Raw genomic sequence first — 72,089 nt, forward strand, 5'->3', positions numbered from 1 at the left:
GATGGCAATTTTGGACTATACTATACAACTACCTGCCTTTTTATCACTATATTTTATTGTTCAAAGTGTTACCAGCCCACACGACGAATATGTGTTTGCAGGTGTCTAATATTGTTATGCAGTGTCCCTATTAAAACATCTGTTTGAAAAGACTGACATTAAATAACTATTTTAACTGACCAAAAATATCTCCTTCTAACCGTGCTGACACATGCATATGGACGCACGCAGTAAACACTCAAGTGCACGCCAACACACCCAAACACGGGGACGCGCGCGCTCACGCAGGCAATCACGCACGCGCACACATGCGCCCGACTCTGAAGACAGCCTCCTTGTGAATTATTTACCTGCTGGTGAAAGGGCGCACGGTTTTGCTAATGGGCCTATTACACGGGGTGACGAAGAGCTTCTAAACCGGGGGAACAGATCGCTTTATGAAACTTTAATGGCGGTCAATTGTTCGGCTAAAAAAATACAAGGGGATCCCATATCAAATATTGATATCTTAATGCTAGATGTTAAAGAAGTCAGGCGCAAAGAGTGCGGGATCAATGCCCATAATGTGTGTGTGTGGCAGGGGAGTGGGCAGAGAGCCGCAGGCTGTAACCGAACCCAGGCCTTCTCATTCAGCCTTTTTAATAAAGTGGCTGCACTGGGGAAAGGCAACACGAAAAAACACTAATTTATGGACGGAAAACTGCCCTATAGATTTAAAGTTACGACTCGATCTTAAATGTATGCAGTTGGCTAAAGTTGAATTTAGGAGGTTTGTATTAAAACAAAGTGATACGTGTTTAATGCTTGCGTGCAAACAAACAAGTGTGCTGCCTTTTGGTTCCGATGGTCATGCAACGAATCTTTGCCCCCGAAAGAGAACTACAGAGTCACCACCCTAAACCCATCCCTGGAACTGTCCTCGTTAGCTTACTGATTAAAATGTATCGTAACGCAGATCGCCCACGAGTACAGAACAGAGAGCAAACATGTACATGAAATAACAGTAAATATCGCTGCCAAACTGTGCAATCCCTTCAGCACTACCCAACCACCATCAATATTACTACTCTACGCCACCGCCATTCGACTGCTAAAGATTCTACTTTACCGTCCCAGCGCAATTCACTATACCATGAGTGCATCACTTCCTTCCGCCATCTCCACACAACACTGCCCTCTCCACCTCACTGCCAGCAGCAGGACTCACTGCCTGCCACCATCAGCACCGCCACCCCACGACCCAATGTCACCAACACATACTGCTCCCACCAACACCTCCACCACACTAGATTCAACACCCCCGCACTGGCATCGACATTACCTCTATTGCCTCACCCAACACGATCACCACCCCATCACCAAACGAAACTACACGAAAAACACAACAGTGAGCGTTTGACAACTTCATCAAACTCGGTGAATTGACGACAACTTAAGAGAGTCTAGATGGAATGCGTCGAATCAATATCGCATACGCACACACGTTTCTAAGATTTGCTGAACTGAGTGTGAAACTGACATAAAAAACTATCCCACTCCCTTCCCCCCATCCTTCCTACAACGTGCGCTCCAAAAATGAATGTGTATTAAACGTGACATCCAGTCGTGGCTACATTTCAGTGGCATGGTAAATCAATTGCAAGAATTTTAGCAGGGAATACATTTGTTGGGTGTCTCTATCTCTGCCCATCCCCAAGCCCTCCCCTTTGCCACGTCCTTTTTTGGCCATGCCGTGGGAGCAGTGTTTCTGTAAGTAATACAGTGACAGGGGCGTCGGTGCATAATTTATTCGGGAGGGGAAGGGGTCTGGTGGACAACTTCCCCACTAAGAACCAATGTACCTTAGGTATTTTCCTGGCTCCCCTATGTGATTAAAAGGTGTCAGGGATTCTGCGCAAATCGCCTTACGTCCCCAGGTCTTGGGCCCGTATTAGCCCTGATTCCGAGTTGGTTGGTGTTTCCCACTCCCACACAAACCCATGTTTGTCCTCTTTGCAGGGGTCAGGAATCCGAGATGGTTGGTATTTCCAACACTGCTAATTACTGGGTGCAATATATACACTGAATGTGTTTTACCCTAACGTGGATTTTGGTACAGGCAAGCATTAAAATGTGAGTATTATTCCCAAAAACTCAGAAAAGGTGTTATCTATCGCAGGGGTCAATTCTAACCATTCAGTGTGGGATTTTATCCAGAGGGTTATGTAGCACCTAATCCTCTGACCAACTGGAAATCAAAGCTTTAAAAAGGTAGGTGTTGTTCAAAAGCATAAATGAAGTCGTGACACGCCACCTGCTTTAAAAACAAGCCCCACCGTTTACGATGCTTAGTGGCGTAATGTGGACGTTGATGGAACATCCAGTAAAGAATGAACCGAATTCCATCATGTATTTGGACTGAGTTTTCATTCGCATTGCCACACATAGCAATAGCTCCAAGAAGCATGCACGACTACTTCGAAACTATGCGAACAAAGACAAGGATTGCGAGGTCTCAGAGAAAATATTACTAAAGATTCATATATATAAAAAAATATTATGTACGAATACTAAGAAAGATCACTGTGTGATTAAACCTAAACACTTGAAACTAACGTCTCTCCTTGACTGGACCCGCACATCTGGAAAAAGCGCTACTATGAATGTATTGCTTAAAATTGCCTACAGAGCCGAAATTCGTCTTTTGTAGAAGAGGGCACGGAGTGCTTTACTAGACGAGTGAGTCACTAAGCAATGAAAGGCCCATTACATTTCCAGCAGCCATGATGGCTGTGTGCCACGTAGAACCATGGGTTCATGCGCCTGTGGCGGAAATCTGTGCAACGGTCGGGGCGGTCTATTCCATACTCCGGTATCCACCCTTATTGGGTCAATACAATGAGCGCCAGCGCTCTTACTTGCAGGACCAGCTGTTATCATAGCGCACGTTTCTTACGTGCCGTGGAAGCGCCATAGAGGCAGATTTTTCGTATTTAAAAAGGACTCATTAAAAGGAGAATGATTTTGATTGGTTTGAGGTGAATAAAGGACCCGCCCCCCGTCACAGAAAATCCTACCATATTTTCTTTAACAGATAAGTTTTGGAATGAACTTCCTGTAGGCCATTAAAAAGAACACTTATAGTCAAAATGGCCGTTTGTTACTGTGGCTAAATAACTCACCCTCACGTTAGTGCAATAATTTGTTTTCGAATTTGGGTGTTTTGAATGACAGGAAATGGTCGAAAATACCTTTATTTTTAAATGAAACATTTTCATAGAAACGGTTTCATTCAAAATACAATGCTTGACATTCTTTGTCGTTTCTTCAGTTTGAACCCGTTGTATTTTAAGTCCTCTCTAACATTCGGGGGCTACTTAAATCTTACTGTTCTAAGCCTTAATATTAAATGTTATGAATTAACAATCGTGTACATCCCAAAGTGCTCAATAACCTATGTAGGTACATTACTCATGCCCGGTTAGTTTTTAATCATGTGTAATTTAAAGGTATTTTCTATAAAACTGCGAAAGCATAAAATTGATTTTCAATTAAACATTTTATATGTTTGTTTTTCGATCAATAGTCACCAAAATAATTAATGTGTTGCTTTCATATGACCAGAAAAAAATGGGATATATTTTGTTCATGACATTTATGAATTTCTTGCCATTTGTATTTTTAACATGGTTTAGCATTTCATGTGTGTATAAATATATAAATATGCTAAATAAATGCATCAAGCGACACATATAACTCTAAATGTGTATTTTCAATTTTAAAGGTTGAAGAGCAATTAAGAGCCCAGCCACAGTCTGCACGGAGGGAAGTGGCCGGGGCAGCGGATGATGAATTGCACATCATTTTAATCTATAATCGTAGAAGTCACTGTCCAGCGCAGAGGAGGGAAGGAAGGGGGGCATAGTTTGAACTGACGTGCATTACCAGATCTTTCCCCACAAGAGATGTCAGTTGGTCTCTTCCACCCAGCTCTGCTTGTCACTTCTAATTTCTTAAACGCCTCACATTTTTTTATAAGGGTTTTATTTCAGACAAGAATGATCAAATGGAGGCCGGAAGAGTAAGTGCGACTGCGAAGAGGGGACTACGGAAGGGGACTAGGCACGAAGCAGTGGAGGGACATAGGAGGTTTGAGGTAGGGGAGGGGAACAGAAATACAACTGCTTAAGGGGTTCGTTTAAAGAGGGTGTGGTCATATTGTGGTCATCACAGCTCCATATGAGATCTGACAGCGCACAGCGATTCCATCTGTTAGCATGTCAATTGACTCGAATCCACTCATCTAGGATGAGCCCATTTCCTGTTTGGGAGGGGGCGCCACGTGCGGGCTTCTAAAATCCGACTGACCCTCCCCTCTCCCTGGGCTGGGCGATCTGGCGTCAGTGGCCACCGCAGCCTGCAGTACCCCTGCACCCACCACATTTCTAACCCAGACCCTCTTCGCAGCACACACCCTGATGCCAGACTCAATCATCCACGTGAGCGGTTAATAATTCAGTAATCGTGGAGATCCGATGGCACCGAGGATCACTCTCTGGCGACAACTTTCAAGTAGGCGCTTGAGAGACAAACTGCGACATTGACGCCTTTCACTCAAGGACCCTCCAAGCTTGCCTCCGCCTATTCCAGTGCTTAGGGGCACCCTCCCTGACAGTGTGTACGGAAGGAGGGCTCCCTATTCACGAGTGGGGGTAGAGTGGAGGCCCCCGGCTCCCAGAGGGTGGCTCCCTCATTCCGTTCCACTTCCTCGCAGCGCAGTTAGAAAACATGATTGCTGGTGTGTCTCGCTAGGTAATGTAGCTCTGTCAGTACTCAGAAAGTGAGAACCTAATCTCAATTTTGGAATACAAACAGGCACATATGAAAATTACACGTTGCATCCATTTCAGTTGCTGCTGTTTTTTTTCTTCTTCTAGGCAAAGCCCCAAGCCAGAGGGACCTCTATACTGACGCCTCGAAGCCCAAACCGTGCGTCTGGCGCACATGGCGCGCTTTTACACTCGCGGTTGTTACACACGCATTTCCTAGCGCAAAGTCTTTAGAATGGATCTTCCAGACACAACTCGCTTAGTGACTGCCGAGACCATACCGCTAAAACTGGTAAAACAAACTGAAATCACTGCACGTAGTGAAGCAATACCCGTGTGAATAAGAACTTTTAAAATAAGTCGGATTCATTTGATTATCGCCATTAACTGGGAACTGTTTTTTACATTTAAAATGGAATGCATTATTGTGATAAACTTTTACATGACCTAAATAAAAAGGGAAGAAAAACAGATTTTCCTATTTCTGCACTGCAGGTCTTGTTTCTTGGCTCGAGCTGGCTCAAAATAGCTGAAGAAATGGCATTGCAAACTTTCAGAATGAATGCATGGTTGCATCACGGCACATGTATTAGCATTAGTAGCAGCAAGAGTGCCAATACGTGTTGCCTCGCCATATTTAGACTAGCACCTGTCACAGCAGCATGTCCGCTCTGTTGGCGAGTTAAGGATTGGGCCCGAGTAGGACGAGGAGATTTATCAACCAGTTTTGTCACTATTGCGCCATGCAAGATGGAGTAAGGGCAACGCAACTACTAAATCAGATTTGATAAATCTAGAGTAAAACAATGCAGCGCAAATCACTGTGTTGCCTTACTCTGCCCTAGAGATGCGTCCTATGGGTGGATAGTGAATGGTCCCAAGCATTCACCCATGGATTTTGGCACCTTCCCAGATTTATCATTCCTGGTAGAACTAGGAATGCATCAAAATGCTACGCAAACCCAGGTAAGTCGTAGCAAGGAGTAATATCTTTATTTCTCTTCCTTTTTCCTCTTTATATGCATAAAAAGAGGAAAATGCACCAGAGGATTGTTTTTTTGCAGGAAGGTGTATCTTCCTGCACAAAACAATCCTGTGTGCAATCCAGGGACCCTTGCACCCCGATGCAAGGGTGTCTCAGTTGACACAAGGGAGCACATTGCGTGCTAGCGCAAGGAAATGACATGCATGCGCCATATCTTGTTAAATATAGCGCATTCTGGCCCTTTCAGTTTCATGCAGCGCAGCAAGGTGGCTTGCTGTGCTGCATTAAATATTGATACATCTGCCCCCTGGTTCCTCTGAGCTGCACACTGTAAAGAGTTTTGGTAGACGATTCTATGATCTGTGTGCTATAGAGAGCTTGGGTCACCGATTCTATGTGCTGTACTCGGTGAGAGGCTTGTGTCACTTATTCTATGTGCTAAGCACTGTAGAGGGCTTTGGTGACTGTTTCCTGTGTGATATATGCTGTATAGTGCTTGGAAGACTGCATGTTTAAAAGTGATGACATAGAAGTCCTGTGTCACCTGTCTCTTCATTCCAACATTTCCGACTGGCCTGGTAGATTTTCCTGCACAGGAGCCCGGCGTAATCAGTCCCTTCGCAGGTGGACCACATATTTTTAAATAAGTTGCCTCCCAACAGAGCACACAAGAATGCATTAAAGGCAACCCGCCTTTTACCATGGGTCAGTACCTTGTTCAGACCGTCACTGCACTAGCCCTTGGTGGTACTCGATTGACAATTGTGAGGTACAGACATTTTTACCCACAGCTCAGGTTGGGGAGGAAGCCTAATATAATCATAATAGACCTACTAACTTACCTCAGACGGTGAACCAAATGTGTAGCACTTTGTACACATGGAGATATGGTGTACATGAGCCAGAGTTATCCAAATATCTGTGTAGAACCCAAGAAGATGTCTTGCTATTTTAGACAGTAGAAGTTTCTGGGCTGCTGCATCCCCTTTAGCCCCCCTAATGTCAGTTTTCGCTTCATTCTTTTCTGTATCCCAGCAACAACAATTGTAACGAGATAGAGAGAATACAACTGGGGCAAAAACAATGTGAGTGCTCACCTCAAACAATCCTAAATTATACATTATTTATCTGGCTATGGGTACCTAGCAATGGGGATATTCTGTTGCCAAATGATATCTAATGTGCACTCCCTAATTGTCACAACATTACTTTTCACAACCATACAAGATGGGGCCTAACACAGATCTCAGAGACACAGGGAGGTGATGCACACATGTTGTTACAAAGAATAGTGTTCCCTTAGATGAGCTAACAAGAGGTTACTTGGCTGTATCATTCTTGAAAACTCAGTCTTAACTTACCTTATACTTTGATTATAATGAACTTCCTTTTTATGTAATTTATGCACTGCATTGTCCTGATCACAGTAATAAACAAACCTGATCTTTACTGGGAGATGCTACAACGCTTAAGGTGAAAGTATATATGTATAACTCACTTTGGTGTGGTTTTTATAGTACATTTATTTTGGAAACATAATTTTAATTTACATTTCATTACATTTCACATTAACAAAGGCTAATATCGCACTAGCCATCCTATGAATAAAGGGGCAATGCCACAATGGAAGGCCCCGACTGCAGGAGGGGCTGATACCTAGCCCAGGGGAGGGGCACACCAATGGCATTTGGTGTTATTTTTTGAAGTTCGTGCATTTTCCCAGAATGCCTGGTAAAATGCGCTTGGTGCCCACTGGTTGACAGGGGTCATCGAGGCTGCCTGGGTGCCTTGCCTCAGAGACACATTCAATGGTGTTGCTGTGGTTGACGTGGGTCCAGGAAAGCAGGAGGCTGGTGGGTGGTGAGTCTGTGATGTCAGTGGTTGGCAGGGGGTCTGAGTACTGAAGCTGTCATGGATGTCAGCGATCTTGCGGTAGAAGAAGGTGGCTGGGGAGCCGCAGATGTCTTTTGATGGTGGGATGTCGTTGACGTTGGAGCCGGGGTTGTAGATCTCCTTCACGATGTTGAAGAGCTCCTTGTGGCTATGTGCATTGTTGTCAATGCGTTCTTTGAAGGTGGTTTTCTTGGCAGTTTGGATGAGTTGGTGGTGTCTGCGGATGGTGTTCTTGAAGGCTGAGTGGTTGTCCAGTGTCTGATCTTGGAGCCACTTCTTTTCGAGTCTTCTGCATGTTTGCTTAGATTCTTGGAGGTTGACGGTGAACCAGAAGGCCTTTTTGTTGGTGCCTCTGTTGGAAAGATTTTTTATCCGGGTGAGAGTGTTGGCACAGTCGTCGATCCATTGCCTGAGGTTGCGGGCCGCTGTGTCAGTGTCAGTGGTGTCGATAGGTGGATTCCGGGAGAGGGTAGTGATCAGTTGGTCTTCGGTGACCTTGTTCCATCTGCGGTGGGGAATTCATTGCGGGTGATGGTGTGTTGTGGGTTTCTCGAAGCAGAAGTGGATGCAGTGGTGAACGGCCTAGTGGAGTTCAGTGGAGTGGCTGAAGGAGACGTATTTGCTGGCGGAAAAGATGGGGTTGAGCGTGTGTCCTGCGGAGTGGGTGGGTGTCATGACCTGCTGCTTGAGGCCAAGTTTGGAGAGGTTGTCCAGCAGGGTGGTAGAGTTGTTGTCATTGGTCTTCTTGAGCTGGAAGTTCAAGTCCCCAAGGAGTATGTAGTCTGTGGATGCGAGAGCGTGCGTGCTGATGACATGGGTGATGGAGTCGCTGTCTAGGGCCGGGGGGGGTCTGTAAACGAGGGTCCCTCTGAGGGTGGTGTTTGGGTCGGTGTGGATCTGGAAGTGCAGGTGTTCAGCGGTGCCGAGGGTGTCTTCGGTGCTGGTCGTGATCCTGAGGGTGTTCTTGTGGTCGATGGCGATGCCTCCTCCTGGTTTGTTGGAGTGGTCCCTGCGGGTGATCTTGTAGCCATCCAGGATGGCTATGGCGATGTCGGGCACTGAGGAGGGGTTCATCCAGGTCTCGGTCAGGAAGGCGACGTCTGTCTGTGTGGTTATGTGTCCACTTACGTCTGGCTGCGAGGTTATGTGTCCACTTAGTTACTGAAAAAGAAACTAAAATTTTTGGGCTTTGGAAAAATGTAGAAATCTTGTGTGGGGTACTACATTTACAGACAGCTGTGACCAGAAAGATTTGAGAAAGGTTTTCTTGAAGAAGGAGCTTGATATAATCTCCTCAAGACTTAGGAGATGGGCTATTGCTCTTCAGGGGTTTGATTTCACAGTAGGGATTAAATATTCTTTTAGCAGATTGTTTGTCCTGTTTGGTGACAACTGATGAAAGTGAGGTTGACCAAGATGACTTTCTCAAATAATAATTAAGTATTTGTGATATTACTATGGGAGCTGTGACTCAGGATGACTGGAAATTGGAGCTGTCCTAACACCCTGTAATATCAAGTGTAGTGGAAGTTGTTCTCTAAGGAAATTATGTAGAGTTGGATAAGTCATGATCCATGGTCAAGGAATAATTATCAGTGGATAAAGGGATCTTATCAAGAGGCACAAGGCTTGTAATGCCTAAAAGTATGCAAAGTAAATTACTAACTTTTGAACATGGGGGTCACACGGGCATAGGTAAGACTAAGGGGAGATTAATCTTGAATTTCTGGTGTCCATGAGCTGGTATCAAGGTGGAGCCTATTGCGAGAGACTGCTTAGAATATAACAGCAGTGATAAGGTGTTACATACGAGTCATGTTCCCATGGTTTGTAGAGAGCTTCCAAAGTTTCCCCGGCGCCGCTGCATTGGGAACATCGCACCCCATATTTTATTGTACCAATGGATTTATAATCTAGGTGAGTAAAGCTGACATGTGTACAGGATATTCTTATGCAAATGTCATCAGGTTTCTAATAGAAGTAATTAAAAGAGAGAGAGATCCTAACACTATGTTGTCAGATAATAGTCCACAATTGTGTTCTATTGATATTGTAAACAATCTGAAGATTTGTGGCATTTAACATAAAAACGAGTTCAGTCTATCATTCAAAGACCAGTGGGGCAGTTGAAAGCATTAACAAAACAAAGAAGGAGCACATACATTTGTGAAGAGTGAGTAATACTGATTGGAGAATATTTTCACAGGAAAGAGTAACAGCTTATTGTATGTGCTATCATGCATCTACTGGTAAAACTCCTTTTGAACTCTTCAAAGGGATATCTTCAAAGAAAAAATGATGTCCTGGGTAGATGGTTTGGGAAAAAAGAACAAAGTTCAATTGAGTTGGTGATTGGAGTAAACAAGAGTTGAGTCGCTCTTATGACAGAAGTTATGTAAAGGGCAACATGTTGATATAGGTGATTGGGTGAAAGTGAGGGTGTGGGTTGGATGTCAATGGTCAAAATACTCTACAGAAAGAAAAGTTGCAAAACTGTTCAAAAATATTATTAAAGCCAGTTATTGTGGGATTTGGAAAAATAATCGAGTACTTGTGCTGCATACTCATAATATGGCCAATAGGTAGGTAGAAGATTATTGGGCAAGCAATAGTACAGCTTTTTGTAGGAGTCCTGATCATCCTGTCCTGAGCAGGAGAAGTGATAGAATGTAAAAGTGTCTCTCTCATTTCAAAGATTATGTCAGCAGTTGATTACTTTCCTGTTTTCTTTTCATATTACCACCCAGTTATTAATTTGGGTTGTTAAGTTTAATATAAGTTGGATCCACTCTATGTTGCCAGTTATTAAAGAAGGGAGAAGTGTGAGATCTCTCATTCCTTTCTTCGCCAGAAGTCTAGTAGCTCAAAGTTCCAATACAGAACTCTCTGACTGAGTGTCTTAGATTGTTAAGATTCAAAGTGAATCAGTGATCCTGAGCTGTTGGGTGTCTCAGGTGTAAATAATAAAGCTCTTGTGACAGAACTCTGGGAGTTGCACTGTGTGTGCCCTTCTTTACATGAACCTACTAACTCTCAAGTACATTAGAAGTTTAGGTGATGAATCACTCTTAGCTTTCACCTTTCTCACTCTGAGGCTTCAAATTATGATGTGTTTTAGAGAATATAAAAAGTGTTCAATTGATTCCGTGGTGTGAAACTACACTGAGTTTGTTCTAGTGGACCTTTTTGGATATTGGTGCAATATTTGTGTTGTGTCTACTAAAATACTCGGTGGTTATTATTATTATGTTGGAGCCTTTTATTATAATTGTAACAGCACAGTTTTATTTTGGCAAATGGCACAATTTTGATTGCCTGCATGCACGCTACCTGGTTCCTCCAAATAAAATGACCTGTATATAAATATGGAATCTGGTAGCAAGAATTTGCTAATAAAACATATGTATTACTTACAGCGCTGAGGATTTCTTGAAGGTCATACCACCTCAGGACAAATCGTATGATGGCTGGATAAGCAGAATACGGCTCTGGAGATAATCTGAGGATTTATGTGGAAATAAAGAATGTTTTGAATGAATGTTGTGTTAACAACAGGCTTCCACCTAATAACTAATGGCAGATACTTCGAAACAAATGTAACCAGGTTTTTGTCTGTTTGATTCAGAGCAACAAAACAAAGTACAGTTGAAAAAAATATCAGTGTTGACCTCAGCGGATCAAGACAATTTGGACAAAAAGAGGTTTTGATCAGCTCTAGGCTCTCACCTACCAAGGGACTCTTTGAGAGAATTGCACATTCTTAGTTATTTTGTGGAATGGCTGTTTTCACTAGGATCAGGACCAACGAACATTTTGGCATATTTGATTTCACAGAAACAAATTGCACCTAAAGGAGGATGTGCTCACAATTGGTGTGGGAAGGTCGAGGGGTTGTGTTGGGCGGTGGAATAGAATCACTTCATCGCATCACAACCTCGTCTGCTCCCATCCCTCATCATATAAAGAGTTAATCTCCAACTCCTAACAAAGGGTGCCTAGCAGCCGGTAGGACTTGACACACGAGTTGCAAACTTCTGAACAATCTCAAATCACATGGAGACTGTCTCAAACATGTTAAGTGCATTTCAATTGCCGTCCAGGCATGCAGCCATTCAATATATATGACAGTGGGTAACAGATATTGGAGTTAGCTCTATGTAAATTGCAATTTTACAGTGTTTTTACTGTAAAACTCAAACTTTCTTCGAGCTGTTTGTATATGTTCCTGTGATTTTATTTAAAATAAAGACATTCAGATTAAGCTATAATTAATTAACGGGTTCCCATACATATCAAGTCCTGTACCAGTTCTGAATGACTAGTTGGTTGCTCACGCTGCTATGATCGCTGACACTGTTATGGCTGTGAAGCAGGTACTCAAGCTGACTCCTACTTAAACCAGAAGCTCTGGTGAGCAGCCCAGAGGATAGCTAGGACAGGGGTCAGGAAGCGTGACTGCCCTTCCAGGAAGCCAGTACCAAACTGGAGGAACGAAGACAAAAGACTGTTGTTGCTTTGAAGTGAAACTGAAATATGTGTACTGATGTTCATGCTTATGACTTGCCTGAATTTGCTCACAAACTGTGAGAACGAGCTGCTGTGTATTCTTCCATAAGGCCTTCTGCCTAGAAGAGGAGTTTTCGCAGACCAGACTATTTCTCTTATTTCCCCACCTAAACCAAAGACCAACAAGGACAAGGGCCATGCTCTTCCAGTCTTGCTTTGAGAGAAAAGTGGAACTGGGTAGAACTCGCAGTGTTTCACTCACTCTTTGGAATTCCGTGGAGTTACATAAAAACTCTGCAAGATTCTATGGAGTTCGCAAGTGGGTGACTTGTGGACACATTGCGCTACTCACGCTGATTTTTAGCGTTGGGAACTTGTTCCACGCTGTAAAATCAGCGTGAACTGCACCACATGTGACCTGCAGCGAAAGTCTGAGCTGAGAAATGTTGCCAGGAGGCGCTCTAGCATCTGAAAATCTCGCTAGGGGATTCTAATTCTCACTGGCGCGCCCCAACTTAGGCCCAAATTTAAGAAAGTCCTAGCGCCAACTATTGCCACATTAGCGTCATTACTTGCTAATGTGGCGATAGTGTAGCAAAAATACCATGCCATATTTACAAAGTGGTGCAGAGCATGCACTGCGCCACAATGTAAACCCTTCCTGCCCATTATGCCTGTACCAGGCATAATGTATGCAATGGAAGCATTCCCCCATTAGGGGGTCCTCAAAAAGGGCGCAGTGGAATCTATAAGATTCCACTGCACCGTTTTTGGCAGCATTTTTAATGCCTGCACAGAGCAGGCATTAAAAGGAGACACATCATTATTTTTAATGGGCCTCTACGTACTTTGCAGGATTAGTACCAACATTTTTGGCACTGATCCTGCAAAGTACAACAATAATGTCAAAAATTATGGCGCTATTGTCCCTAACCTGCGCCATGGTGCACTGTATGTTAAATACAGTGCACACATGGTGGCATTATGGGGGCACAGTGGGCCGCAAGAAAAGTGGAGCTTCATGACATGAAGTGCCACTTTTCTTAAATCTGGACCTTAATTTTGGTGAGCGACGCTGCAGTTGGCAGAGTTTTGCCAGAACTCAGTGCTCCAAGCGAAGCACAGAGTGGGTAAAACTCCATGAACTCCGATGGCGGGGAGACACTTTTCGTCCAATCCTAGAGAAAAGTAACCTATATTGTTCCTGAGCTGCCTAGTGTGAGGGAAAGTGTTTAAGACGCCTACAGAGTGGAACGCTTTTGAAATGAGAGATGCCAAAACTGTTCCATCTCCACCTTTTCGCTGCCTTAATGTTACACCGTCTACAAAGCTGAGTGTTTGTCCTCACACGCTGCTCCAGTGGTACAGTTGCCACGTGTCATTTCGTGAAGATTGCAGTGCCACATGGATATCAATGCACTAAAATGCCTGGGGTAGGAAAAGTGACATCACATGCCCTTTAACTTTAATGGCACCACAGGGAGTGGCATCATATGACCTATTACCCCTAATCGTTCAAAGGAAGTGATTTCACCTGACCTTGCCCCCAATGACATCACATTAATTAACAAATGTCTATTTTAGATATCACCTATATTACAGTGCTGACATTATCTTTGAAAATGGCTAGGGCATAATATTTGCACTGAATTGTAGCAAGTGAGAGTACCTTACCTTTTCCAGAATGGCTCATCAGGGTTCCCTCCTAAGAAAATTGAGAAAAAAGGGGCCAAATAATGCATTTGAAAAAACAGATTTCACGTAGATTTGATAAAAAGCCATAGGCTCTGAAAAAGCACTAAGTAAATATTCCTGTCATTTCATGGTATGTCAAGCCAATGACATGTGGCCCTCCACAGGAATCAAACCGATATGCCATGGGTGACCCCCATATGTATGGGTATAGACTTAAGCGAAAAAAATGAATATATTATAACAGTTCCAGAATTTTGCTACTAGTGTTGTCCGTATACCTCTAATATATCAGGGCCAGAATTTTGTCACAATTGACCCTTCCCATATGCTACAGTTTCCTCCCTTAAGACAAGAATGACCTTCAGTGTACTATCAACATTGAGCCATGGGTGCCTCCTGTGTCAGGATGTTCCTCAAGTATGCCAGCGCCAGCATTTTTCCACAGGCGACCCATATGCAAAGAACTACCTCTAGTATGCCAATACTAGTATTTTACCACTGGTTGCCCCATAAGTCAAAAAATAACTCCAAGATGTCAGTGCCAGTATTTTTGAAAGATGTGCCTATCATGCTAAGAACTGACTTTATTATGCCATTGACAGTATTTCTGTCTTTGGTGCCTCTATGAGCCAATAATCCTCTTCAGGATGCAGGGTCAATGACATACTCACAAGAACAACACCACATACTTAGCCATGCTCACTTACATTCACTCATTCATACTCACTTACTCTCACTCTTTCATTTGCATCAACTTGTGCTTATTCAGATCTACTCGCTCTCTTGCATTACACTTCCCCCCTCATTCACCTGCACTCACCCATTCGTACTCTGACTCAATCATGCTTTCTCACTCACACTTACTTTTACTCTCACTTCTTCATTGGCACACATTCACTTATTCTCACTCACTCTGACTCATTCATTCTCATTCATTCACAGTATACTCACTCACATTCACTTTTATTCACTCATTCACACTCATTCTTATTGTCACTTACCCATGCTTTGGCTTACTCATTCTCAATTACACACACTCTCACCCACTCACTTATTCTCACTCACATTCTCTCATCCTCTTTCATGCTCATTCTTATTCATTCTCACTCACCCACTCTCACTCACTTGCAATCACTATTGCTCCCACTCATTCTCACTCATTCTCACTCACTGTCACCCAATCTCACTCATTCTCAGTCATAACCTGTCATTGATTCAGACTTGCTTTCCCTCACACACATGCTCACATATACAGAACCACAAGCTCACATACATGCATTCTGCCTCTCACAGAAGCACACTCTCATCTGCAAGCATGCACAAAATATATATTTAAAATATTTTTACTTATCTGAGCTGCCAATGAAGGTCTTGATTTTTTTATTATGCTAGTAGTGAATAATAGGTTATTAATAGATTATTATTCACTATTATTATAATTTTTAAAAATGGACCGAAAAAAGAGGGCAGAGCCCGGGTGCCCATAAGGGGGAGCTGCCCCTTCTTAGCACTAATTTGGCCAGCTTTGGGGTTCAAAGTCACCAGGGCAGTGCCAGGGGATGCAAGCACAGCTGGCAACCTCTAAATGACATCCATGCACAGACTCCTCTTTCTTGCAGCTCTGAATTGTGGGGGGTCCCCAGTGCTCAAGAACAGCAGCTGCTCCTGTCCTAAGTGTTGCAGACACACTTGTGCCAGCAGGGTCCTCTGCCGTCAGCTAAGACAGCTCTAAGCACATGACAGAGAGCTGTGCAGCGGCTTTATGAGACCCAACCATCCTGGCACATGCATTGGTGAGAACTGGTTTGGGAGTTCCAGAGCAATCAGGAGTAACCAGGCTCTAGATGTGTCAAGTGTAAACTTGCACATTTGGTGTTGAGTGCCTGCCTTAATCTGGCCTTATTACTAGAGCCAAAACTGAGCAAGAAGTATGTACCTTTATCAGTGGAGGCACAGCAGAGGAACACGCCCCCCCCCACCACCAGCAGCAAGCGTTGCAAATCCTTTAACAATGAAAGGATAATCAACTAAGTTTATTATCCTTTCATTATTAACGGGGTAGGGACTGGGGATCACGAGGACTGAGAGGAGTGCACAGAGCACTCCCCTCAGTGCTCATGTGTGTTTGGCCGGCCGTCTCTGGCCGGCCAAACACACATGCGCAGTGTGCTCTATCGCCGGGCTGGATAGAGCAGGTACAGCCTCCCAGTCTGCCTTGGAGCACCCTGGTTGGGCACTCCCAGCCAATCCTGACGCTGATTTTAGCAGCGTAAGGATTGGCCGCAGGGCAGGCTTGGAGCCTGGGCCTGCATGCAGCAAAGGAGACAGAGGAGCCGCCGCTCGGGAGAGAAGGTAAGTTTTTTTCAATGTATTTATTTTAATTTATTTTACTAATATTGAACATACCCCACCCCCTCCCGCGCGCCGTCCTGCCCCCTGTAGCCCCTGTTAACGATGACTGCCCTTTATCACCATGTCCCTGGAGAGAAAAGCAGAATAGTATAAGGCTTGCTCATGGAGGTGGTGTATGCTAAAGATTCAGAACTTGTTGGAGACGTGAATAACACACAGTAATGACCTTCGTCTTCTATGGGAGAAGGAGGTGCTTCACACTCAATACAACTTTGCATACATGCTTTGCTGAATTGTTTTGACGAAAGACCTTTCCCAAGGGTTTTGGGGGTATGTTAATCAAAGATGCAGCAATGCCCGCTTCCAGGCTCCATTTTAGTATTTGCTTGCATTTTTCTTCAGTTTACCTTAACGGGAGCGCTTGAGCATGGTGGGCGGCGTCATGTGCCTTGTCTCCTGCCCTCTTCATCCTCCCCACCCGTACTCAGTGTACACACTCACACCAATGCAGCTCATATTGGGGGACTGGACAGTATTGGTCCAAGGCAGGAAGTGTAGGAGGCTCAGGGCATGCTGGAGAAAGCAGATCACAAGCTCACCACAGCGTTGCCTGTCTAACCTAGGTTTTGCAAACTCGCCCGTTGCTCCCAGGTAGTGGTGTGAGACATTATTGTATTGTAATTTGCTTTCTCGTAACTGCACAAAATTTTTGGAAATTATACAAAATTACATGTAACTACATGAAATGCAAATCTGTCATTAACCTCTATATTCTAGACCAAAATACATAATTGAGTCAATTTTTGACAAGGACTCATTTTGGCTACAAAAAAAACCACGAAGGACACAATCGACTCACATTCTAGTTGCTCATGCTGCTTCTGGCCCACCGCGGTATAAAATTGCCATGATATGCAGCATAACTATGTGACCTGGAGTAATGCCTTAATTTCATTTCAGACATATTTTTTAACAAGGCTAACACGAAAATACACAAATTATGCCAGCGTGATTTAAATTTCTCTTAGAATTACTTCCAGGTCACTACCTTGCGTCCAGCAGCCTCCACCCTTAAAAAACTAAACGCCCACCCCGCACCCACAGTTGTCCTATAACGGGAAACCCCAAACATAAACAGAAAAAGGGGACTACAAGAATCCCAAGACTCGTTGATGATTCACAAAGGGATTACCACTTTTAACAACAAGTAGATGGATACTGGTAAGACATTCCAATGGTGTCACACTATATAAAATCCTATCTATGAAACTGATGCTCATGGTTGGGATTTTTCAGTACGCAGCACTTTCAGTGTATTATCTCAAACCCCGCAGAACGCAGCCTACCTTTCACAGCCGAGGGCCACCCACACAGCCATAGGCAACAAGGCAGGGCTCAAAGACTCCAATGAAGTAGGGCTTTAAAGTTATATATGGTCACAACTGCAGCACACATTTTGAAATGGTTTGATGGGATTTACTCAAGTTCGCCTCTCCTTGTACAATTCATAGAACACTTCAAGGCAGGTAAATGGACTGACTAGGCTCAAGGTCTTGTTGGAAGCTACCTTGGGAATATTGGTGGAGAGAGACCGAGGAGGCTCACCACCAAGTTATTTTGCAGAATTAGTTGTACCTGGTCCACGTGCCATGTTGAGCTTAGCTCTTTTCCTTTTTGTACATCTGTGGTCTTCTCTTCTAGATAGTGTTGTTCTTCAGAAGAACACTTTCATCACCCCTCTTCACAGCAAGTTCCCCTTATCCCGCAAGGCAGATCCAGGCAGCAGTTCCAGCAGTATTTGGTACCCATATACCAAGCACCTTTCCTAGTCACCAGCCATCCAGCATGATTAACCCGCAAGGCAGATTTTTCTCAGGCCTCAGGGGATGCAATCCAGAAGCCCCCTAGCTTCTCAAGGTATTCTCCAGCTCTCCTTGTATAGTTTTGTCTCAGGTTTATGTCCCAACCTAAAAAAAAAGTAGCAATCAAGGATCCTGGATCTTTCACAGTTCTTTTCTCAGTTACAACGCTATGTAACTCTTATACCTGAGAATCCATGGCACTCCGAGCTGGCCATCTGTTGTGTATCTATTTATTCTCCCAGTGAAAAATCAGGTATTTGCAATGATCAACATTTAAGGGGCTCCTCCAGTTAAATATTGCAGATGTGGATATGATTTTCAGGACCCCTGCACTGCTGCTGGTTTCAGGCAGATCCCCATTTTTCTCTAACATACCTGTGCAGGTCCAAACAAATACTTTTCCAAGACTTGCAGGAAGATGGATTGGAACTAGGAGTGATTTTTTACAGGGAACCAAAAGTTTCACCTCTAAGACTACGAAAGGGCTCACCCACCTGGTAGTTACTGAAACCTGACAATCCTGGGGAACTAGGATAAATATCCCACAGCTCACTCCCAAGTGAGACAAATGAAAATATAAGTCACCCCTCCTACTAGTTACTAGAGCCCAGCTACATTAAAGCTACAAATGAATGTTCATGATACCATTGAGATTAAATAGCGTTTTAACAGGGGAGGCCAGTAAGTATCTCTCCTCTGAAAGCAAAAGGCAAACATGGCATGTCCCTTTCACATGAAGTGAATGCTTGTGCCTCTAGTAGTCTCTCGCAGCCCAATGAGAGGACAGTAGACACTTTTCAAAGGAGGATGCACCTTGCATGCTCCTTCAAACCTCGAAGACATACTCAGGGATTCCAATCCTTTTACATGATCAGCCTTCAGTGATTGCCATGTTCACTGAGGCAATAATGAAAATCTGCAGAGACAACTCATGACTTTAGCAGTAGTTGAACACAGGGCTTGGCATAGACTCCCAAGAACAAAATGAGGGCATTTCTGTCCCAACACTAAGGCCCTCATTATTGCGAGAATTGTGGAATTTGATCCACAGATACGGGGGCTTGTATCTATGATTCCAACTAGCATCTCCTCATCAAATTCAAGCGATTACAGATTGTTTTCCTAAAATTGGGTTATAACTGCTCGGACCCGGTAATACTAGCGCTGTTTCCAGGCTGCTTCACCAATTCTGAGGGCTCCCCGTCCAGGTGGCATAATCTCCTTCCCCCATACTGCTGCAGAGATCCGGCAGTGGGGGGGGGGGGGGGGGGGGGGGGGGGGGGGGGCGGGGACTGTGATCCTGCCCGCTGCCCATAACCGGGGACAGACAGGTCCGGAATTTCACTTGGATCTATCACTCCCACTCACTTATTCTTAAATTCTGAATGCTGTGGAACACTTGGATTGCTGATTCGTATGGCTTGTGCCACTCACTCTGTGGCTTTGGCTGCTGTTTCTAACTGCTACGTGCTCTTGGACATGGTTAACTGATTCCTAGAGGACGAGTGCTGTGACTTGGGTCATTGCTTCCATAGCTTGGGTCTCTGATTTTATGTGGTCCGCGCTGTGGAGGATGTGGGCCACTGCTTTCTATATGCTGTGTCCATGAGTGGCTAGGGTTACTGATTCTATGGTTCAGGCCACTAACACTATGTGGTGTCCATGGTGGATGTCTTGTGTCACTGCTGTCTATATGGTGTACACTGTGGATCGCTGCGGATATGGGTTCCCTTGTGCTCTCCATTGTGGAAGGCTTGTGTCACTGACTCTTGTGTACTAAGAACACTAAAGGGCTTAGTTAGTTGAGTTCTACGTGTGCTGCACTGCAGATTGCTTGGTCTAATGAACCTACATCATGCATGCTGCGGAGTACTTTGGTCATTGATTACTTGTAGTGTGTCCTGTGAATATTTGGTACTGATTTCTATTGTTGTGTGCTTTGAAGGGCGTTGATTCATGTGTGCTGTTGAAGGGCTTGTGTCACTGATCCCGCTGCGCTGTGTGCTGTGGAAGGCTTGTAGTACTAATTTCTATGGTTGTGCACAATGGAAGGCATGAGTCACTGAGCTCTGTGTGCTGTGCGTGGTGGAGGGTTTTGGTCACTGTTGAGATGTCAATGTTCCCTGGTTGTCTCTGAAGAGCATTCACTCATGTTCTTTGTTAGGCTGCTCAGAAAATCACAAGGACGGGTGAGGGCTACCTGAAAGAAGGACTATCTGCTGAGCCCAGGTGCTAGTTAAAATACAGGAGAGCGCCTCCCTTGTGTAGATATGGTCCAGCTGCCTTGTGGCTAGGAGCTGTGCATTGGACTTAAGGCAAGATGTATTATTCCCATTTACAAACCAGACATGTTCAGTTTGCACACTTACTGGTTTACAAATAGGAATGTAATTTACAATATGACCTATTCACTAATAGAGAAGTCAAGCAAAGGGTGTGTGGCTCCTTGAAACTAATGGAGGTTGGACTCAATACTCAGAATAGGTAAGAAAGGACCTCCCTAGTTGTCATATTTTAGTTTTTTTGGTACAGGTATAAAAGAAAGCAATTCGTTTTTCAGATGTTTAATTTTAAGGTATATTTACAAAATCATTCAACAAAATTATTCTATTCAGTGAATATTAAAAGATGCATTCTGAAGAGAAAGACAAAATATTTGGAAAACAGGCAGTTTTTAAGTAATGGAAAATAACAATTGTTGAAACTCATAAATTTGCCTAAACAATGTAATACACAAAATAGGGAAATACTATAATCAGTGGGAAGAAAGTGCACTTAGTGATAATGCTTTAAAGATATAGGTGGTCATTCTGACCCTGGCGGTCTTTGACCGCCAGGGCGGAGGACCGCGGGAGCACCGCCGACAGGCCGGCGGTGCTCCAATGGGGATTCCGACCGCGGCGGTAAAGCCGCGGTCGGACCGGCACCACTGGCGGGGTCCCGCCAGTGTACCGCCGCCCCATTGAATCCTCCGCGGCGGCGCAGCTTGCTGCACCGCCGCGGGGATTCCGACCCCCCCTACCGCCATCCAGATCCCGGCGGTCCGGATGGCGGTAGGGGGGGTCGCGGGGCCCCTGGGGGCCCCTGCAGTGCCCATGCCACTGGCATGGGCATTGCAGGGGCCCCCGTAAGAGGGCCCCTACATGTATTTCACTGTCTGCTGCGCAGACAGTGAAATACGCGACGGGTGCAACTGCACCCGTCGCACAGCTTCCACTCCGCCGGCTCGATTCCGAGCCGGCTTCATCGTGGAAGCCTCTTTCCCGCTGGGCTGGCGGGCGGTCTGAAGACGACCGCCCGCCAGCCCAGCGGGAAAGTCAGAATTACCGCCACGGTCTTTCGACCGCGGAACGGTAATCTGACGGCGGGACTTTGGCGGGCGGCCTCCGCCGCCCGCCAAGGTCAGAATGAGGGCCATATTTTATGATGTGCTTGAACAACGTGATGGTCCACAGGTTTGGTGGAATTAAAATCAGGAGGAATGTTTGCAAAGAAAGTTATTTTGGTTCCTGTCTGCTCTGCACTTGTAACTGGGCTTCAGCTACTGATTTCTGTGTGCGGTAGAGGGCTTGAGTCACTAACTGCCTTGTTGTGCACTATGCAAGGCTTGAGCCATTGACCGCTATTGCTGTGTGTGTTATCAAAACAGGGGTTACTCACTCCTATGTGCTGTGCGTGGCTTGAGTCACTTAGTCCTTTGTGTTGTACAAAGTGAAAGGCTTGGCTCACCGATTACTGTGTGCTTTGGATGTTGTGGGTCACTGACTCCTGTTGCTGTGCCATATGGAAGATCTGAGTCTATGACTCCAGTGTGACGTGCCTTGTGAGGCCCATGAGTCACTGACTTCTGTGTTACCTGTGGAAGGCACAGGTTACTGACTCCTGCATGCAGTGTGGCAGGCCTGGATCCCACAGTCCTTCGTGTTGTGGCCTGTGTTATGTTCTATTAAATGATTCAGGTATACTTACTAGGGCCTTGGTCACTAATTCCTGAGAGTCTAGTGCCCTGTAGAAGCCCTGGATCAATGGCCGCTATGAACTGTACCCTGTGGTGGTCCTGGTCCACAGGCATCAAGTTCTGTGGGACAGTGGGGCTCTAGCCCCAGGAATATTTCAGATGTGGGCTCGTACAAGCACTCCCAGTGTGAGCTCTGCTCTGGAACACACAAGACTGAGGCGTTATTTCCAGCTTGTAAGACCGCACAGCACAAATACAGGGCTAAGATCATAAACTGCCACTTGATTTCTCAAAATTTGCAGTGGTCTATTTTCATGTGTGTCAATGTCAGCCGCCCGTGGCTTTTCAACACCAAATGCTGCATTGGGTAAAGCGCCCCCCCTCAACATGGGAGGGGCACGCCCCTTTAGGAGACGGGGCCACCGAGGCCCGACAATCCCCTCTGCACTAGTTGTGCGGCGGGCTGGCCTTCGACTTCTGCCCTCACGTCTCGCGAGGCGTGGGGGCGGAAGCTGGGGGTTCGTGTGAACGTAGCGGCTGCGTTAGCCACTGACCGGTTTTAGCCGCCGTGTACCAGTGGGGGGCTATTTAAATGCCCCCTCAAGAAGGCTCGACCTTCTTCTTTTGGTGGCGCGTCATCTGGGGACAGCAGAGGCGCGCAGTTGTGACGGATGTTTTTCCTGGTGATCAGGGGCTGGTCGAGTTGGGGCTGAATCGTCGCGCTGGGATTTCGGAGTCGTTGAGGAGTGCGAGGGCATTTCACAGGGTCTCTGGAGCGATCGGGAGCTGTACCGGTGAGCGCGGGCACATTTAAACGTGCGTAGCAGAAGAAGCAGTGGCGACGGGAACAAGTTTAAGGAGCATCGCGTAAGTGTGGAGAGAGGTTATAATAATTAGCGTGGATACCAATTTGGTTCTGTTTCTTAAAGTGCTTTCTCCGCACGTCTTGTGTAGGTTTCATCAGCTGTTTTTAATATATGGATACCACGTTGATTCGCTTAAATAAGTGTGTGTTGTTCATTAGAACTGTTGTTGTTTTGTCTAAGAATCATTGGTGCTATAGAAGGATATCACGCTGACTACCCTCTTTTTGAAGTGTTGTTGTTGAACGCTTAGAATGGTTGTTGCTTAACCCCTTGCCTCTGACAACGCTTGAATCCTTGTCACAGTTTTCTTTATTACTGAAGCCTAATAACGATTTGATGGGCATGGTCATTATGTAGCAATTGGTTAGATTCTGTTGAATAAGAGCTGTGTGCGCCTCGGTTTATTTAAGAAAACATAGTTTTTTCTCTAATGTGTATATTGCTTCGCGCAAAGGTTTATTTAAAGAAACATATTTGTCTCTTCAATGAAAAGTTGCTAAATCAATGTGCATAATAATTTTCACCAGGTTTCTGGCTTGTTGAACGCGAGCTGGCCAGGGGGTCTTTAACGGTGCTCTCATTGGCCTAGTCTCTTGACTGGATAATGGAAAAGTAATCCATGTTAGTTGTAATGGTGGATGTATAATTCTTAAATATTGTTATTTTGTTTACACTAAGGCTTTACTATACACTGCACTGGGTTTTTCATAAAAAAATAAAAAATAAAAAAAATAATTCTGCGCTGCAGGTTAGGCGTTGTTAATGCCTTTAAATCAATCTGTCCAACAAGGCTACTGCAGGGAAGAGAAAAGGGAGGGACCCAGAATTATCCCAGCTCTTGAAGATGGTTCTTGAAAAATTAGGCAATGATGGTACAGACAGTAGTGATGCAGCATCTGATAACGATGTTAATGGGACGAATAGAAGTCGCCCTAGACTGTCTCACGTAGCACCTCGCGCTGCGTTCCCCCCAGTGAAGCGTAGGAATAAAGGGAGGGCCCCAACTTCACAGTCCTCTGCCACAGTGGTTAATATCCCGGAGCAAACTGTTATGCCCGAGATTCCAGTTCCCTCTTCGAGTGGGGCGTCCAAACAGCTAGGTGGGAACAAGGGTGCGATCACGACACCGGGTCAAGGTGTGGGTGAAGTCTTAGCCAATATACGTATATCACTGGCTTCTCTGTCACCTTTAATGGGGCCAGGGGTCCCGCCATCCCCCTTGCCAGTAGTTCCAACGCCAACAACACTAACCACAGTACCCCCTCAGTTACCCCTACAGCCTGCGCAGGCGCAAGATCCAACCATGCAAGCCTTGCTTGAAGTATCTAAGTTACTAGCAAGTATTAACGTCCCGGCTAGTAACCCCCCCCCGCCTACAATGCCTTGGATTTTGAATGATTCTTTGCAGAATTCAGTAACGGAGCTGAAGCGCCAGGTAGATGCGTAATCATCAGCACATAGCTCAATTTCAGTGCAGGTGGCAACAAGTAGCCCGAGTGTCACCCCGGCACCGGGTACTGTGACCCCTACTACACCTTTAGTTGATAATGGGTTGACCGTAACTAGCAAAGCTCCAGAAAAAGATAATTTGGCGAAGGAGGGGCCGGCCATCGACGCATTACTGTCAAGACCAGGTAAGCTGGCAGCGCATGTTAGTGTGGAGGTGAAGGAAAAGATTTGGAAAGGGGAATTTGTTGACATATTTTCTTTAATCAGGGCAAAAAGGAGGGAGGTAGAAAGCAAAGACAAAGATGTTAAGGCGTCTTCAACAGGGGACAAAAAACTCAAGGTGGAGGAGAACATTACAAACTGGTTGTTGGGTTTCAATGTATTCATGTCAGTAATGTTAGAAAAGAAACCTGATTTGGGTATTGCAATGATCTGCTATTCCAACAAAATATTGAAGGCACAGCACACTTATGGAGGTACTGCCTGGTTAGAATACGACAGGGATATTCGCTGGGCTAAAGTAGAAGACCCATCTATTGGCTGGGACCAGATGGAGGTGAACGTTTGGTTAGAATGCGTCAATAACAAGATACCAGGGAGGCAGCCCTTTCGTACACAGTATTCAAACGAGAAGAAAGGATCTTGTTGGGCGTTCAATAGGAGGCTATGTTCGAGACCCACAGGGTCTTGCAAATTCAGACACAACTGTTCCTTTTGTGGACACCCCTCTCACCCAGAATTTTAATGCATCAAAAAATCCAAAGAGAAAGGCAGAGATGGGAACAAACCCTCTAACTGAATCACCGTTGCGGTCCCCCATTAACATTGATGCTCTGCTCCCGTGGTTAAAGGCTTATCCTGCGACCGGGTCAGCAGAATTACTAGCACATGTTTTTTCCTTAGGTTTTAGAATCCCGGCCTCTAATGTACCCCCAGTTGACCATTGCAAGAATCTAGTATCTGCATTACGGAACCCAGGAGTGGTGGCCAAGAAGTTATCAAAAGAATGCTCCTTGGGCAGGTTAGCATGCCCCTTCCTTTACCCGTCTTTAAAAGGCTTTGTTCGTTCTCCTTTGGGGGTGGTGCCTAAGAAGGAGTCTGGACAGTCCAGGCTAATTCATAATTTGTCTGCTCCTCGGGGAGCATCAGTGAATGAGGCTATCGATCCACAGCTGTGCTTGGTCCACTATGCGACTGTTGATCAAGCATTGGAAAAATTGAGGGCCTTAGGCCATGGGGGCTTTGTTAGCAAAAACTGACATAGAATCAGCCTTCAGACTTCTCCCAGTTCACCCTGAAGATAACCACCTATTAGGTTTCCAGTTCCAGGGAGGGTACTTTTATGATAAATGCATGCCCATGGGTTGTAGTGTATCTTGCAGCTATTTCGAGCAGTTTAGCACCTTCCTTCAGTGGATCTTTTCAAATCGCACCGGACACCTCGATGTCATACATTATTTGGGTGATTTCCTAGTACTGGGCCCACCCAGGTCAGAGAAATGCACTCCAGGCCTTGACCATGATGTTTAAAGACTTTGGGGTTCCACTGGTTCCTGAAAAACAGAAGGGCCCGCAACTTGCATTACTTTCCTAGGGATTGAGATTGATTCGGTGGCTGGTGAGTGTCGCTTGCCTAAGGATAAGCTGCAGGTATTCAAGGATTCCATAAAAAAGATGTTATCTCAGAAAAAAAGTCACCCTTCACCAATTGCAGGTTCTGGTGGGTCAACTGAATTTCGCCCTTAGAATTATTCCCATGGCCTGCCCCTTTTCAAGGTCCATCGCTAGAACAATGGCTGGATTGTCTGAGAGGCACCATCACACTCAGTTGTCGCGAGACGTCAGGGAAGATTTAAAGCTGTGGGAGGTTTTTCTGCAGGACTTTAATGGAGCTGTAATCTGGCCTCATGCAGCGGTCTCAAGCCCCACCCTGGGGCTTTATACGGATGCAGCAGGAAGCATGGGTTTTGGGGTAATCCTGGGGCCCTTGTGGTGAAGGCGGATTGGCCAACTGAGTGGGTTAGCATGGGCTTGACAAAGAATATAGCCTTTTTAGAACTCTTCCCTATTATTGTCGCAGTCACCATCTGGGCAGAAGATTTTAAGGATAGGTCTGTAATCTTCTGGTCTGAAAACATGGCTGTGGTAGAAGCCATTACTAGACAAAGGGCTACATGCCCATTGCTACTACGTCTCCTTAAACATTTAATCCTAACTTGTTTACAGTGCAACATTACATTCCGGGCTAAACATGTGCCAGGAATATATAACAATGCCGCTGACGCCCTATCTCGCTCGTTGATGCAGGACTTTATGCGGTTTCATCCTCAGGCGAAGGAGAAGATGACAGAGTTCCCAGAATCTCTGTGGAAGATTGGAGTCCCGCCCTCCCTGGCTTAGTAGCAACATCTCTAGCTGCGTGTACAAGAAGGGCTTATGAGAACGATTTTTACCAGTACAGGCGGTTCTTGAAGGCACAACAAATTTCAGGCTTGTTTACAGAATCAGCTATATGTGCATTTTTGCAGCATCTGAAGGACGGGGGGAGACCAGTTTCTTGTGCAAAAGCATACGTAGCCGCCATCCGTTTTTCCGCTAGAATCAGGAACATGGAGGCCCCGCTAAACACTTTTATTATTAAATGGGCTTTAGCTGGTTCGGCCAGGGGAGACAATGTTAGGCCAGACTCTAGGTGCCCGATAACAGCAGTATGGCTGGAAAATCTTCTTCACACTCGCCCCGTAGTGTGTTCTTCGAAGGCTGAGTCAGTCCTATTTTCAGCAGCATTCGCGGTAGCCTTCTACGGTGCTTTCTGCATGAGTGAACTGGTTGGCTTCCCCAGGAGCGATCACGTGGGGGGGTTGCAATGGGGTGACGTGTTTGTCAGTCCAGAATTTTTGTCTATAGTGCTGCGCAAGTCTAAAACGGACCAGCTTAAAAGAGGAGCGCGCATTACCCTCAGTGCAGCTAATGGGTCCCCCCTTTGCCCTGTGGAGCTGATGAGGTCTTACCTCTCTGTCCGCCCGCTGGCAAGCTCTTCCGCTCTGTTCATCCACGCTAACGGGGAATGTCTTTCACGCTATCAATTCTCAGAGGTTTTCAAAGTAGCGCTGAGGTCAATGGGAGTGGACCCACAAGGGTACTCCCCGCATTCCTTTAGAATTGGAGCAGCTACGTTAACGGCCAGCGCGGGGCTGCCAGTGTCCAAGGTGAAGTGCATTGGTCATTGGACATCTAATTGTTATAGACGGTACATTAGGCCGGAACTAGTCTAAGCAAAAATGCCTTGTTAAAAAACTGGTTATTGAAGTCTGATCTACTCATGCAATTTTCTTTCATTTCAGTTCAATGTCACCTCGCGTAGTATGGGTCTTGGGGCATTCGTTTGTTCGACGGGTGGCCTACAGGGTGCAACAGCTCCGTGAGCCGAATCTGGCGGTGGTTCAAGGCGTGGCTTTCTGTTGGTGCGGGGTTGGCGGAATGGGAATCATGCAACCTCAACAGCCCGCAACATTGGCGAGAGCATTTGAGGGACTCCAATTCCCAGATCTCATCATTATTCACCTGGGAGGAAATGACTTGGTGCGAATGGGTCGCAAGGCACTGAGAGAAACAATATTTATGGAAATCACGAAGTTGGCAAAACAGTACCCAAACGCGGCCATTGCATGGTCTCACATGGTGCCCCGCCGCAAGTGGGGTGCCGGTATTAAATCAAGAATAATTATTTTCTCAGTACGCCGACTTAATGCAGAAATGGTTAAGCTTTGCCCAGGTCCAGGGTGCTTATGGAACATCCCCCACAGACTCTTGTAGGGCCCTAACATGTTTCACAAGGATATGGTGCATTTGTCTGATGCCGGTACAGATCAGTTCATTTCCGACATGTGTTTTTTTGCTCGCAGCCTTTTTGCGGGTGGGGAGGGCGAAGGACCTTTGGGGCTCTGGTCGCCCTTGAGGCGGAAAGTGAGGTATTAAAGTGACCAGAAACAACTGAGGGGTCCCCAAGGCTGGGGCCCCGGGAGTACATCAGGGATAGGATCCTGAAGTCCTGAGCCAACCTGCGGATGTACACACCAGATTAAGGGGTAAGGGAGCCCAGATCGCCGTTGGGGCCGTGGGGCTCCCACTCCTGGCCGCCCCGTTACACCCCGAGTCAGATTGGTGTTTGGAGGGGGGGCGGAACCCTGAGCGTGGGGACAAGGAACGGTGTAGTTGGGGTAACCGCCCCTCCTAGGGATACAGGTGAGGTACAGTTCACTTGTGTGGTCCAATGGTGGTTCAGGACAGGAAGGGATCCTGTCAGATAAGATTTATGGCTACTGATTTATATCTCATGATTTCTAAATATTACTGTATTTTGAAGTGGAGTGATTTATGATTTTGTGTAAAGAGAATACCATAAAAATGTTGTAATAAAAAGCTTCTTCCAACAACTAAGTCTGTCGGTCTGCCTATAGCTGGTGGGGGGATGAGGGCTGTCTGGTGGTCTCCGGATCCTAATGTGGCTCACAGTTTTTTTAACATTGTAAGTAAGGTATGAAAATCCCAACATCAAGAAGGCTGCTGGTTATAACTTCAGGACTGCCTGAAGGAGTCATGCGAGGCATAAGGTCACTTGGAAGGTGTTTTTTCAACTTTACAAAGTGATGGAGTCAATGTAAAATACTGCCACTGCTTGTCCTGCATTTTAAACCAAATTAAACTAACTGTTCACTTATTTTATGGAAGGGCGCCTTTTTATTTACATAATGCGTGAAAACAAGCACGGACAATGTAATTTGCTTTGACTTTAATAGAGTGAATTTAAAATGTTTTACCACGGCTCGGTACCAGCCAAGTCTGCGTATAGCAGGAACATCAGCAGTGTATCGGTTTTCTAACACTACACAAAGAATAGGTGACATTTGCAGGACTCACGCACTCTATATGTAATTCTTCTCTATGTATAGTAAAAACTGGGCCAGGGGCCCTAGGCCCCACCGCTAGCTTAGTGAACCCGGTACCCCTGTTAGAATCACTGTGGATCGCATGGTCACTGACACCTACTTCCCGCTATTATAAATGAATCTCTGACAACTGCATGCCCTATGGTGGGCTTTCATCGCTGACCACTGTGTCCTCTAAGTGCTTGACTCACTAATTCCTGTGTGTTGTTGAGAGCTATGGACACTGATTCTGCTGCTGAGAACTACCGTAACGGGTTCCTGTGTTCTGCTGAGAGCCACTATCACTGGTTGTGCTGCTGAGAGCTACGGGCACTGATTTCTGTGTACTGCTGAGAGGTGTGGTCGCTGATTCCTCTGTGCTTTTGAGAGATATGGTTACTGATTGTGCTGCTGAGAGCTACTTTCACTGATTCCAGTGTACACTGTTTAACTCCCGGGTCATTGACTCATCGGTGCCTTTTGGAGAGCATGTGTGCTGCTGAGAGCTGTGATCACTGATTGTGCCGCCGAAAGCTGTGGTCACCGATTGTGCTGCTGAGAGCTATGGTCACTGATTGTGCTGCTTGACTCATGGGTGCCCTTAGGAGGCCCTGTGTTCTGCACCCTGTGAATGTCCCCGCTATATAAAGCGCCCCCAGCTTCCACCGACCACAGCCACCTTCTGTCTTGACTTTATAAGGCCGAGTCCCGGCAGGTCGCTGGGTTTGGCTGCCAGAGACACACCCCTTTATCTCCCTCCGGCTGTCATTCAGCAGCCTCTTCCCACCGCCAGCCAATGGAGAGGCAGGGCCCCGGGGCAGGGGCTACATCTCGCACGGGCCTCCCTGGCACCAGGATTGATGTTCCCGTTTGTAGAACCGACCGGATCCGAAGACGGGGGCTCCTCTCCCGGCCTGTGGCTGAGCTGCGCACCGAGGGCTTCGGCGGGACGCGGGGAGGCTCCGGGGCGTCTGCGGCACCCACTGCACCTCGGACTGCAGGGAGAGTCGGCTGCAGGTGGAGCCGGGGCTGTGTGGATTCCGCGCCGTGCGCTTCGGAGGGAAGCCGTGGCCGGTACCTGTGGCACTGAGAGGGCTAGGGGCCGGGGCTCCTCGCAGGAGGGGCGCGGACAGGCATGGATCTCATGGGCGCCCACCACATGCACCAGGGACACCCCGAGCCCATCAGTTTCGGCATTGACCAGATCCTGAACTCCCCGGACCAGGGTAGCTGCATGATCTCGGGGTCCCGCCTGCAGGACTCGGACTACGGCCTGGGCTGCATAGTGAGCAGCGCCTACAACACCATGACGGGGAGCTACGGCGGCGGGGGCGGCGGGGGCGCCGGGCCCGGCTACAGCAACAGCGCCTGCAGCATGGCCTCGCTGCCCGGCTCCTACAACATGGGTCTCAGCTCTGCCGGAGTAATCCGGGTGCCGGCGCACCGGCCGCCCCTGGGCGGAGGGGGGCACCCGCCCATGTCCACCGGCATGCCCAGCGCGGGCGGTATGAGCAACCTGACGGGCCTGACCTTCCCCTGGATGGAGAGTAACCGGCGCTACACCAAGGACAGGTTCACGGGTGAGTGCCCGCGCCTGGCACTGCCTGCACTGAGTGCCTGCGCCCTGCCCCGGCTGCACCGTGCCCTAACCCCACTGCTGCTCTCCGCTGCGCCTCAGCCCACTGCAAATAACACGCCCCCCAAACCCCTCTGTGTTTACAGACCAGAAGGAACCCCATGTTATTGGCATGACCAAAAAGACAAAACACGTCCTGCGTCATGTGTGCTATGAGTGGGAATCAGTGTGAAAGTTTGCACAAGTTTGTGCGCGTGTGCCTGCGTAAATACAAGTGCTGCATATCTGTCTCTCTGCCTTCCGGTCTACCCCCCCCCCCCCCCAAGCCACGATGTTAATGAACATAATCACTACAGTAATATTAATAGTTATGGCCATTAATGTTAGTGTTTGTATATATGCTAGTACCTATGGAGAAATGCGTTTGATGTGTGTGTGTGTGTGTGAGTGGGGGTATATATATATATATATATATATATATATATATATATATATATATATATATATATATACACACACATATATAGATAGATAGATAGATACCATACCATTTATTTCCTAATTTAGATAGAAATTTAAACAATGACAATAATAGCACTAACAATAATAATATTGATAATAACACTACCAATAATGGTAACGTAGTAATGAGTCTGACACGAATATGTCTCTCTCTCTATATATATATGTATATAGATAGATAGATAGATAGATAGATAGATAGATAGATAGATAGATAGATAGATATTAGTGTCACTCAGTACTACGTTACAATCATTGGTTATTATTAGTAGTAGTAGTTGTAGTAGTATTATTATGGTCAGTATTTAAATTGCTATATCAATTAGGAATTAAATGGTAGGCTACTCGTACAGTTAACATACCTACACGTGCGGCTCCTCCCAATGTAACAATAAAAAGCAGCACTTTGGACACCACTTGTCTTGGGCAGGTTCTTTTTTACATTTTTAATCAGTGGATACATTTAAATAGTCAAACAAGATTTACTTTAAATAATAATGGGAATAATAGGTTCGTATATACTATTAAGTAGTAATTAAAAGTCCCTTTAGCGTTCAATCGTATTTAATGCCCTAAATATTCTCTATATCCGACACATAGCTATTTAATGTCACTGAAGACGGCGCTCTCTGGAAGGAAGAAGTATAATTTATTTTCAGGGAATACACACACCACAAGAGGTGACATCTACGTTTACGGGCAGATACACTTCCACATACACATGCGTGAAAGCGGTAACTTACGGATTTTACGTGTATGCAAACTTACACACACGACCCTATATATGCATCTGCGTCCATATGCACATACAACAGATATCTACATTTAAATAGAAGTACAGGATACATGAGAGGAATTACGTGCTTGTGAGCGCACATACATTTTACGGGATTCGTGCCTTAACATACATATTTATTTATAAATAGATGCACGAATAAGTAGATATATAGAGCCAACTTAAATACAAGTGACACGTGTGTATGAAAGTTCGTTGCACCCGTATTAAGGGATAGATAGATAGATAGATAGATAGACGCAGCTCTGCCCCCACACATCCCACCCCTCCGCCCCCAGAAGATGACGTCGCCCCACACAGCAGGCCACGTTCAGGCCCCAGACGCTCAGCAATAATTGATATTGCACTTCTGAAGTGATACCGAGGCTAATCTGGAGCATAAATAATGAATCGGCAATACGGCTGTGGCTACAACAACCGCTCAATCGATGGGTCCGCGGGGCGAGTGAGTGCTCCGTGCGAGGCCTCGTCTGGTCCCCGGGCGGGGGGGAGCCTCTCGTAGGGCACCCCGATGGGAATGTGCATTCACAGACTGACGCGAGCCCGGCAGCGGCCTACAGATGTGTTAGTGTGGCGAGCAGCACAGCTGGGGAATGAAAGCCTGCACTGCATGTGCGCGAGATTAGTGTATATCACGGCGTGTGTTACACTAGTGTTCTGTACACTGAGGTCACAAGTACGACGAAGGGGGACTTTCATGGGACACGGGGGCACAGCCCCGCCGAGAGACCGGCTCGGTAAATTGCAGCGTGTGACATGCACTCAGCACGTCTGTCCTACTGAATATCAAACGAAGAGAAAAGAGCTTAAAATCGATCCGTGTTCAGGAGGCAGCCGGAGGAGTCACGGGCACTGGTGTCTGGGCTAAACTACCACCTGAAGGCAACAGACAGGGTGACAGGGAGGAGAGGCAGGGAGCGTGGGACACTCACAAGTCACTACCCCCTCCAACACCGAGACTTCGGGAACAAGAGTCAGAGTTAAAAAGAAAGTGAAAAACAACGAATGAGAGACGGGAAGTGCGATAGATAGATCGATCGATCGATAGATAGATAGATAGATAGATAGATAGATAGATAGATAGATAGATAGATAGACAGATAGATTTATTTCATTTTAGATTGTGAAAGCAAACTCATATGAAGCTCGAGGGCAATTTGCGCTTTGTATCACTAGTTTGTGTGTAAATTGTGCATTGACTTTCACATGCACTGTTTTATTACATAAATGAGACATGTAGGTAGGTAGCTACACAAGAGCAGCGTGCTGATCGCCATTTTATTTTCGGCTTTCGGACGTGTTTCCTGGTATAGAGTATAAGCTACCCTGTGCCGAGCCGCAGTCAGTTACTGAGCACCCAGGACATGGGGCCACTGGGTCGCAGACGAGCCCGCCTAGGTCCTGCGCACCCAGAGCCACAGGTATCAACCAGCAGCATTTCACGGTTAATGACGCCTCTCTGCATAGAGGGAGGTGTAGGGACCCCCTGCCCAACACACACACCCCGGGCAGCCCAACAAACTAATCACTCTATAGTCTTTCTATAGTCTTCCATCCCCGCAGCGCAACTGCTTAAATGTGTGATTTCATGCACTCGGACTACTTCACCACACAGCTCCACATGTGGGAACAGACATGGCACACACCGACATGACCAGGGCAGTATGCTATCAGGCCGTTCATATGGGGGCAACACACAGAGGAAGACACTCCAAAAAGAAAACACATTCACTGAAGAGAAGTGTTGCAATGGCGGCGAAAGTGGGTGCACTTCCGGACACAAAACAGGAGAGACAGCACCACGGTTTAATAGACCCCAAAGCAAACGTGATGTCTACTGGTCAGGGCTGTATGTATGCACGTGTGCGCACGTTTTAGGGAGCTGTGTCTATGTACGTTTTAGGGGTGGGGGGGGGGAGGGGGGGAGAAAGTCAGGCCTCTTACGTAAACTGGGGCGATTTCAGAAAGGCTGATAGGAATGGTAGAGTCGACCACGTCATGAATGTCAGGCTCTTTCTTACATGGGATTTACCATGGGCAGCGCAGACCAGCCCTCCCTTCGTAGGCCCCTTCCAGCCAGGGTGCCCCTGACCCCCCTCCCCCCCCCCCCCCTTGTTACCACCAGTCTGCTAATGCCTGCTGCTGTTCGCCCCCTGAGCCCAGCCCCCGGGCACTGTCTGTCTCTTGCTCGCTCTGTGAACCCTGCTGATCTCTCGCCTGCTTGCTTTTGCCGTCTGTCTCCCCATCCAGTGGCCCTCTCACCCTTCACTGTAACACGCCGTATAGGTCACCCCTACCAGAACAGGACCCCCCCGAAGAAGAAGAAGCCGCGCACCTCCTTCACCCGGCTACAGATCTGCGAGCTGGAGAAGCGCTTCCACCGGCAGAAGTACCTGGCCTCGGCCGAGAGGGCGGCGCTCGCCAAGGCCCTCAAGATGACGGACGCGCAGGTCAAGACCTGGTTCCAGAACCGGAGGACGAAGTGGAGGTAAGGGCGGCTAGCGGGGCGGGGGCTGTGCGCATGCATTCCACTGTGGCCCTGGTGTCACTGCACAGGCTGCACATTTCACACTGTGTTTATGTTTCTGTGAGTAGTTTATGTCAGGGAAAGTGTAAACTATGGCAAGGGCAGGGGTTACAACAGTGGGCATTTCAGCCTTAATTTGCATTGGAGAGACAGTTTTAATTTCGGGGGGGAGGGGGGGCTCTTAAATACTAAGAGTTGGCGAGAATGACTCGTGATACAGTTTGTGTGTGTAATGTAGGTAAGGCGCGTTTCCTGTTGTTAATTTTCAGTCTATGACGTGCTTAGTAATTGTTCTGTGAGTCTTTTAAATTAGGGTGGGCGCTGGGGTGGCCCACCCAGATGTTCTACAGAGTGGGCGCTGGGGTGGCCCACCCAGATGTGCTACAGAGTGCACGGCAGAGGGGGTCGCTGTGGTGTGTATGGTCGGAGTGCAAACACTAGAAGTGTCTTGCTACACCACGGATGCCACACCGGTGGATTGCGTGTCTACAGCAGGTTCTACAAGCATTCTGAAATTTTAGCAAACACATCACATTTCAATTATACGTCTTACATGGGAGTCCTAGGCTCATTCGAGTATATTGCATACAAATAGAAGTGGGACTCGAGGTAACTGTGCAATATAGTGTGTAGGAGAGCGCCCACATATTATTGAAGTGAAAACATTTGCTGGAGCTAACCTTAGTTGTACCGAGGGTCCCAGTTGCCGTTTGGGCTGCAAACACGTGGGCTTGTGGGTGTGCCAGGGGCCTGGTAATGAATGAATCAGTCAGTTCGTTATTTACAACTGATTCACAGAACTCTGAGCAGGGCATTTGGTAACCTCAGTACCTTCCATCTCACATGTTGTGCAGGCTGTAGAGATTTTAGAGCAGAACACGGCCTCGAGGCGCATAGGAAAACAACACCGAGGCTGATTTTGGTAGTAACACACCATGTGAGTGGTGCTAAGAGCTATCACCACAACAGCCCTTGCAGTTCAGTGGCCTGTGGAACGACAGTACTAGTACTTATGTGGGAATACCACAGGCCCACAGCGCTCTGAAACAACCGAAAGGTTTAGGTTAGACGTAGCGCTAGAAGAAGCACAAATATACACGCAGGAAGAAATATATCTGCTGTGTGCTGTACGTGCTGCAGGTAGTGTTCCTTAACTGCCTGGTGATCGAGTCGCCTGGCACCACAGCACGGGGCCTTGTACCCTACGAGGCGCTGAGATGATTGGCCTGGACAGGCAATTTCTCAGCCGTAAGAACCTGGGCAGCAGATGCATCTCGGTGGAACGAGGCCTCGCACGAGACAGACCCTGGCCGTCTGGGGAAAATGATTAGAGCGCAGTAATGTGACCAAATCAAATCAATAAACTTAATGCAGATTGGTAACAGGATCTGGGAGGCGTCTGGCAGAAGCGGGCGGCAGCTCTATGCCAGGGATGGACTGGGCGCAGAGGGACCCTCGGAATGGCAAGGAAGGGACCAAACTACTTTGGGCTCGTGGGAGGCACCCAGAGGCCGGACGAAGCCACTCCGGGGATTTTGGGGGCGACGCATCCAGAGATCCAGACCAATCCACTCAGGGGTTCACCTGCACCGAGAGCGCTCTGAAACCTGAACACTGATATACAGGACCGCGAGTGCATGAAATTTTGTGCTTAGACCTTATAAAATGGCTGGGATATGATCGCGCATCGACAGCAATAACCAAGGGGCTCGGGCTTGAAGTATGTCTTGCCCTAGGAACCCGAAAAAGCATCAAAACGCACAGATGCACATTGGTATTATTGTTAATAATAATGATGATATATGTTTTTATTCTTTATAATGTGTTCGGGATCAATGTACAAAATCTCCCAGCGATAGAAATGTGTGTGCTGAAATAAAATACAACACGATAGATAGATAGATAGATAGATAGATAGATAGATAGATAGATAGATAGATAGATAGATTGATTGATTTTGGATGACGTAGGTCCCCTCCCCTCAAAATGGCGAAACAGCCGCAGACGGGGAGCGTTTTTCACTTCAAATGCCTGATAGAACTAATGCAGGGACGTGACATCCTCCAGCGGGTTTTGTGTGTGTTTTAACTACTTGTCTTTTGCAATAATAATAGCCAAACACGAATGATAGATCCATTTACTTCTCGGAGAGAAAAACAATAACGATCTGTTCCGGGGATAAACCTAGGTAAACACAGAAACAAAAGATAGCTTAGTGCACCCGCTAATATTTATTATCATCAGCTTCGGCTGTTCATTTCACTGCTTAATGCCCAGGGCGGCGCCGGCCTGATGTTGGCACACTAAGCGGTGAGTGGGCTCTGCGTGGGGCTGGCAGGAGCCGCCAGTTAGGGCCCTTTCTTCGGGCCCTGATTGACATTAACGCCTGTGGTCCAGGACCGACGTGGAAGGGGTACCAGGCCCTTGGTCTGGGCCTGCCAACACCGGGTCCGCTGGGTCCCTTGTGAGGCTGGCGGGCTTTCCTTCATTAATGCCCGGTGGCTCTTTCTCCTGCCGACGCCCCAGTGCGCATGGACGGTTCCAGGGCCGGCTGGAGACGGGGCCTCGGGCCTATATAAGGGGCATGGCTGGCAGATCATTCCCGCGGGCCATGGGCGCAGACACGAGGCTGCATTTCACGTCGAAGGTCTGCTGTGGAGTCTTTAGTCGCCGAGCGGCTTGGCGGATAACTGCCAGCTCAAGGCGCTGTGAAAGTCATGACATAGAAGAGGAACACACGCCTCTCATTCACATGCCGCCTTATGTCTTTGAATACTCTTTGAAACAATCTGAGGCAGGGTTTTAAGAAAGGAGAGGCGCAAAATATTACGAATGTATACTGAAGTAAGCATCTCCTGTACCTAGAGCTTTGTGATCACTGAAGTGCGCGGCAGTAGGTGCGTAACTGGCACAGCTGAAGGGTCGCACATCGAATCTGGTTCAACTTGAGCCACTGTGTGCCTGCTGTAGAGGGGCATGTGTGCCGAGTACGACGAGGTACAATATGACCGCAAACTTGTAGGAAATCTAGCTTTAAATGCCGATGATTTTCATACAGAAAGTGTGTAAGGTGTATTTATATATATATATATATATATATATATATATATATATATATATATATATATATATATATATATATATATATATATATATATATATATATATATTTGATGCGTATAACAAAAAATGACGTGGCATGTAGCTTGGGCGTTCTCTGCTGCCAAAAACTGTTTTCAATACTTGGGGAGGGGAGCTTTAGACTCCCTCTCTGCTAATATAAAACACCAGGAGTCTCAAACTGGCCAAGAAAGAGCCAGGAAACAGAAGGTAACATCGACGAAAAAACTGCACTTCCCAGGGTCGGTTCTGGGATGAAATCTCATGAGTCAGGTTCTCAGGGCATGAGGATTGTCACGGGAAAAATATTCATTTATCTCCTGCTGCAGCACTGCGAACTGAAGTGCTTACAATGGGCACCCAAGGAGAAAGCGCTATTTTATCGTAAATAACAACGAACATACCACTTCTACTTCTATCATCACTCCCAATGCTGTTACACATTACACAATAATATTCATTGTATCATTATTGCTGTTGCTTTTATTATTATGGCGACACGCTGTTTTTGAGATCGTCAACATTTCAGATATTATTATTTCCGTAGTTAAGGTCACTGTTGTGTTTGATATATATATATATATATATATATATATATATATATATATATATATTTCAGATATAGTCACAAGGCTTGTTTTTCTTTGTACATCTCTAGAAATTAACCTAAATGGTAGAATCTACCAAAATCACACTTCACAATCTCCTTTCAGGGCACCGTAAATTTTATGTTATTTTATGTAATGCCCACATCCTAAATTATGCTGCAGAAATTCAAAGCTGAAGGTTACGCAGAAAGTATTTTTTAAGAAGCTCGTTCATTCCACGTGCGTTGTAAACCACACGAAGTGCTGACAGCGGCTTGAAGGGGTAATGGGTGGCGTGCAGCACTACGCAGCTCACCGCACATAATAATAAAATACATATTCCTCGGATCATCTTTGCCCCTTGCTACACACATAAATATATATGTGGCGGGCACCAGTATTGACTTTTGGGAAGTGGACTTATTTTTCACCATTAGACCAAGAACTAAAGAACATAAATATACCCTTGGATGACAAACGAGCGCGCGCATGTTCCTACCTGGAGTATTTCTGACGAAGATACCTTAAAACTCACAAATACCCCACCCCACATGTAAAAGACCTTCAGTGAAAAGAAAAAACATCACACCTCGTCCTCGTCCATAAATGAGCAACAGTCGCTAGCAGCAGCAGGATTTACAAATGCCCTGTGGTTGGGGATGTTTGGTTGTGGCATCAGACTCTGGAGACCTCTCTAGGAAGGCCCCGTTCTGGAGCCACCGGCGACAGGGATACAGCATAGATAATGCCCCCAGGTGGAGGGTACGAAAGGGGAAGGCTGGGGTGACAGAAGACCCGCTGCGTACAACCTCAGGGCGACGCATACATTAAAGAAGTCGCTATAACGAGGAGGGCTCCACCTGAGAATGGCACGGATAGGGGGCCCCGCCTGCCCCCAGGAGGGGGTACCACCACGATTACAGGCTCTGCTTCCTTCAACCTCAGCCACTTCCAGGAGCCAAATTAAAAGCCTCTTCCGAGGCTGCTATGGGTTTTCGTCTCGTACTCCCATCTGCCGCCGCAGCCACCACATCAGAAAAGCCTCTCCCCCCCACCCCCCCAACACACAGACATATACGCACTTAATCACATCTGTGCCACCTATGGAGTGATGCGAATAATAATGCCCACCAATAAACGTGTTCGGTGACTCCGCAAAACTCTGCAAAGTGTGCTTCCTTCTGTGCGCTGCGCCAGGCGTGCGCTCTTCTGTCTGATTCTTTCACCAACTTCCCACAGGCTATTCTTACTAAATGCGCGAAGGCTTTTCTACGTTTTTGAAACTTTGCACATTTTGTCCAGTTCTCATTAGATGCTTTACAACAGATTTTGACTTGTTTCTAAGCACTCAAGTCGCGTAGTGACCTAGGGAACAGCGAGTTCTAGCGATTTACACAGGATCACACATTGTGGTGAAGTGGAAACCTAAGTCCTGATATGTAACTCGTATTTCGTGTCTCCAAAGTGGACCTGTGGCGACTAACCGTCGTTTTAACCACCAGTGCCCAGTGCAGCTTTCAAACCAGTAGCCCCTGTGCGCGTGTGCATATGTACGGTTTAAAGCAGCACAACTTATATACAACCTCTGCCAAAAACATGCAGAATGTTAAAAGCACCGCAGCCCCCGAGCTTCTCCTGGTGATTCAAGTTTGGGGAAACAAACATCCACAAACACATTTTCACTTTGTGCAATGACGAGAACATGAAACACCGAATGCGGTTCCACGTGTGCCAGATAAAGGCATCGAGGTCGGGTTCAGTCCTCGTTTTCTACTGAACAGATGAACACCTCACAGTAAACGTATTTACTTGTGCGTCCCGTCGGGGCGCGTCTACGTGCCTGCGTGTGTATGCGTGTCCGGGTGCGTGCTTGCGTGGACGTGACAGTGTGCGCTTGACTGTCTCGTCGCGAGTGTGTGCGCGAGCGCCGTAAAAAGAGACTTCACAAGGCTAGTTGTGTTTGTGGAATATACACGTGTTAGTAGATTAAGTAAGGTCACGTTTCGCTGCGAGGTCCATGGCAAATATTGTCAAGTGTCGCTCCTCTAGGCTACCCTCGAACTCATTGAGCGTTGCAATAAATATGTATAAATTGACATTGTGCAATCTCCTGGTGCATAAACGATCGGCTAAATTGGATTCTTTGAAGTAGAGTAACTGGGTTTGAATGTCGACTTCCTCTCTTAATTTGCGTAACCTGGGCTGAGAATTTATCTATTTTACTCGGCTTCGTATCCTGACAAAATCCAGCGCGCACAGAAGCGGTTAGCTCAACCAGTGTGATGGAAAAAATCCGACAAATGAACGATGTACGTCAAAAAGTTACTTCACTGCACATATTTGTTAAAACGATATGCTTTATGCAATTGCAAGACGCGCGTTTGTATAAACATGTTTATTATTATACGTATTAGCGGCCATGACATTATGAACAATGTTTACATGCGTCCTTAAATTTCCATAACGGCAATTAACGATTTGAACAAAGGCGTGTTTTATGCCCTGACCGGGGCATTTGTTATGCTAAATGACGGCTGGGCGATCCGTGTCTTCTTAACTATGAATAATACCCCTCACCAAAATTAATAATAATGGGCTGCCGCTAATTGCGACGGCGGTGACTGGAGTGCATTTATCTGTGAAGTCAAAACAGTATTAAATATGTATAAACAGTAGGGCTGTGGTTGAGGGAGCGCCATCCATTATTGAAACAGCCGATCACTTTCATCCAATTCATAAATATAAAACACGCGTACTGTAGTACTGCATTTCAAAAATGTTTTTCCGGGCTTACGTTTTTAATAACTTTAGGAAATATTGCTTAAGGTCACCAATGGAACACTGTTTACTTGTTTTCCATTTCTTTCAGGAAAAAAACGCAGGAATATGGCACTATAAGCTACTTGTCATTAAAAAGGGGACTGGGGGTCTGAAGCGAGTAATCTACAAGTTAAGTTCAGCAGTTTTTCCTAAATATGTTTTTAAAGCTTGAGATTGGCGCCGTTGTGAGTGGAAAATCACACAGTAGCAAGTCAGTGACCTATTTTAAAATATGCCAGTTATCAGCGTACAAACACGACTATCAAAGCGGTAGCAAAATGTGTTGATATATAAATTATTTTGCCAACGTGTGTATATATTATAAGTTACTGTTTATGCAAGGTTTTTTTGTTTCACTAATATATTTACCCCGTGGGAAGAATGCAGACAAAACCTAAACAATGACATCCTAATATAAATCTAGAACATTTTAGTGGGGCGCTCTTTAGGAATTACAACAGTTACTTTTCCCAATATATCTTCTGCTACAGAAAAACAAACTGGGGCCTGAACCTGGATTGAAAATAGCGTGGTGTGTGTGAGAGAGAGAGACATTGGAAGTTGGGCCAGCAACCTGAGCAGAAAAGGGCCAAAAGTATTTGTGAAATAAAAATATTTTTCATTCTAAACATTAATACATCGAATCACAACTACGCAATTATTATTATTGACATTGTATGTGTGTTTGTGTACGCACGCGTGTCAGAGACACCGCTTGTGTGCGTGTGTACACGAATTTTACGCACACGGTGTTTGGACTAAACCGACTATATATCGATCCTTGGTCACCATCTTCCTCTATTGTTTCTGCGCCCAGTTCTGTTCCTATGAGTTTGCGTAAGGCTCAAACGTTGTTATTTATTGTCCCTCATAATGGCCGAAATTCTAGTGATGCACTCTGAGCCCTTGGGGTCATATTCGGGGCTATGTAAAACTTCGGAAATAAATAAATCAGTGCATTAATAAATGAAAGCAGCTAGAGTATGCAGCATCCATAGCTAGGCTAACAGAATAAAAGGTGTTTGAAAGCCAAGTATTTGGGTTTTTCTAGAGATTGCAGAAAGGTTACTCCCCAGTTTAGCCTTCAGGTAGTTGAATGAGTGCCCCGATGGGAACTGAGCCATGGGACAGCAGTGTCCAAGAAGGGACGGATTGTCCAGATGCAAAGACAGCGCAGATTCTTTGGGGCCATAGCGCACAGGCCTTTCCACCAACAACCAGTGTAAATTCTTCCCATGCCTCTGGTGCGTAATAGAACTTACAAAGCCGCTGCTCTGGAGGTGACATCTGAATAATTTGTAATGTAGTCAGAGTGACCCGTAGTCACAAACACAGGCTAGCAGCGACCAGTAGCCTGTTCAGTCAATCAGTAAATTTGTAGAGCGCTAATTGTCACCCGTAAGGGCATCCAGGCACTGCTCTTCCGTGGGAGGAAGGATAAACTGTCCTCAAGGTCCGATGAGTGAAGAAACAGCCCAAGGCCGCAGCCCAAACCCTGACTAGCAAGGGATCATTGGTCAGTTAATATTTAGACAGATGTTATGAAAGCCTTTTACACCTAAAGTGGTGTAAATACTTTTTGATATTAAGGGGAGTCAGCGGGAAAATATAAAAACAAAACAAAGGGAGCGCAGTTACTGAACAAATATTATTGCCAATATTGTCCTATGTCCTATTGTCCTATTGTCCTATGCTGCAGTTGGTGTGGGCATGGTCTGTGTCCAGCAAGTAGGACAAAATAATGTTTTTTGCCGAGTACCTACTCCATGCCTCACAAGTCCTACGTGCACGGGTACTGGGCGAAGGGTGCTGGTAAGGATAGTGACCATGCACTGTACCCAAGGCCATGTTCTGTGGGTCCTGGTTGCATGGATACTTGGCACATATGGTTGCAGGCTATGGACTGCAGGGCATCGTCTAGCCCTGTGGTTCTGCAGCATCGGTACTGGGCACTGGGCATGAGCCTGAGCTGCCAGTGCTGGAATGACGTCTACAGGACAATGCATTTCCTGTAGACGTCGAAAAGGCACTCGGTGATAGGAGCAGATTAATAGCTTATGTCCATTAGGCCAACCAATTTCCAAGAAAACTATTGTGCCCTCCCTCAAAATAGGTTTCCACCAATTTAGAATGTATAATCTTAGGACACTGGAGAGGAGCAGGTCTGAAAAAATACTTTAATAAACTGTTTGATCTAAAATGGCTGCCAAGGTTGCTTAGGGAGAAGATGCTCCCTCTTTTACCACAGGGTTAAAGTACACTGATGCATGCAAGGAAGATATACAAATCAGACCTCCTCATTCAATATAAAAACACAGGAAAAATGGCAACAAAACAGTCAAAAAGGGGAGAAAGTGATATTGATGTTTATCAGTAGAAAGGGAATGCTAAACAACAATATCAAGTATAATTAAGACTCCCAGTTTTCTGCTTTTACAGATTTTTACACATAAATACAGACAGAAAAATATTCTGTTTCCTGTCTGTATTTATTTGTAAAAGTGGAAAAATTAAAAAATGAGCTTCTAGTAAGTGATTCTCCTTGCTGTCTTTCACGACTTCCAGGCAACCATCTGAGCAAATAGACAGTTTGGAGAGTTAAAAAAACAGCATGACATTGCCTAAATAGAAGCATATGCTAACATATATTTGTAGCATAATGCTAATATTTATCTCTGGGTGTTGTTACATTTGGCTGCTAAATTTGCTAAAACACGACAGTCATCAAAGTATCAGTGCATGTTTATCAGTTACATAAATGTTGAAATATATCATTTTACAACTTAATTTATTCTCAAAATGGAAAATAAATATGGGTAAATACCAATACAACAGTTAAAAGATAAATATGGATAAATACAGAGGGAAATGTTAAAAAACATAAATGCCATACAATCGGGAGACCTAATAATAATCTAAGTTATACTATATGATGTGACACCCTAGGTGTGGCACAAGATACAATATTACCTATAACATCAGAGCTAATTCTATTTAGAGTGGTAGCACATAGATAGTAAATTCAGCACATTCAAAGAGGTTTATATCAGTATATTTTAGGCAGATCTTTATACAAACAACCACAAACCTCTGAGTCTATTGGAATATTTCCTGCGCTGATTGAGTTGTGGCATTTTCATTCTTAAGTGTTACTGATACTATTCTAGGGGATCTTCATGCAACTCAAAACCCTGACATTTAAATAAAGATCATGAAAAAATGTATATCACCTTCTTCACGTTTGGTCTTGTTCTCCTATCAGATTATCCTTGACGATTTGTGCAGCCTCCACTTGAGTGAAACACAGATATTAAAGAGCAACCAGTTTTAATAGTTGTCAGATCACTGATTTTACACTAAAGTTTCGCAAAGACAATGGCTGCTTCCTCTGAATAGCTTCTAGAATAATGTGAAAAACACATTCCCCAGGCCATTGTATTTAAATTCTATTTTAAACGTTTGCACCCTTGAGAATTCCAGTCTTCAATGCTGGGTCCAAGGTGTTTAACAAATCTATGCATTCCACAAGTGGCCTCTTTCGTTCATCTATATGGGATTCTAAACACATCTGAGCATTTAAAGGAGCCAGCATCCACTCTATCTCACTGTTTGGGTCTAGACCCTAAAGAACACACTATATTTGGACGTGGAGGGATGGGGGACCTGACAAAGGGAAAGGGAGCGTTCATGGCTTCTACGAAGGTCATGCACAAACATTTTTAATGTAGACTCTGTTGTGTTGGCTTTTTCAAATAAACTTAAAGGATTCAGTTTCGGAGTGACTAATGCTAAAAACAAACTGTAAACAACAGAAGATGCCTCCCGGACCAAGGTCAATAACATTGCTGAGAATGGCAACAAGCTACAGGCCTATGAGAAATGCCAACCCGCTGAGATGAAATCTGTACTACAAGTGGGACATAAAGTCAAAATAGTAGATACTTGTGAGGGCATTACATCTGACACTGAACGATATGTCTGCATTAACCATCAGACAGTTTAGACTCTTGTAATGACCGTACAGTTACACAGTTTATCACAATGAGCTAGCTTGCCCCGCACCATTCCCTGCACTGAGAACGACAAGTAGGAATAATTTATTTATAATATGAAACTACCCCAAAAACAAAAATCAGCGTTCTAACACAGACGGTCTAATTAAAACAAAAGCATACCCTTGCAATCTCTTTTTAGATTTTGCTTAACAAGCAAACATACACCATGATATCCTGGCTATGAGTGCATAGTCACATGACTATTTGTTAAGGAGTGTGAAGGCCGCTACAAAGACTTCTTGGACTGAGAACTAAAGTCCCCAAAACGTAGACTGAAAGCTCAGAAGGTCACGTGTTAGTTGAGGGTAGGTTATCTTATCGTGGTCTCTTGAGCTGGACTTGATAACCAGAGGCCGATGTGGCACATGGTCAGATCCTCTTGTTAGTGTAGTATGCACATGGAGTGAGCGTGCATGCAGTGCTGCAGAAACTCTTGTTATATAGAATGGGCCTATCATGAACATACACCAGACTTTTTTGCTGAGCATCAATTTTAGACATACGGAAAATAAAAGGCTGTTTCTTAAATCCTTTGTGGAAAACAGAGTAAGTTGTATGTGTGCTTCATTTTTGCTACTTGAATAGTAAGAAAAGAAACAGTGTTTCTTTTTAAGTATTCTTGGTCTTGCTCTTTAGCGAGGTCTCATTATTTTAAATTGTGTGCTAGAGTATTAAAATGGGGGAATGGTTATGCACTTTTGTTGCTTTTCACATAATAAGAAAGAGAACAAGGAGTTAGGCTCCTACTTTCACATCAAAAAGGTGTTATTATATTTCAGGGCATCTCTATCCTTTATCACAGAAACAGGAACAAAACATGCCAAATACTTCTTTTTTAACCCAGTGCGTTGGTAGGGAAAGTATGGAAATCTTTCTGGCACTGGCAACAACAATGGTGCGAAATGGTTCTGATCCACTGCTGCCCCCATCTACCCTTGATGAAAAGAGGATTGTGATTGTTGTGGTAGCCTGTGAAACTATAGAGACAGTATTATGAGAAAATATTGTCCTGGGATGTGCTTAAAAATCTTGATGGACAAGGAAAATATTCTCCATGCATTGGATAAATTGAAACATGTTTCTTAATACAATTGTCAGACATTAGGCTGAACTACCATGAAATATGGTGAAGGACTATATATCACAATGAAGAAAGTGAGCCAGGAATTACTAAACTGGGCAAGTGGTGTTCATAGTTTAGAATAGCTTCACTTTGGGTGCCTGAAGTGACTTTCTCAATTATTCAATAAAAACAAATTAAATAAAACAGCATCGTGCTCACATCCCTCTCTTTCAGGTATGAAAGAAACTAATTAAAAATATATAAATTTTGACATTTTCCATATTTTCCATTTTCTTATGGATTTTCTTACAACATATTTCAATTCTTGTTCAAGTTTCGGTTTAAATTCTTTTAAATGGGTATCTGAAGAATTTTGTTTACACCATGGGAGACTAAGAAACAAAACAATAAATTAACTGGATTGACAGAAATATATGTTTTTCCTTTGCAGCTATATGTTTATTGCTTTAGTCCTATTGACATTACTTTTGAAAAACAAAAACAAGAGCAGCTCTTTTCCTCATTCATTTTCTAGACAACTTGGAGAATCTTTAATCAATGAATTTGAAAACTTAAAATTCAGGAAATAGGACCATTCTTAGTGGTTATAAAAACATGTAAAAACGGGAGGCAATCTATAGAATGCAATCATATGAAAGAAGATGCATAAATGACAAACAGCGCTGCAATACATTTAGATTATCCGTGTTAATGACTCATCCAGATCTGTGGATCCCAATTATGCACACTTTAGCATGTTTACAAAGCAAACAAGATGAACTCAAGATGAAAATCAGGTAATGCTTTGAAAGTAAAGTGGCTGATAGTGAGAAAATAGTCAGTCTCCTTCAGGCCCCTCGATTTGACAAAAATCCAAGCTTCCCAGGATCTAAACTCTGAGATTGCAGAGTCATGTGAAATAAAATACACACTAAAGTTTCATTGGTATATTTTGCTTAAAGCAGTGTTTTTTACCCTCTGGCCCATGAACACCCAGGGGTCCACAACTGTTCAGAAAATTAAATAAAATTAGCCGATTTATAAAGTGTATGTAAATGAAGAAGCAGTATGTAAAATAGAAATCTTAAAAACGTTCTATAGATGTTAAAGAATTTGAAATTGGAAGCAGACAATTAAGTAGATATTCAGAGCAGGATATGTGAAAATAGCCCAAGTACAGCAAACATATCATAGCATAGATGAAGAGTGGCCTTAACTGAAACACTGACCAAAAGAGAGCACACATTAGGATGAAAAAAGACAAAAGTAATATATATGCTATAGGTCAGCATATTACTTGACCTTTTAGCTGGCCAAGCACCCCTATTTCATAATGCCACACCCTGCAGAATCAGACACATAAAGTTAAAAAGTACCTCAAGCAATGCTGAGGGAGGATAGAGACAAATAGAGACCTAGGGCAAAAACCCACAAACACACATATAATGAGATGTAATGCAAACAGACACCACAACTTTCTAATGCCCTTCAGTGGCAACTAACATTATTTGAGGAATGCAGAACTGCTGCTTAAAGAGCAACTCTCAACAAGAAAAGAACATCTCTACCGCTGGAAAAACAACACCGATTACCCAGTGATTCTCACGTGACTGGTATTAAAAAACTTGAATCCACATACCTATTAATTTGTGCTTATAAAAACAGAAAACACAATTACAACTTTAATCTGTCTTCATTTTACATCTCCACAATGCCTTAATATTACAAATTGTCTTACAGTACCAAGTTTCCGGCTTCGAGGGCGGATTCAGAAATCGACTCCCCCTCAACATCTCCATTAATGTTTACTTTAAAGTGTTCACAAGTTAATATTATACTGCACTTTCCATATGAATTCAAAATCTAATTTTCCATGAAACGGTTTCAAGTTTGTTAAAGTTCCACATACCAAAATTAACATACCAAAACAGTATGAACGTGTATCTGGTGACCTTAAACCAAACAATTTTATTTTCATAGAATTAGTCCAGGTCTCGCACAACTGAAAATAATTACTTAGTATAATAAGTCATTTAACAATGACATATTATGACATTCTCCCCCTTTTTCTTTTGTTCTTTTACCAGGAGATACCTGTCTTGAATTCTCCATTCTTTTACCTTCCGATGAATCCCCATTTGCCTTCTGCTACTCCCTGATCCCAATGGTGTTATTTGTTTGTGTTTGATTGAGGATGGCCTGATTTACTTCCACTACCATGCCCGTCTGTTTGCACTTTTGTTCGTTTTTGGCTGCAACGCTCCTATCCCCAGAGCTATCATCTCCCTCATCTTTCAGCTGTCTGCAGGAAAATAAGTTCGGAGATGGGTTTCCAGGCTGGAACAAGAAATAACATAAAAAACAGTTTTGTCTCTTGTTGATTTTAAAAATGTGAAATGTATCACTGCTCGTGGCCCTTAATTAGGCATAGTTTTTCTGTTTTATGTATTTTTGTAATTTTGGGTTGGGCAGGTTTCTACACGTTTACTTTTCATCACCATAACTTTTTGTTGCGTTTTTTCCCATCGGAATGTTATCTCCAGGTTGTTTTTTTTCAAGCTGACATGAATGCACTAGTTCAATCTTCTCTCACCCCTAATTATAATTAATGTCCTTGATTACAATATGAATTCAATTAAAGGTGAATATTCATGGAATATCCGTATATCCAAAGCCAGTCCCTGTGCCGAGAATGCACTGGGCAAGGCCAAAAAGCCAAAGCTCCGGGAAAAGAGGTGTTGAGGACTGGATATGACTATGTTGCCTCCATCCATAGCTACCTGGGCAAAGCCTAAGGGCAAACCCGCTGCCCTATTGTGTGAGGGCACTTAATTGGAGGCACCTCTTTACATGGTTGATGACCAAGCACAGCGAATGTTGGAAGCAGGGGTGTTATGTGCACAATTTTAGAAAAGATTTCTAAAGGCCAGGGCCTGCACACAGAACATTTGGTTTGTCAGTTGCGTGAGTTATGGAATGCAGCTGTAACCTCAACTTGCAAATTTAAGCTGATGTTCTGTTTTAATTCATAACCATAACTGCACTTTAACTGTGGTCTTTTAAACTTTTAAGTGAATTTCTAAAGTATTTTTTTTAAACTATATGTTACTGTATTATAATTAAAGCTGACCATAATATAACTACACTTTAACCTCGTGCTTTTTTGTGACAATCACTATCTCTGTCTCTCTGTCTCTCTCTTTCTCTCTCTCTCTATATATATATATGTATTTTTTTTTTCACTGAAAAAAAACAAATGTTACAGGGACGTTATAGTTAGGAAATAGAATTAAAAAAACTTACAAATTCAAATTCACTTAAAGAAAACCAAAGGTTACAGGAACATTAGAGTTAGGTTCTCAATTTACTCGTACAAAACCATAGAAATTTAGCAGTTAGAGTTCTTTCAAGTAACTATAACTCGCACCCCCACCATGCACAGTTATCTCATCAATAATTTTACTGCAAATGTTACAGTGTCATTATCAATGATGTTATCAAAGATGTTATGAGTGCTGAAATTTGTGGGGTAATTATCAGTGCATGGCGAGGGCGCAAGTTACAGTTACCTTAGGACACAACTTACAGTTACCTGAAACTTTCCAGGCAGCAGCTGATGGGACTGGCATTTTGTTTTGTGAAGATTTGTCAAGTGGCGCCAAAGATATAGGCAAGTAAAAAAATGCTTTTTATTTAGAAACTAGGTCCTAACTATAACTACCTAGTGGTGATCACCACTAGTTAACATATATATATATATATATATATATATATATATATATACTATTTTATGGATCCCTGTGAAATGAGGCGCTATTTTAATAATGACAACCCCCTTTACAATGTTACAATTTTCCATTGACAAAAGATTCACAAGATATATGCCTATACTGTCATTGAGGGGTTCTTGTGACATCTACAAACCACTTGACCTTCAGAGTCATGGTTTATGGTTTCAGTAGAACCCCTCACTAGCAATCTATCTATCTATCTATCTATCTATCTATCTATCTATCTATCTATCTATCTATCTATCTATCTATCTATCTTTCATATGCATGTGGTAACAAATCAAAACCGTAATTCAGTTAACAGAGCTATATAAATATAGCTTTCACACCAACCATAGCACTTTACCAGGCTTGAAGTAGACTTTGGAAAAATACCTAAACCATAATACTGCTAAACATCTCATCCTTGCTTTTCTGTTGCCCCTGTAATTTATAGCAAAACATTCCAGCCAGCCAGGCATAGTTTATGGTTACAATTTGCAGCCAGGCTTTCTCCTTCCCACCCCCGCTGAATGACTTTATATGGACTATGAGGTAGTTACAGTGTGCCTTGGTACAAGTTACACTTGACACAGATAGAAATGTTAGTAAGTTAGATCCCAGATGCACATTTTAGGACCGGTCCATGTGCACTTTCCTCTTGGCATAGTTTATATATGAAAAATAATTCTTAAAAGATTGATCAATTGGTGTCCTTTTTATAAGGTGCACTGATTTTGTTTTTACTAAGGGCATTCTTTCGAGTGTGTTTGTGTATGTTTCTAGGGCTATGTCTCGTAGTATGCAAGATAAACTACGTAGAATTGCACCACAGCAAACATATAATGCATAAATATATAACAAATCTCCATCGGCAGTCTTTGGCCCTCTGAAATATATGCTAACTGTTAATATTCAGCCCAACATCATTACTTTTGCGAGGAGGAACGATGATAAACAGTCCTGAACAAACCTGAAACTAACGACACATCAAAAGCGTTATGTTATTTTATATGTCCTGTTACCGGTGGGAATTTGTTCTGAACATGATTGCATCCTGTTAAGATTTTGAAACGTTTTGTATTTGTTTGTACTGGGAAATGAACACAGATAATGCTAGTAAACTGCCGATTTGTAAACATATTAAAATACATGAAACAAAACAAACTTGTTTTTACTTCCAGGCGGCAAACTGCCGAAGAGAGGGAGGCAGAGAGGCAGCAGGCCAATCGGATCCTCATGCAGCTGCAACAGGAAGCCTTCCAGAAGTCCATCAACCAACCCATCCAGGCAGATCCCATCTGCATCCACAACTCCTCACTCTTTGCCCTGCAGAACCTCCAGCCCTGGTCTGACGACTCCACCAAGATCACCAGCGTCACATCCATAGCCTCTGCCTGCGAATGACGCCTAACGGAGACAACTGAGACAAAACACTACTTTAGGGGTGCCCACCAGTAACTTATGCTCTCTTCCTGAGCAGAGGATGAACTTGCAGACCTCCTGAGAATAGGGACACCCAACAATGCGTTCTGGTTCATTTCACAACAATGGAATTCCTCGCTAAATGTCACCATTGAGTTCTATTTCGGACCTATCACATCTTTTTTTATGGGTTTTGCCCTGCCATTTTCAGAAAACCAGCAGATTCGACAGACGTCCACGAAGAGACACCCTTGCAAGGATTCCGTGAAAGGGCCAACTGAGAAGGCTAGGGGAGCAACTTGACCTTCTCATTGGCCTGTCTCTTTTAGATAACTCATGCAGGGCCCGGATTAAAAATCCAGCAGCAAACCTAGGCCCACAACTCGGTGTCCCCACTGCCGCATCTCCACAGTGCAGCCACCTGTCATGTGACACCCAGTTGCTGAGGAGATAAAGCTGGCAATGTCACTTCCTTTGAGCATCACTGCAAAGAGGCGTTACTTGTGTTACTGGCATGCTGGTGCATCCCAGCACTTTGAGGGCAGAGCCTCCTTGACACTGGTACCCCTGAACACATTTCTGTGGTGCCTATTTGGAAGGCATCGTATATTTCAGGGTGAAGAGTTTAAGGGAGGCATGTGAACGATTATCACTGCACAATTTCTATTTAAAACACTTCATTGTGCAACTAACAACAATGGATATCCGAAAAACAGACCGAATTTAACATACCAGCGTGGATAGTTTTTATTGGTTTACTCTTACAACCAATGCGTCCTTGCTAGGAATTTTTGTTCACGATTGTATTTTATTTAATTTCTTTTTAGATAAAAAGATCAGTGTTGACAAAAACTGAGACGAGGGAAAGCTAGTCTACGCCATGCAACAGGACGAAAAGAACACATCCTCAAGCTGCCATCCTAATGGCTTTTATTTGCCCTTGAAGTATTTAAAAATGGATTAGATAGTATTTCTTTGTTCATATGTTCCTTTCTTCCTTTTCTTCTGTTTGACTTTCTTTCTCGTTTTCGTGTGTTCTATACTTTTCTTCCTGTTTTACTTTCTCCCTTCTTTTTTTTATTCCCAATTTTATTATTTGGTTCTCTGTCCTTTTATTTTCTTTCACCTTTCTATGTATATTTTATCTCTTGATTTATTCGAAGAATCCTTCCTATTTCTTATCATCTTTCTTTCATTCTTCCTCTTTGTTTTTAATGGCATCGCATTGTCTGCTATTTGAATTGTCATTAATGACTAAAAGAAAAACGCACCTCATCTTTGCTAGCTTTACGGAGAATTAACGGCAACAATCATGTATTGAAATTGATGTTGCAAGCACTTCTATATGAAATTTCAGGCATTTCTTTGTCAATTGTAACCTATCTTCTGTCAGCTTTAGGAATCCGTGTTGCACATTTTCCAAGAATTTTTTTAAATGCATCATCTCTTTTTTTAATTAAATTATGCACTTATAAATTGTTTCTGCATATTAATTTGATAATTTGCTTGTGATAGAATCCGAACAGAACAGATCTGCCCATTTTGTGCTCACCAATCTTATGAATGCATGCCATTGGCTACTGATTTCGTCTACCAGTACTGCATCAACATTATTTCAAATGGACAGGAGCCATTTAATGGTTTTTGACTGAATTAAGTCACAACAAACGGCTATGTGACCTCAAAGAGCACATAGAGTGTGTATTGGCATTCCAAAGTCATATTTTGCGAACCTCCTCGTGTACTTCTAGGAGAGAGTGTGCTAGCTCTGTAAAACATAAACATACTTCCTTTTTACAGTCAAGTTGTTACTTTACTTTAACATAGTATGACAGCTGAGCTAAAGTTTAAAGTCATATTCCGCTTGAACTTTTTAAAGTCAACTGACTTATTACAGATCTAATCATGCAATAATGAAAAAATGAAAAAAGTCTTTCCAAATGAGATTAAATGTATTCTGTTGACCTTTACCCATAAAAGGTGCTCCCTGTAATGTGGCTAACTTACTCTTGTCAGCATCCTACCTTTAAATTTTGCAACCATTATTCCATAACAGCTTTCTCTTACTGGCTGTAACTAGGCCTGGGTGAAATTTCTATTACACAGGTGTAATTTTGCATAATTTCATTAATTTCACATTACATTTGTAAAAGGAAATTCCTAAAATTATACTTTTGTTCCAAACCATGTAAATACATGTCGCCAGGGGCAAGGGAACAGTGCAAACAAACAGAATGCAAGTGGCTGTGTTTTTTGCACTATTTTTCACCCCAAAATGCACCCTTTCATCTAAAAAAAGATGCAAGGGCATATTTCACACTAAGATATACCAGTGAACGCTATTTTTACATTTCACCTAATTTCATGCAATTTCCCACATTCTTTCAAAAATTTTGCCCAAGTGCGCAAAAGCAAAATACACGAATTTCGAGCACCCTTCTTAGCAACACCGACTGTTGTCACCATTTGCTGTTAGCTCCATTCGTAGCAGAGTCAATTGGTTGTATTGGTAGAATGTTTTTTCAAGTTATCTGCTCTGAATTAGCAAACTTTGGGCCTGATTACAACTTTGGAGGAGGTGTTAATCCGTCCCAAATGTGACGGATATACCACCAGCCGTATTACGAGTTCCATAGGATATAATGGACTCGTAATACGGCTGGTGGTATATCCGTCACTTTACCGTCACTTTTGGGACGGATTAACACCTCCTCCAAAGTTGTAATCAGGCCCTTTGTCTCTTTCAAGTTTCCAAAGAGCAGATATGTTTAATTTTCTTTGGCTCTCACTTTATATTTCTAGTTGTCTGACAATGAGCACATTTTCATCCCTTCAAACATGGTGCAAATGAATAATTCTTTATCAGAGAATTTAGCCAAAACCAAGAGGCCAATTAATATTTGGCAGTATAGATACTCATTCGCAAAACAGGACTCCTGTTTCAGGAGTTTCTTTTTGAAACAAAAAGAAAACAGTTTAATGCAGGGATCCGCCTTGTTACCAAACTGGCAAAGGCATTGACAGGAACTGCCATAATAGCGGTTCCAGCCAATGCTTTAGAAATGACCACCAGATTGGCAGTCATTTATAAATTCAGTGGACTGCAGCTCAGTCAGGGCGATGGGGCAATTCACTTGTTGCCCTTGTGAAGAAACTGGCCGCCCACCAAAATCCAATTTGGGCCCTTTGACCTCTTTCTTATTTATTTAATTATTTACAAAAAAAGGATTGCAGCATGTTAGTGCATTTGACTGTAATCGGAAAGCCATTCAACAAGTTTCTACTCCTTTATAACAGACTAATCTTTCTGTTTTTCTGATCTTTCATTGAACAGACATTTTAGTGTGATTTATTCTGCAAAGGAATGTGTTACAATACTTTTTGTGCTGTATTTTATCATAATAGCCTCTCATAATTCATATCACGGTGTGTTTGCCAGCATGCAATAAAACAAGCATGTCATAATATGGTTTGCAGTTGAGGTAATCCGACTTCAACCTTTTCAAAAAGAAAATACTTTTTCTAGACTTTCTCCATTTTTCTGGAAGTGGCCAAAATGAACTTTTTTCATATGTTGATCTTTTAAAAAACATTTATTAGGATGTTGAATAGAAATCTACTACATATGTACTGAAACATGTGCAATACATTCATTTGCACTACACTGAAGATAGTCCAAGACACACGGTAGGAAAAACACCGTTATCACATATTTGTAAATTTTCAAAAAGCTGGTCTATAATAACATATATTGAGCTCGTAAATAGTAGGTGTTTAAAGTTCACGTAATTTGTTTTCGTGCAATGAAGTGAAATTTCTGGAAAATGATGCAATACTATGTATAATTACTTGAACTGCAAATCCCTCATTTAGCACTATCTTGTAATGTGAAATGCATCCTCGTGTCAGTTTTTGATGCAAGGCTGTATTTCGTGCTAAAAGAATGGTGCAATAACTCACAGTTACCACAAACAGCAGCTACTTGTGTTTTGGTTGTTCATGTTGCACCATCACTATTATTTTGCCATGGACAGTGGCATAATTAGGCAATGTTATGTAAAGGCATCATTATAGGAATTTCACAATAAGCATAAAGCAAAATTCCTGAAATTGTATAAATTATGCCAGGGCAATTTACATTTCGCCTGGACCTGCTTTACATTCCAGTAAATAATGCATCCAGTTTCTTTTTGAAGTACTTAACTAAATGAAATTCACTTTAATTGAAATCCTCCCCTGATGGTTCATCTTGTAATGGCCATGAAATAACTTATTTCCAAGTTTAGTCAATATCCAGAGAAAGATGTATGTTCACAAATAATCCACAAATTGCCCATTTACATATTGAAACAGAGCAACAAGATGCATTCATAGTTTGTTCAGATTTTTAATTTCTTGTATTCAAAAGCTGTGATCATATCTCTTTACAGTACTGGCTTTGGGCGCCATTCTGATGTACACACAGACAAGGGATGGGAAGTCATTTTCTTTGTAATTATGGTGGATTTGGACCGGGAACATAGTGCTATGATGTAATAATATGAACTCAGTTTTCATAGTTTCAATAAGGAAGTACATTTTAGATTCACAAGCACCTTCTTGAAAATGACACATGCTTTTAGGCTCTGTATTTTGGCACAATGTGTAGCTATTGTTGTGCATTATAATTTAGTACAAGCAATACATTATTAAACAAAGTCAGGCTGGCCATTCCATTTGCTTCTGGAACAACCTACACTAATTTCTTGGATCTTATATTTGTTAACAGTTTCATCAAACCAAAGCAGCAGAATGGGCCTCAAGCTTTTTCACACCTAGGATTGTGCACGACCATTTGTGCACAACCATGATCTGACATGTTTTGCTAACTATCACATATTATTTGTCTAGAATTTCACTAGTAGTTTACTTGCTACTTGCATTAGTTAGTTAGCTTTGAGACCTATTAGAAATTGAATTTCGAGGCAGTCCATTAGTGACATAGTTTCTCCTATGTCTTCTGTTGTTACGTATTCCTCCAAGTACCTTTTAGCCAAATCTGATATCCTGCCTCTTATGTGTTTCCATATTTGTCACTGCTTTTTTAATAGCATAGTATTTTGTTATGGTACAAATGCGTATTCAGATTGCGCTCAACTCCATAGATAACATTATCACAGATTTAAATGCTTATAGGATTATCATTTGGTTCCTTTCTGAAAGTCTTCTGCATTCAGAAGAATGTAAATTGATCCTTTGAACTTAGATCTCCTAGTTTATACATTCTATTATTATGTACACTCCCCAATTTAGAGTGTCCAAGCTGAAGTCCTTTTCTATGAGCTTTAATGTTTTTTTCAATTGTTATAAATGTAAGTTTCCCATTCCAAGGTGAGAGGGATAAAACATCAAAACAGTCTGAAGTGCTCCCCATACTATTTGCAACTCTAAACAGTACCTATGTTTTCTTAAAAAAGAAGTGGAATTGCAATTCTAATGACTATAGTCAAAAGCATCAGAAGCGTTTTTTGTTTGTTTTAAAGTCCATATTTTATCTCTAGTATCACTTTCACTGCTCTGTATAAGGCACTGAATGCCAAAAAACAAAGGGGCATTTTTCCAAGCCCCTAGGGCCACAGGAGCGTCCCTTTTTGTGGTACTTCAGTGGCACTGTGCCCTTCACCATATTTACAAGGTGGCGTTAAGCCATTTTTTGTGACTTACAGCTGCCTTGTAAATACAGGCCCCCCAACTGTAAGAAGCTGGCCTGGTGTGTGGTGAGTACCTATGGTATTATCACCTTATACGAGGTCCAGGTATCCCCTATTAGTGAGGTGTAGTCAGTGTCTAGGAAGCCAGGCTCTCTAGAGGTAGCTGTGGATGAGCAGCCAAGACTTATCTAGGAGATATGCAAAGCTTATGGAATACCACTGTAGTCACACATCACTTACACACATTAAAGTACCACACAGTGTTACAAAAATAACAGTACTTTATTTCAGTGACACAAATACCAAAATACTATGTAGACAATACCCCAACTGAAGGTAAGTAAAACACACTAATATATGTGAATTACAAGTCAGGAATTAGCATAAAATGTATTAGAAAACAGTGAAAGCAACTGAAGGCATGGGGGGACCAAACCACATTCTAAGAAAGTGGAATGCGAAAGTCGGGCCCCCACCAAAGGAAGTGGAATCGGTAGAGGGGAGCTGGAGAAACTAGGAAACACACAAGGTAAGTACCAGAGTTCCACCCAGAGACCTGGAGAAGAGAGGTGTGTACCTGGTTCTCCCCAAACCCACCAAAAGGACTTCAGAGAAGGATATTGCAAGACCAAGACTAGACTGCAAGAAACCAAAGATGGATCCTGGAAGAGGAAGACTTGAAAAAGAAAAGAAGGGGAGCAAGTCCAGTTTACGTTGGAGTGTCCCTGGTGGCAGGAGCCACTACCCACCCATCTGTGGGTGCAATGTCAGGTCGACAGTGTGATGAAGAAGGTCAGTAATGCAGCCCTGGAGCAGCTGAAGAGTTCCTGAGTGATGAAGTCGATGTCCCGTGCTGTATGAAGAATTTCAGTCAGTCTGTGGTGTGGAAAAACCACCAAATGTTGCAAAGAAAGAAAAGTGGAGTTGCTGGGGATCAGCGAGGTCCAAGGGGACTCAACTCATGAAATGGAGTCCCGGGTGATCTTCAGTAACCTGGAGAGTCAGAAGAAGCAGAGGCAGCTCCCACTGATGACCCACAGGCAGCAAGAACAGTAGTCAGGGTGAGGCCCATGTAGCACACCTAGGAAGGAGTCCTACGTTGCAGGAGGAGCACGCAGAGGTCTGTGCATTGCAGGGAAGAGTGTTGGGGGATTTGGCTACATGGAGCCTGAAGATCCCTTTGAGGAGATGCCAACAAGCCTAGGTAGCTGCAAAAGACACTGTGCAAGAGGGTACTGACCTGCATAGAGAGGCAAGGACCCACCGTCTCCAAAGTTGGACAGCGGGCAGAGAGGACCAAGGGAACCACTCCAGACCACCACCTGTGATGCAGGGTCCACACATCTCAGGAGGAGAGGAGATCCATGCAGCCGGCCGTCATTGCAGTTGGTGCCTGCAGATGCAGTGGAGTGACTCCTTCACTCCATGGGAGATTTCTTCTTGCTTCTTGGTGCAGACTGAGACTTGCCACCCACAGAGGATGCATACCTGGGGAAATGTTGCAATTGCTGGAAGGAGCCAGATAAACAATGTTGCAGAGCAGAGTCATCGCTGTAGCTGCAGATTGTAGCTTCCTTTGGAATCCAGTTGTAGTTCCAGTGGCCAGAAGTTGAAGTAAACATTGCAAAGGAGCCCTGCTGGAGTCTTGCACATTGAATCTGAGGACCAGTCAAAAGGGAGACCCTAAATAGCACTGAAAGGGGAATTGGTCACCTAGCAAGGTGACCACCCATCAGGAGGGGGCTATGATGTCACCTGTCTGACCTGGCCACTCAGATGCTCCCAGAGGCCACTGCCCACCTTGGATTCAAGATAGCAGAATCAATTGGCCACCTAGAGGAGCTCTGGACACCACCTCTGGGGTGGTGATGGAAAGGGGAGTGGTTACTTCCCTTTCCCTTGACCAGTTTCACACCAGAGCTGGTGCAGACTGGTTTATGCTAGGAGGGCACCAAATGTGCCCTTCAAAGCATACCAGTGGCTTGGGGGGGCTAACGTTCCCAAGCCATGTAACACCTATTTCCAAAGGGAGAAGGTGTTACCCCCCTCTCCCAAAGGAAATCATTTGTTCTGCCTTCCTGGCCTTGAGCTGGTCAAGCAGCAGTAGGGCAGAAACCTGCCTGAGGGGTGGCAACAGCGTGAGCAGCCCGGAAAATCCCAGAATGCTGGTAGGAGCAATGCTGGGGGTCTTCTACGGAGCCCCCAGAGTGCATGGAATCATACAACCAATACCGGCAACAGTGCTTAGGTATGGTTCCAACATGTTTGATACCAAACATGCCCAGGCTTGGAGTTACCATTATGTAGCTGGACCTAGGTTTTGACCTATGTCCAATACACGTGTAAAATAGCATCCTCGTACTTAGGAAGTCCAGGAAAATGAAGCTGGAATTTGTGGTGGCACCTCTGTTCATGCAGGGGTGCCCTCATACACAGGTACCTGCACCTTGCCCTCTGGACTAGGAGGGCCTACCATAGGGATGACTTATAGTTACCTGATGTAGTGACCTGGAGTGAAAGGGTGCATACACCTATTCACACAGACTGCAATGGCAGGCCTGCAAACACACTTCACATGGGCTCCCATGGGAGGCATAATACATGCTGCAGCCCCGGTGTCCCAATGCCCTGGGTACTTGGGTATCATACACTAGGTACTTATATGGGGGCACCAGTTTGCCAAATGTGGGATGCGTGAAGTCCCAGCAACCAAATTTAAAGGGAGAGAGCACAGTCACTGGGGTCCTGGTTAGCAGTCAAAAGCAGTCAAAAACACACTGACATCAGGTAAAAAGTAAGGGTAATCACGCCAACAAGCGGGGACTTTCCTACATAACCCCCCAAACAAAGGACAATAAGGCCAACTTTGTCCAGGTGAGTCTTTATTGTCTAAGTGGAAATATCTGGAGAGTCCATCTGCATTGGAGTTGTTACTCCCAGGACTATGTTTCACTGTATAGTCCATTCCATGTAGGGATATGGACCACTCCAAAAGTTTGGGATTTTCACCTTTCATTTGTTTTAACCAAAGAAGGGGCTTGTGGTCTGTTTGAATAAGGAAGTGAGTGCCAAACAAGTATGGCCTAAGCTTCTTCAAAGCCAAACCACTGTAAAGGCCTCCCTTTCTATGGCTGACCAACGCTTTTCCCTGGGGGTCAACATTCTGCTTATGAAAGCTACAGGTTGATCCTGGCACTCAGTATTAAGTTGTGATAAGACTGCCCCAACCCCTGCCTCAGAAGCATCTGTCTGTATTATGAACTGCTTTGAGTAGTCAGGGCTTCTTAAAATAGGCGCAGAGCACATGGCCTGTTTCAGATCCTCAAAAGCATTTTGGCAGCTAGCTGTCCACAAAACTTTCTTGGGCATCCTTTTTCAGGTGAGGTAATTAAGAGGGACTACGATGGAGCCATAGTTCTTAATGAACCTCCTGTAGTACCCAGTGAGGACTAAAAAGGCTCTAACCTTGGTCTGGGCAGTACAGGTAGTCGAATCCAAAATGGTTTGGATCTTCCCCTGCAGTGGCTGAATCTGGTGTCCATCTACCAGTGGCACAGTCATACCACCTTCCCATGCCCTATCTGGCACTTAGAGGTCTTGATAGTGAGGCCTGCTTTTTGCAGGGCCTCTAAAACATTCCACAGGTGGACCAGGTGATCCTCCCAGGTGGAGCTAAAGACAGGTATATCATCAAGATAGGGCATCACTGTAAAGTGATAGTGCCCCCGATGGTAGAAAATGCTTTTTTGGGTTATAACTTGATAACTTGATCTGCCAATATCCAGCAGTCAAATCAAATGTGCTTAGATACTTGGCAGATGCCAGTGTACTATAAGCTCATCTGCCTTAGGGATAGAATGTGCATCTGTTTTGGGAACAGTGTTGAGACCCATGTAGTCTACCCAAAGCGTCATCTCCTTTTTTCCATTCTGGGAGTTGGGTTTTGGGACATGTACCACAGGGCTAGCCCAAGGGCTATCTAAGGGCTCTATGACTACCAGTTCTAGCATCTTCTGAACTTCAGATTTGATGCAATCTCTGACATGGTCAGGTTGCCTGTAAATTTTACTTTTGGTAATCAGGGTGTCCCCTATGTCAATGGTGTGCTCGCACGTAGTGGTTTGACCAAGTGTCAGTGAGAACAATTATGAGAAATGTCCCAGGAGATTTCTGCAGTCCTCCTTTTGGGTCTCAAAAAGGCGGTCAGCAAGTATTACCCCATCAACTGAGCCATCAGGTACAGTGTGAGAGAAGAGGTTAGGGAGAGGGTCACTCTTCTTCCTGTCCCTCATCACTTGCCATGAGCAAGGTCAGATCAGCATTGTCATAGTAGAGCTTAAGGAAGTTCACATGAAGCACCCTGAGGGGGCTTCTGGGAGTGCCAAGGTGTACCAGGTAGGTAACCTCAGCCTTTTTCTCCACAATGGTGTGGTGACCACTCAACATGTCTTGGAGTGCCCTGGGAGCCACAGTCTCCATAACCCACACTTTCTGCCCTGACTGGTATACGGTCCGCACAGCCTTCTGGTTATACTATTGTTTCTGCAACTCCTGGCTGGCCTAAAGGTTTTTAGTGGCCCTCTTCATATACTCAGCCATCCTTGATCTGAGGTCAAGTACATAGTCCACTATGTCTTGCTTGGGAGAATTGAAAGGTTGCTACAGCCTTTTCTAACAAGTGCAAGAGGACGCTTAACAGGGTGACCAAACAGAAGTTGAAATGGGCTCTAGCCCACACCCTTCTGAGGGACCTCCCTTTAGCCGAAGAGAAGGCATGGTAATAGGACATCCCATCTCCTCCTGAGTTTTTCAGATAGTCCCATTATCATACCTTTGAGAGTTTTGTTAACCCTCTCCACTAAGCCATTTGTTTGGGAGTGGAAAGGAGGGGTGAACTTGTAAGTCACACCACATTCCTTCCACATGGCTTTCAGGTAAACATACATGAAGTGTGTACCTCTGTCTCAAACCACTTCTTTAAGAAAACCCACTCTTTAGAAAATTTAAAGATGGGCTTTGACCACTGCAGGAGCTGTAATGGTCTTAAGAGGAATAGCCTCTGGGTACCTGGTGGCATGGTCCCACCACCACCAGTATGAACCTGTTCCAAGAGGCTGTTGGAGGGTCCAGGGGGCTAACAATATCCACCCAACCCTCTCAGAGTACACCAACCACTGTAAGTGGAATTAGTGAGGTCTTTGGGGGTGCCACCTGTTTGCCACTGAGTTGACAGGTGACACAGGAGCGACAAAACTCCTTATTGTCTTCAGACATGTGGGCCAGTGAAAGTGAGGGACAAGCCTGTCCCAAGTCTTGCTTTGCCCCAAGTGACCTGCAAGGGGAATTTTATGGGCTAAGGACAGCAGAAACTCTCTGTGCTTCAGGGTGACCACCAGCCTCCTGGTGGCATCAGGTTTGTGGTCCATTCATTCTGTATTCAGGAGACTGTGTTCCCAGTACACCTTATGGGTGCCACTGATATCCTCTGCCTCTTGAGCTGCAGTTTGCTGCCTCACGCTCTCCAATGTGGGACAAGTGTGTTTTTCCCTACTGCACTTCTCCCTGGCGGTCCCCCCTGCACTCAAGAGCTCAGCTGTGCCAGCTTGCAGCTCCTCTAGTGTAGGTTACACCCAAGGAGTGGGTTCCTCTCCCTCAGGAGGGGAATCTTCACTTGAGGGTTGAGCAGGGGGTGTCTTCTTACACTTCTACTTTTTGGCTTAGGAAGCTCTTGGGCCATTGTTCCAGGCTCCAAGGTTCTTTGTACTTTCTCTTTCTTTGCCTGTGCCCTGGGGAGGGCAAAACTATGCCCTGGGATGCACAGCATTGCTGCATGGGTCTCCAGTTCCACTTCAGCCCAAGCTGAAGTCTCCAAGTCATTCCCTAGCAGACACTCTACAGGTAGGTCTGAGGAAACTACAACTTTTTTAGGACCAGTAACCCTCCCCAGCTGAAATCAATAACTGCTATGGTATGGCACAAAGTGTTATTATGAGCATAAGTCACTTGGGATGTGTGTCCAAGTAGGTGTTGCTCAGGGGCCACCAGTTTTTCAGTCACCATAGTGACACTGGCCCCTGTGTCTTTGTAGGCCTCAGCTTCAACACCATTTATCAGAGAATGCTACGTGTACTTACCCATATTAAGGGGGCAGACTGCAAGAGTGGCAAGGTCAGTGCCCCCATCTGAGACTAACACTGACTCAGTAGTCTCTCTAACCAACCCAGTTTCTACTACAGTCCCTAGAATGAGCCCAGCTAAACCCTTGGACGGTCTACTGTTAGTAGTCCTAGCACTACTGCTATTGCTAGGGGCAATAGGAGAGGGAGTGGGATTAGTAGTGGTGGTTGGCTTGGTGCCTTTCCTAAGGCAGGAGCTGTCTCCTGGCTTATGGCCTTTGTGTTTACAGATATAGCACCAACGCTTTCTGAAGTTGGAGGAAAAGGAACAGATTTTGCCCCCACCCTCAGAGGAATTTTGTGGGCCTGATGAAGACTCTTTAGATTTTTCCTTGTCCCCACCCTTCTCCCGATGCTTACCTGATTCTTTCTTTTTGTGGTCACCTCCTGTGTGAGTTTTCCTACTCAACTTGGTGCAGACTCATTTGACTGCCTTCTTTCTCAATTCATGGGAAGAGGTCAGATCAGAGTCCACCAGGTACTGATTTAACAAGTCATACACACAGTTATTCAAAATGTGCTCTCTCAAGATTAGGTTGTACAAGCCCTGATAATCACTGACTTTGCTCCCATGCAACCAGCCTTCCAGAGCCTTTACAGAACTGTCCACAAAATCTACCCAATCTTAGGAGGACTCTTTTCTGGTGTCTCTGAATGTGATTCTGTATTGTTCAGTTGTTTAAACCAAACCCATCTAAAAGTGCTGTCTTGAGAACTGTGTAGTTGTCTGCATCCTCTTCTCTGACAATAAGGAGCCTGTCCCTCTCCTTGTCAGAGAAAGAGAGCCACACAATTGATGCCCACTGTTTTTGGGAACCCTCAGTACTTTACGGGCCCTCCCCAAAGCAGTGAACCATTTGTAAATGTCAGAGCCCACTTTGCAAGGGGGAACTACCTTGTTTAAGTTCCTGGAATCAAAAGAGTCCTCCCTGACTCTAGTGTCCCTGAAATTAAAACTGCTGCCACTATGGGATGCTAACCTCATACCCTGCCTTTTTATCTTTACTGCCAAGACCTCCCTGTCTAGGGCCAGCTGTTGCTGCTGCAGCCTCAGCCTTGCTTCCTCCAGTCTCAGTTGCCCGAGCTCCCTTTCTAGGGAATCCACACTTGAAGTTGGGCAGTGGGCCCCCTGAGAGACTGAGGAGACATGAGAGTTGAGAGGAGGATCTGTTCCTATTCTTTGAAACCCTCTCAACCAACCCTCTAGGAACAAAGGTGGGCCTGTTTGTATGACTCTCTTACCACTACCAGTAGTGCTCCTAACAGGACTGCGAGTGCTTCTAGGTCTTTCCTGATCCTTCCTGCATACCTTCCAACCCTCCTCAGTATCTAAATCTACTCTCTCTAGTACTGGGGGGTCAGAGTCTACTTCTTCCTTCTCCGCCTCCTGGCTACCATTATGTTCCTGATCATCCTGGCGGAGCAGGCCTAGAAGCAGAAAACTGAAGACAGGGATGAATCCCAACAAAAATCTATCAGCACACTTCTCGCCCAACTCTTGTAAAGTCAGACTCCCATATTGGGAGTCCAGGGCCTGAGAGGTGTGCTCTACTGAAGACATGTCTAGCTAGAGTGGTGTAGGTGTCCCTAACTACTCTACCTACAATCCTCTCTAAGAAGCTTGGAGCAAGGGCTATGCTAGACCCCTAGTTTGCCCAAACTTGGGAGACTAGATCCCTGACACTAAGTACAGTGTGTACCTACCAGTTAGTAAATGGTCTTTCCTGTGGAAAGTACCAAGTGACAGAGTGGTAAGGCAATTGCAGGTGCTTACTCCACGGTTGCACCATCAATGTAGGAAGCCGGCCTGGTGTGTGGTGAGTACATATGGTATTTTCACCTTATTCCAGGTATCCCCTATTAGTGAAGTGTAGTCAGTGTCTAGGAAGCCAGGTTCTTTGGAGGTAGCTGTAGATGAGCAGCCAAGACATATCTAGGTGACATGCAAAGCTCATACAATGCCACTGTAGGCACACAGCACTTACACACACGAAAGAACCACACAGTGTTACAAAAGTAAAGGTACTTTATTTTAGTGACAGAAATACCAAAATACTATATAGACAATACCCCAACTGGAGGTAAGTAAAAGACACTTATATATGTACATTAGAAGTCAGGAATTAGCATAGAATGTAATAGAAAACAATGAAAGCAATAGTAACTACTGAAGGCCTTGGGGGGACCAAACCATACACTAAGACAGTGGAATGTGAAAGTCGAGCCCCCACCCAAGGAAGTGGAATTGGTAGAGCAGAGCTGGAGAAACTAGGAAACCCACAAGGTAAGTACCAGAGTGCCCCCCAGCAACCAGGAGAAGAGAGGTATGTACCTGGTTCTCCCCAAACCCAACAAAAGGACTTCAGAGAAGGATATTGTAAGACCCAGGCAATACTGCAAGAAACCAGAGGTGGATTCTGGAAGACGAAGACCTAGAAAAAAAGGGTACTATGTCCAGTTCACATTGGAGTGTACGTGGTGGCAGGCGCAACTACCCACCCTTCTGTGGGTGCAGGATCTAGTCAACAGTGAGATGAGGACGGTCAGCAATGCAGCCCTGGAGCAGCTGAAGAATTCCTGAGTGATGGAGTTGACATCCCACTCTAGAAGAGTTGCAGTTGGTCTGTGGTGTGAAAAAAACACCAACAGGCCTTGGCAAAGGGAAATGTCACGAATGAAGAAAAGTGGAGCTGCCGGGGAACGGCAAGGTCCAGGGGGACTTAACCCATGGAAGGGAGTCCTGTGTGACCCTCCGTGACCTTGAGAGTCAGAAGAAGAGGAGTCAGCCCCCACAGATGGCCCACAGACAGCAAGTACAGGAGCTGGGGTGAGGCCCACACAACACACTTAGGAAGAAGTCCCACGTTGCAGGAGAAGTACGCAGAGGGCTGTGGTCAATGGGAAGAGTGCTGGGGCTACATGGAGCCTGAAGATCCCTTGGAAGAGATGCCAACAAGCCTTGGTAGCTGCAGGAGATGCGGTGCGCGGGGCTACTGTCCTGCCTGCAAGGGCTTGCCGTCTCCAAAGTTGGACAACGGGCAGAGAGGAATGAGGGGACCACTCCAGACCATCACCTGTGATGCAGTATCCACGCAGCTCAGGAGGAGAGGAGATCCATGCAACCAGTCGTCGCTGCAGTTGCTGCCTGCAGATGCAGGGGAGTGACTCCTTCACTCCAAGGGAGATTCCTTTTTGCTTCTCGGTGCAGGCTGAAGACTTGCCGCCATCAGAGGATGCACAGAGGGGGAAATGTTGCAATTGCTGGAAGGAGGCAGAGAAACAATGTTGCAGAGCAAAGTCGTCGCCTTAGCTGCAGATTGTAGGTTATTGTGGAGTCCAGATGCGATACTACTGGCCAGAAATCGAAGTACACATTGCAGAGGAGTCCTGCTGGAGTCTTGCATGTCGAATGTGAGGACCCACCCAAGAGGGAGACCCTAAATAACCCTGGAAGGGGGATTGCTCACCTAAAACGGTGACCACCTATCAGAAGGGGGCTGTCACGTCACCTGCCTGACTTGGCCACTTAGTTGATCCCAGAGGTCTCTGCCCACCTTGGATTCAAGGTGGCAGAATCAAGTTGCCACCTGGAAGATCTGTGGGCACCACCTGTGGATGGTGATGGACAGGGGAGTTGTTACTCCCCTTTCCAGTGTCTGGTGTCACACCAGTGCAGGGTCTGGAGGTCCCAGAACTGGTGCAGACCGGTTTATGTCTATGTGTCCTTCAAAGCATTCCAGTGGCTTGGGGAGGCTACCCCTCCCAAGCCATGTAACACTTATTTCCAAAGGGAGAGGGTGTTAACCCCGCTCTCCAAAAGGAAATTCTTTGTTCTGCCTCCCTGGGCTTGAACGGGTCAAACAGCAGGAGGGCAGAAACCTTGGAAACCACTTGCCTAGCGCTTTCACCAACAGCCTCCAATGTCTTCCTCTTACTGAAAAACCTCAAGACCAGGATCTCACACTGATATTGCAACTGGCACATTTGCCCCTTGTTTTCTACATAATATATACATTTGGAAGAAGACTTTCTACATTCCTTTCAGGTTAACTTTCATTCTCCGCCATTGCAGCCTTAAGCCAATGGAAGATACATTTAAGATCCTGTTCTTACCGGAAACAGTGGGGAGGTCACAAAGGAATTCTACTTCCATGTCACCATACGGTTGAAAACCAACCATCTTTAAAACTGTATGCCATCAATCTACAGAACACATTTGTCAAAATTAACAGACTTCATAACGGTGTTTTTAATTATACAAAATGGATTCACAATTTATTTTTGACACCTGAATGTAGGAGATCTCGTGTCATAATAGTATGCCATCAAGTATACAGTGGGAAATTAGCTTAACAGTGTAGTAGAAGCTACCCTAGATATATGTGAAACAAATATTAGTTTTAGACTATCTTATGACTTTATAGATGAATTTGAATTTTTGTCTCTGTCTTCCCTGTAGTCACAGAGCTTCAAAGTGAGGTGTGATATGCGAATTGCATAAGCTGGTGAAGACTGTATTGCGTAGTACATGCTAAAACAAACAAGCTGAAATTCCATTCTTAATACGTCATATCCTATCTATCTTAAAATATACCCCACTCCCCTCTTTCTCATATGAGTTTGCTACAACTTTGTTTTTCCAATTTCAAGTTCTAACCTTGCATTTTCGAACTTCTAACCCTCAAGCTCAGGTTTCAAATATACGTTTAGTTTACATTAACATTCTATTAAACCCTTTACAGCACATACATTTTGCCTACAAAATAACAATAAGTTACAATGATCTCACTCAGTATCTCTTATCTCCCTGAGAACATGATATAGGGTTTGAATAAGTTAATTAATTATATAGCCAATTCGATTGCTCCTTGTCTTAAAAAATAACTGAAATTCCTGCGTTCTCTCTTCAGACTCACTTTGCTTTCACAATTTCAATACTGACACGTGATCACCTTCAGTGGCAGCCACCGCAAATGTCAAAGGAGGTTGCAGGGGGCAGGTGGAGGACAGGGACAGGGGAAATAAGGGAAATAAATACAGTTTCATCGCCGCAACCCGCCATCTCTTGCCACCTCGCTCGTTGCTCCTCTTCTTGCATCCCAGCATTCACTGGGACACCAGCACAAGCTCCCCAGCAATCCTGGCACTGCTTTCATGCTAAACCTAGCATGAACGCAGCATCAGGATTGGTCTGAGCGGCAGTGACTACCACTCAGACACAGCCCTGGGGTCTGTGTAGTTTCTCCAGCCCGGCTGTTAAACACAGCCGGGTTGGAGAAACCTAAGTGCGCATGTGTATTTGCCTGGCCTGAGACGGCCGGCCAAGCACACATGATGACTTAGGTGCACTCTTCCCCTCCTCCCACCTCTCGTGGCCCAACCCCACCTCTTTCTGTACTACTGGCTGAGCCAGCAGTTAAAAAATTAAAACTATATTAAAATATCATTTTATTTTTCATCTCCAGGCTCTTGGCCAGGGGGGTGACGCTCCTACGCCATTGCGGAGGAGGCGCCCCTGCTCAACTTTAAAGGGGACAAGGATGTACTCATTGTTTTCACACTATGGCATCGCTATCTATAATTAGAGAATTATTTGATGGGAATTATACCAGGGCAATATTCATTTGTACTACACAGCCAGAATTGAGCTTTCTAATTGCTCTTGGCTACTATTTTGATCCAAACCCGTTATTTTAGGATCAGGGCATACTCTAAGCAAAGCTGATAGTTTTATTAAGATTACATTTATTTGCCACAACATTGGCAAATGTGGTACTATTTTTTGTGATTTTTATGTTTAACCATCTTATAATGTTGAACGTTTTCCAAAAATGAATGCCTTGTTACTTGAAGCATTTCTTATAATACATGTGTTTTTTATTTTTTATACCTGCCATGTGAGTTATGTTTATGGTAATAATATCCCTGGAGCCTAATTAATCTTAATGCATGGCAGTTACATCATACTAATGAGTCTCATACAGGGTGAAACATGTCTCTGATTGTTAAACATGTTTCTTGGTCTCTGACAAAGACACCCTTTCAGAGACTGGCTATAGATTAAGGACTCGATTAACAAACCTTTTACAAAAGTAACTTGCATTAGGCAAAGTAAATTCTAAGGGTTATGTGGCAATTTCTAGAATCCACACTACAGACGCAAGTACGTTTGTCGAAGTTCACATTCCTACTGTTAGTATGGTTTTTCACTACTTGTGCAGTTTATGTACCTTTCCAGGTAGTTTTCCATCCTTGTAACACACGCAGTGCCAAATCTGTGAAAGGCCAGAAGCAGTAAGTGCTATTCCTGTATGGGAAAGGCACAGGAACATACCCATATCTAATGTGCATTTAGTGGAGGATGCTTTTCTCTACAGAAAACGGTAATAATCAAAGTGCTCCATTCTTCATGGTTGGCCATGAGTACATTTTGAACATTTCGGTATACCTGTTAGTCAACGGCTCTCACAGTTTTCAGGCTTATACTTAGGGGATGCTTTGTGAATTCCATAAAATGCAGACTGTATATCTTGGTTGAATCCGAAATTTGTATACTGACCACTAATTCCATAACTGTCAATAGGAAATCAAGATGAAAAATGTAAATAGCTTTTCTTAGAAACATGCAAGACATTATTATTGTGATAAAAACGTTTCTAATACTTATCGCAACATTTAACACAAACTCCCTAGCTACAGGATAAAAACAATCTAAAAATTCAACATTTATCCATTTTATTTAAAATCAGGCCTACGCCTCGCAAACACAGTACAGGGTAACATAATTTTCTAAACACTCTTAATCAGAAGAAAACGTGAAGTTTGACTGTATGCATGCATGCATGTATTTATGTGGCTAAAACCAAGCAGCGCACTGTACAGGGCCAAAGGTGAAAACACAGGCAACGTGATTGCAGGGAAAGCTGGTTTCCAAGAACGAAAGTGGGTTTTTACTGTATGGTGTAGTGTTCTTTAAAGAGATGTCTTCAGCTCTTTCCTAAACTAGAGAAGAGTTGAGGGAGCGGTTATGGATATGGCCATGCCAGTTCAGATACTGGGTGTAAGGATAGCAAATTCTTGTCGGCAGGTTTTTTTCAGGTTTGCATTTCCTTGTTTCCAGTCTGATGGTGTCCTGGCTGTAGGTGTGCTGAGAGTCACTGGTGAAGGGAAACCTGTCACTTAGATAGACAGGAATACATGTTGTGATGGGTTTGTACATGATGTATTTTGTTTTGAACATGGTATGGAGCAAGCGGAGTTCCATCAGGATGAAGTGGTCATATAGCAGGCCCATGATGAGGTACAGTGAGGCAAGTAGGATGCCCTTAAAGACTCGTCAGTGTAGAGTCCAGGAAGCTATTGAGCAGGGGATTGTCACCATCCAGATGAGACGGTACGAGGGCATGAGCCTAAATTTGCTTTTTAGGAGGAATGGTTTCTAATAGAAAGAGCTGAAACTAGGCCATGTTTCATTTCTTGGCAATATGTTTCTTCAGATTGAGATCAGTGTCCAGGATGAATCTGAGTGAGTTGCCATTGGGTAAAGGTTTGGGTTTCTATCCATCCAGGTTCATGTTGTTGAGCTAGGTTTGAACTAGGGTTTGTTTCTTGTCCTTGGCAAATAGCAGGAATTCTATTTTGGTGGCGTTTTCATGGAGGTTTTGGCCATTCTGGACTGGATGAAGGCATGCAGCATTTGAAATATTGGATGTCTAAAGTAGATGAGAATTTAAAAAATAGTTGTGTGTCTTTAGCATATTGGTGACATATTGTGAAGTTATCAGTGAGTAGCTTTGAAGCTCCATGTAGAGGTTGAAGATGACAGGGAACAATATGGAAAGCTGGGGAACATTGTAGGTGATTTGAATTGATTTGGAATTGGAGGACCCCGTTTGAACAACTGGCATTGGTTGGCTAGGTAAGAGAACAAGGGAAGGATTTTGCCAGTGAGCCTCATTCAAGATTTCATGATGTGGGTTACGGCTGACTAGTTAACAGAGTTCAAAGCAGCTAAGAGGTCTAGCAATATCAGGTGGGAGAGGTCATATTTACCTGTTATTAGAAGGTCCTCCTATTTGATTCGCAAGGTAGCTTTCTCAGTGCTGCAGCATTATCTGAAGCTGGACTGATAGTCACAAAGTAGATGGTTGGCATTGATGTGAGCCTGAAGTTGTGCATATACCGCTTTTTGAGTGGTTTTGGCAATAAAGGGGAAATAAGTGATGAACAAGTATGTCAGGGTCTAGTGTTAGGTTCTTTAGGAGTGGGAGGATCTGGTCTGTCTTAAGAGCTTCAGGAAACATGTCTTAAGTAGGAAGCATTGGTGATGGTGAGCTGGGGTATGACAGCTTCTGTAGAGGACTGATGAAGGACAAATCAGTGGTAGGTGGTGACATATTAAAGTGGAGGGGACAGGTCCCTGCTTATGCCTCTTCAATGCCCTATGAAGGAATGCTGCCAAGCAGTGAGCTGATAATCATATGCAGTGCGAAGGCTCTTCTGAATGTACGCATGTACACTATATTTGTTTCCATCACACAACATGATATCACTTATGATGCCAGTCACATTCTGACTGGTCTGTCTCCTCACCTGCCAAGGAAGGAGTATCACACATTGGTGGCTTGCCTGAATGCCACTCCTTTCCTAACTCATCAAAG

General features: G+C 44.4%; 1 protein-coding gene across 2 annotated transcripts; it reads left to right on the forward strand.

Annotated features, from left to right (window-relative positions):
* The first annotated feature begins 30,141 nt into the window (after positions 1-30,141).
* On the forward strand, positions 30,142-53,286 carry TLX1 (T cell leukemia homeobox 1). 2 transcript variants are annotated; one of them, XM_069239543.1, is made up of 3 exons: positions 30,142-30,882; positions 34,447-34,684; positions 51,323-53,286. In XM_069239543.1, the coding sequence occupies exons 1-3, from the start codon at positions 30,438-30,440 to the stop codon at positions 51,543-51,545; spliced, it is 906 nt and encodes a 301-aa protein (XP_069095644.1). In that variant the 5' UTR covers positions 30,142-30,437; the 3' UTR covers positions 51,546-53,286. The 2 variants fall into 2 exon arrangements, with proteins under 2 accessions (XP_069095644.1, XP_069095646.1); XM_069239545.1 differs by having other exon boundaries at positions 34,483-34,684.
* Positions 53,287-72,089: the final 18,803 nt, after the last annotated feature.

This window comes from Pleurodeles waltl, chromosome 6 (assembly GCF_031143425.1).
Source record: "Pleurodeles waltl isolate 20211129_DDA chromosome 6, aPleWal1.hap1.20221129, whole genome shotgun sequence".
Lineage (NCBI taxonomy): Eukaryota > Metazoa > Chordata > Amphibia > Caudata > Salamandridae > Pleurodeles > Pleurodeles waltl.

Excerpts from the sequence above, each read along its gene's own strand:
- TLX1 (XM_069239543.1), top strand. The coding sequence starts at position 30,438 with ATGGATCTCATGGGCGCCCACCACATGCACCAGGGACACCCCGAGCCC. Across the intron at positions 30,883-34,446 it reads CACCAAGGACAGGTTCACGG|TGGCCCTCTCACCCTTCACT; the intron begins GTGAGTGCCCGC and ends CTCCCCATCCAG. Across the intron at positions 34,685-51,322 it reads AACCGGAGGACGAAGTGGAG|GCGGCAAACTGCCGAAGAGA; the intron begins GTAAGGGCGGCT and ends TTTTACTTCCAG.